The 65,235-nt window shown below is 43.5% G+C and overlaps 3 protein-coding genes across 5 annotated transcripts; all 3 read left to right on the top strand.

Moving 5' to 3' along the window:
• The first annotated feature begins 17,663 nt into the window (after nucleotides 1-17,663).
• On the top strand, nucleotides 17,664-28,221 carry LOC106605632 (potassium-transporting ATPase alpha chain 1). Its single transcript, XM_014201490.2, has 22 exons — nucleotides 17,664-17,809; nucleotides 17,949-18,059; nucleotides 18,182-18,241; nucleotides 18,374-18,577; nucleotides 19,904-20,017; nucleotides 20,826-20,960; nucleotides 21,591-21,708; nucleotides 22,247-22,515; nucleotides 22,608-22,916; nucleotides 23,028-23,162; nucleotides 23,318-23,510; nucleotides 24,106-24,281; nucleotides 24,458-24,594; nucleotides 24,798-24,948; nucleotides 25,145-25,313; nucleotides 25,486-25,640; nucleotides 25,730-25,853; nucleotides 26,073-26,218; nucleotides 26,629-26,762; nucleotides 26,956-27,057; nucleotides 27,165-27,256; nucleotides 27,419-28,221. The coding sequence occupies exons 1-22, from the start codon at nucleotides 17,798-17,800 to the stop codon at nucleotides 27,445-27,447; spliced, it is 3,075 nt and encodes a 1,024-aa protein (XP_014056965.1). The 5' UTR covers nucleotides 17,664-17,797; the 3' UTR covers nucleotides 27,448-28,221.
• A 1,477-nt stretch (nucleotides 28,222-29,698) lies between these two features.
• Nucleotides 29,699-48,413, top strand: LOC123723662 (glyceraldehyde-3-phosphate dehydrogenase). 3 transcript variants are annotated; one of them, XM_045718647.1, is made up of 11 exons: nucleotides 29,699-29,997; nucleotides 42,591-42,650; nucleotides 43,709-43,805; nucleotides 44,023-44,129; nucleotides 46,128-46,218; nucleotides 46,489-46,607; nucleotides 46,757-46,838; nucleotides 46,996-47,147; nucleotides 47,387-47,549; nucleotides 47,760-47,857; nucleotides 47,988-48,413. In XM_045718647.1, the coding sequence occupies exons 2-11, from the start codon at nucleotides 42,622-42,624 to the stop codon at nucleotides 48,055-48,057; spliced, it is 1,008 nt and encodes a 335-aa protein (XP_045574603.1). In that variant the 5' UTR covers nucleotides 29,699-29,997; nucleotides 42,591-42,621; the 3' UTR covers nucleotides 48,058-48,413. The 3 variants fall into 3 exon arrangements, with proteins under 3 accessions (XP_045574603.1, XP_045574602.1, XP_045574604.1); XM_045718646.1 differs by lacking the exon at nucleotides 29,699-29,997 and adding an exon at nucleotides 33,124-33,167; XM_045718648.1 differs by lacking the exon at nucleotides 29,699-29,997 and adding an exon at nucleotides 38,421-38,444.
• A 1,490-nt stretch (nucleotides 48,414-49,903) lies between these two features.
• LOC106605633 (transmembrane protein 147) lies at nucleotides 49,904-54,977 on the top strand. The gene is made up of 7 exons (XM_014201491.2): nucleotides 49,904-50,185; nucleotides 50,462-50,578; nucleotides 51,141-51,210; nucleotides 51,606-51,808; nucleotides 52,000-52,084; nucleotides 52,247-52,368; nucleotides 54,334-54,977. The coding sequence occupies exons 2-7, from the start codon at nucleotides 50,502-50,504 to the stop codon at nucleotides 54,452-54,454; spliced, it is 678 nt and encodes a 225-aa protein (XP_014056966.1). The 5' UTR covers nucleotides 49,904-50,185; nucleotides 50,462-50,501; the 3' UTR covers nucleotides 54,455-54,977.
• Nucleotides 54,978-65,235: the final 10,258 nt, after the last annotated feature.

Raw genomic sequence — 65,235 nt, 5'->3', positions numbered from 1 at the left:
AGGGTGGCTACTTTGAATAATCTAATATATAACATAGATTTTGATTTGTTTAACACTTTTTTGGTTACTACATGATTCCATGTGTGTTTTTTCATAGTTTTGATGTCTTCAGTATTATTCTACAATGTAGAAAATTGTAAAAAATAAAGGAAAACCCTTGAATGAGTAGGTGTGGCCAAACCTTTGACTGGTACTGTGTATATATTTATTTTATTTTATTTAACCTTTATTTAACTAGGCAAGTCAGTTAAGAACAAATGCTTATTTACAATGACAACCTACCAAAAGGAAAAAGGCCTCCTGTGGGGACGGGGGACTGGGATATATATATAATTGAATACCCTCAACAGAATACCATCAGACTAGACCCGTGAGAGGAGCTATAGGAGGACGGGCTCATTATAATAGCTGGAATGGACTCAACGGAACTCAATTGATTCCATTCCAGCCATTACAACGAGCCTGTCCTCCTGTAGCTCCTCCCACCAGCCTCCTCTGAGGTACATCTATGTTTTTTTACATTCCTTCCACTAATCATTTTCTGCTGTGTATGTGAAAGCCTTGCCAAACCAGGGCAAGAATGGGACTGTGTCAGAGGGTGAAGTAAGTTCTTAAAATATGTAAATATTGAAAATATTTTTCATGGTTGTTGGCTGAAAGTTATTGACTCTTCAACCCCGGACTGTCTTGTCTTGATAAGCACACCTGGTTCCTATTCCCCCTGATTAGCCTGTTTATAACTGTGCCCTCTGTTCCCCATTGTCCTTGTCGATTATTGCTCCATGTCCATTGGTCTTGTGAGTACCTGTGCTCTGTGATATTGGCTTTCATGCTACGTTTACTGTACATTGTATTACGGTTTACATATGGTGCACTTGTTGTTACGGGTCTCGTCCCATGTATTGTTATTACGGGTCTCGTCCCGTGTATTTATTAGAGGTTTACACCTCGCTCTTTGGTTTGAGTTACAGCCCTGTGTGATATATACATACAGTTGAAATAGGAAGTTTACATGCACTTATGTTGGAGTCAATAAAAATCATTTTTCAACCACTCCACACATTTCTTGTTAACAAACTACAGTTTTGGCAAGTCGGTTAGGAAATCTATTTTGTGCTTGACACAAGTAATTTTTCCAACAATTGTTTACAGACAGATTATTTCACTTATAATCCATTGTATCACAATTCCAGTGGGTCAGAAGTTTACATACACTAAGTTGACTGTGCCTTTAAACAGCTCGGAAAATTCCAGAAAATTATGTCATGTCTTTAGAAGCTTCTGATAGGCTAATTAACATCATTTGAGTCAATTGGAGGTGTACCTGTGGATTTATTTCAAGGCCTACCTTCAAACTCAGTGCCTCTCTGCCTGACATCATGGGAAAATCAAAAGAAATCAGCCAAGACCTCAGAAAACATATTTAGACCTCCACAAGTCTGGTTCATCCTTGGGAGCAATTTCCAAACGCCTGAAGGTACCATGTTCATCTGTACAAACAATAGCACACAAGTATAAACACCATGGGACCACGCAGCCGTCATGCCGCTCAGGAAGGAGATGCGTTCTGTCTCCTAGAGATGAACGTACTGTGATGCGAAAAGTTCAAATATTTTTTGAGTAAACAGGTACAAAAGTATCTATATCCACAGTAAAACGAGTCCTATATTGACATGACCTGAAAGCCCGCTCAGCAAGGAAGAAGCCACTGCTCCAAAACCGGCATATAAAGCCAGACTCCGGTTTGCAACTGCACATGGGTACAAGGATCATACTTTTTGGAGAAATGTCCTCTGGTCTGATGAAAGGAAAATAGAACTGTTTGGCCATAATGACCATCATTATGTTTGGAGGAAAAAGGGGGAGGCTTGCAAGCCGAAAAACATCATCCCAACCGTGAAGCATGGGGGTGGCAGCATCATGTGCTTCACAAAATAGATGGCATCATGAGGAAGGAAAATTCCGTGGATATGTTGGAGCAACATCTCAAGACATCAGTCAGGAAGGTAAAGCTTGGTCGCAAATGGGTCTTCCAAATCAACATTCACCCCAAGCATACTTCCAAAGTTGTGGCAAAATGGCTTAAGGACAACAAAATCTAGGTATTGGAGTGGAAATCACAAAGCCCTGACCTCAATCCTATAGAAAATTTGTGGGCAGAACTGAAAAAGCGTGTGCGAGCAAGGAGGCCTACAAACCTGATTCAGTTACACCAGCTCTGTCTGGAGGAATGGACCAAAATTCACCCAACTTATTGTGGGAAGCTTGTGGAAGGCTACCCAAAACGTTTGACCCACGTTAAATAATTTAAAGGCAATGCTACGAAATACTAATTGAGTGTATGTAAACTTCTGACCCACTGGGAATGTGATGAAAGAAATAAAAGCTGAAATAATTCTCTCTACTAATATTCTGACATTTCACATTTTTAAAATAAAGTGGTGATCCTAACTAACCTAAAACAGGGCATTTTTACTAGGATTAAATGTCAGGAATTGTGAAACTGAGTTTAAATGTATTTGGCTAAGGTGTATGTAAACTTCCGACTTCAACTGTATATGTACGTGTTTGTTTTGGGCTTCGTTCCCGTTAATGTCATGATGTACGCTATTTTTGTGTATCAGTATACAATGTAACAGCTACTGTCGTTTGAATTTACAATGAATCTTGCATTTATTGGATGATAATTCTATGGCCAATCTGTGTCATTGATTTGACTCTTCAAATTATTTAGATTGTGAAAGTTATTGATTGCGCATAGGGTAGTACTTCCATGACATTATTAAGAAGCCACTAAACCCCACCATCTTTACCACAGGTCTTTGCCATGATGTTTGGAAATGTCAGAATAAGAGTAGGAATACAGTATCATTTTTTTCTTTATGCCTTTATCTGCTATGTATAAATCCCCACATATACTGTAGGTGTACCAGCCCTAAATTCTTCCCTTACTGGAGGTTACTTGTAATTTGATATTTTGAAGTAGTCTATTAGCCTTCGTTGTTGTATTGTTAATTTCAAGGACACTAGTTTAGGTCAAGACTCTTTAGCCAGTGTATAGCCTACTGATGTTTTTTATTACATTTTTTATTTCACCTTTATTTAATCAGGTAGGCCAGTTGAAAAAGTTCTCATTTACAACTGCGACCTGGCCAAGGTAAAGCAAAGCAGTGTAACATGAGAGACTGAAAATATGGCTGATATAATAACACATCAGCCATTTGACTCATCTATTAGAACCAACATACTCATGTTATTTCTTTGCAGGTACCTGCCAGTGTATTCTCTTAACCAACTTTTACCCATTACATTTTAGAGTGGACCAGATTTTTATAGAGTGGCTTGACATTTAGCTCTTAGTATTTGGTTTTATGTTCCATTGCGGTTTGCATGATCAGTCTTTACATCCTCTGTCTGTCTGTTAGTTCAGATGCACCTGTGCAAACAAATGTGATGGGAAATCCACAACACAGTTGACAGTTGACATTGTGGGAGCATTGTGACCTACATCTTTTGTTTGCACACAGGATATTCTGAGAGTGGTGTGGTTAGAACAACTAAAACGTTGAACTTGTCCTCTCATAAATCACTAAAGGAAGGTGAGATTGCACGTATTTGAGTAAATGAGCATGCATGTATGGTTCCTTTGTGAATTAATTAACATCGTCCACATGCTTGATTGCTCTTCCTCCCCACAGTTCAAAGTATGGGCACCATTTTTTCCCCTATATTTTAGTATGGTGCGGTATTGGTATTGAACAGTTCATCTCATTAGAATGTAAACGTATCTGAGAGCAAGTCACTTTTAAGATTCAGTCGCCACAAGTTTCCTGCTGGCGCCATACCTCATTATGCATAAAGAAGTCTCATTACCATACTGAAGTGGATACAAAGTAGGGGAGAGTGGAGTAAGTTGAGCAAAAGGGATAATTTGAGCCACCCTTTTTCTCAGATACCATACACAAAATGAATCATTTGACCAAATATTTAGGGTGAGGCCGTCATTTCATGGAGTCTATGAAGGAAGAAAACCAGACGGAAAAAGTTGTAAGAAATTTAGGTAAAATTATTTTACGGATTTTCACAAAGTCAAATGAATATATTGTGTGAGGTTTCATGTTGCTTGTATCTAAACCAAAGCAAATCATTTTACGATTGTAAAATAAATCAGTTGGGGTCTCTATAAGCTTCCTTGTAGCTGTGTGCCTTGGTTGAGCCAATGTCAATTGAACAAATTAAAGTGTTTTTTTCCCCAGGCGTAATGCAAGGCATTATCGCTGGGATGCAAAGTAACAACAGGGCCTAGCCTATGTTACAAGTGTTAAACAAAAGTACAAAGTGTTTATTTGGTGTTATGCCTGTGTTAAAAGATGCTTAATATCGAGAGCCAGACCCTGTCCCTCGGTGCGAATACCAGGGCCTCACTGCGGTGACGATCTGCGCCAACTTTCTGGCACCGTACGGCGCGCTGAAGGTGGACGTGAGCGGCGTCCCAGGTTTCCTCCGTGTGCCGGAACCAGTCGTCCACCGCAGGAGCCTCGGTCTGACTCTGATGCCAAGGGGCCAGAACCGGCTGATACCCCAACACACACTGAAAGGGAGAGAGGTTAGTGGAGGAGTGGCAGAGCGAGTTCTGGGTCATCTCTGCCCAGGGCACGAACGCCGCCCACTCCCCCGGCCAGTCCTGGTAATAAGACCTCAGAAACCTACCCACATCCTGGTTAACTCTCTCCACCTGCCCGTTACTCTCAGGGTGAAAACCTGAGGTAAGGCTGACTGAGACCCCCAGACATTCCATGAACGCCTTCCAGACCCTTGACGTGAACTGGGGGCCCCGATCAGACACTATATCCTCAGGCACCCCGTAGTGCCGGAAGACGTGTGTAAACAGATACTCCGCAGTTGTAGGGCTGTAGGGAGACCGGGCAAAGGGAGGAGACGACAGGACTTAGAAAAACGATCCACAACGACCAGGATCGTGGTGTTACCTTGTGAAGGTGGAAGATCGGTTAGGAAATCCACCGACAAGTGCGACCACGGCCGTTGTGGAACGGGTAAAGGTTGTAACTTACATCTGGGTAGGTGTCTAGGTGCCTTGCACTGGGCGCACACTGAGCAGGAGGAAACATAAACCCTCACATCCTTAGCTTAAGTGGGCCTCCAGTACCTCCCACTAAGACAGCGCATCGTCTAACCGATCCCAAGATGACCAGAGGAGGGTAACGTGTGAGCCCAGTAGATCAATCGGTCGCGGACAGCAGACGGAACGTACAGACGCCCAGCTGGACACTGAGGGGGAATGGGCTCTGCATGTGACGCCCGCTCAATGTCCTCGTCCAGCTTCCACACTACCGGTGCCACCAAACAAGAGGCTGGGAATATGGGAGTGGGATCCATGGACCGCTCCTCTGTGTCATACAGCCGGGACAGTGCGTCTGCCTTAACATCCTGGGAGCCTGGTCTGTAAGAGAGGGTAAACACAAAACAGGTGAAAAACATGGCCCACCTTGCCTGGCGAGGATTCAGTCTCCTCGCCTCCCGGATGTACTCCAGATTGCGGTGGTCAGTCCAGATGAGAAAAGGGTGTTTAGCCCCCTCAAGCCAATGTCTCCACGCCTTCAAAGCCTTGATGACAACCAACAGCTCCTGGTCCCCCACATCATAGTTTCGCTCCGCCGGACTGAGCTTCTTAGAGAAGAAGGCACAGGGACGGACCTTAGGTGGCTTACCCAAGCGCTGAGAGAGCACAGCTCCTATCCCAGCCTCAGACGTGTCCACCTCCACTATGAATTGCAAAGAGGGATCCGGATGAGCCAACACAGGAACCGAGGTAAAACAGAGCCTTCAGTTGCCTAAAAGCCCTGTCCGCCCCGGCCGACCACTGCAAGCGCACCGGACCCCCCCTTCAGCAAAGAGGTAATGGGAGCAGCTACCTGACAAGAACCCCGGATAAACCTCCGGTAGTAATTGGCAAACCCTAAAAATCGCTGCACCTCCTTCACCGTGGTGGGAGTTGGCCAATTACGCACGGCTGCAATGCGGTCACTTTCCATCTCCACTCCACGTGGATAGGCGATACCCTAAGAAGGAGACGGACTGTTGAAAGAACAGGCATTTCTCAGCCTTGACATACAGGTCATGCTCCAACAGGCGACCAAGCACTCTGCGCACCAGGGACACATGCTCGGCGCGTGTAGCGGAGTATATCAGAATGTCATCGATATATACCACTACACCCTGCCCGTGCAGGTCCCTGAAAATCTCGTCTACAAAAGATTGGAAGACTGATGGAGTATTCTTCAACCCGTACGGCATGACGAGGTACTCATAATGCCCTAAGGTGGTACTAAATGCTGTCTTCCACTCGTCTCCCTCTCGGATACGCACCAGGTTGTACGCACTCATGAGATCCAGTTTAGTGAAGAAGCGTGCCCCGTACATTAACTCAATTGCCGTGGCGATAAGAGGTAGCGGGTAACTGTACCCCACTGTGATTTTTTTGAGACCTCGATAATCAATGCACGGGCGCAGACCTCCATCCTTCTTCTTCACGAAAAAGAAACTCGAGGAGGCGGATGAAGTAGAGGGCCGAATGTACCCCTGACGCAGGGATTCGGAGACATATGTCTCCATAGCCACCATCTCAGCTTGCGACAGGGGATACACGTGACTCCTGGGAAGTGCAGCATCTACCAGGAGATTTATCGCACAATCCCCCTGTCGATGGGGTGGTAATTGAGTCGCCTTCTTTTTACAGAAGGCGAGAGCCAAATTGGCATATTCGGGGGGAATGCCATGGACACCTGGTCTGGACTTTCCACCGTAGTAGCACCAACGGAAACCCCTACACACCTACCTGAGCACTCTCGCAACCACCCCGTGAGAGCCCTCTGTGGCCAAGAAAAAGTGGGGTTATGACAAGTTAACCAAGGTAGACCCAGCACCACGGGGTACGCAGGAGTGTCAATAAGGAAAAGACAAATTCTTTCCTTGTGACCCCCATGCGTCACCATACTCAAAGGAGCTGTGGCCTCCCTGATAAACCCTGACCCTGACCCTAATGGTCGACTATCTAAGGTGTGAACGGGGAAAGGCACATCCACGGGTACAATGGGGATCCCTAAACTATGAGCAAATGCTTGATCAATGAAATTCCCAGCCGCGCCTGAATCTACTAGCACCTTACTACTAGCACACAAATATATGTGCAACAGAGGGCTCTGGATGAGAATGGTGCCTACTCACCTGGGGTGGTGCCAGAGCGCCCTGCCTGCTACCTCGATTCCCAGAGGAACCAACCCGGCACCGACCAGCAGTGTGACCTCTGCGGCCACAGATGGTGCACGAGTGGGAACCCCCTCCGGTCTCCCTGTGCACCCTCCCCCCCAGCTCCATGGGTATAGGAGAGACGGTGCAGGAACCACCAGACCCCGATCTGGACGTCCGCGAGCAGCCAGCAGGTTGTCCAGCCGGGTGGACAGATCCACCAGCTGGTCAAAGGTGAGGGTGGTGTCTCTGCAGGCCTGCTTCCGACGGATGTCCTCACGCAGACTGCAGTGGTAATGGTCAATCAGGGCCCTGTGACTCCATCCCGCACCGGCTGCCAGGGTCCTGAACTCAAGGGCAAATTCCTGGACGCTCCTCGTCTCCTGCCTCAGATGGTAGAGGTGCTCACCCACCGCTCTGCCCTCGGGTGGGTGGTCGAAGACTACCCGAAAACGGCGGGTGAACGCCTCAAAACGGTCCAACGCCGCATCTCCGCCTCCACACATAGCGCTGGCCCACTCCAGGGCTCTCCCGGTGAGGCACGAGACGAGGGCGAAACTCTTCTCACGGTCTGATGGAACTGGGTGGACCGTGGCCAGATAAAGGTCTAATTGGAGGAGGAAACCCTGGCAGTTGGCAGCACTTCCGTCGTGGAGGCATGGATAAACGGATTCCACCGGGTTCAGGTTGAAAAGGGGCGCTCAAGATAGACCCCAGTTGGGCTGGTGGAGGCGCTGGAAGAACTCCCTGTCTCTCCCAGTGGTCCATATTCTGGACAACGCGATCCATGGCGGCGCACAGATGGTGAAGCTTCTCCACATGCTCCTGGATGCGCTCCTCCACCTCCATGTTTGGGGTACCTTCTCCTGCTGACTTCATAATTTTGGTCAGAGATTCTGTCATCGTCGTGTGTGTAGGTGGCAGGGAAGTCAGGTGCAGGAGAAACCAACTTGGTGTAAAAGGAGTAGTTTAATAAAAATAAAAACAAACTCCAAAACCAACGAACATAAATAAAATAAACATGGGTAAAATAACCCGTCGCGCACCAATACAATAACATGAGCACATAACAACAAACAATCGCTGACAAGGACATGAGGGGAAACAAAGGGTTAAATACACAACATGTAATGAATGGGATGGGATTGGAACCAGGTGTGTAGGAAGACAAGACAAAACCAATGGAAAATGAAAAATGGATCACTGATGGCCAGAAGACCGGTGTCGTCGACCGCCGAGCACCACCCGAACAAGGAGGGGCATCGACTTCGGCAGAAGTCGTGACACATACCCTGGCCTACGGCTCAACTTACCCCATACCTGGGCTAACTTGTGCCAAGAGACTACTTTTTTTGGGACAAGCTAGGTTTACATGAATTCTGATCATTTCCAGTGATACACAACATCCTGAAGTATATGTAGATATCTTTGTTACAAAGAATACTATATTTCACTTGATGGAGTGATGCTGAATGTAAAAAAATGGCTTACCCCACTCTCCCCTACAAACGCTACCTCTGCAACGCTTGAACCTCATGAAACCCAAATAGCAATATCCTGTTTTTATGTTATAATCCTTCCATGTAGGCTGATAACGTTTGTTTTGTTATGATTGAACAGAGTTGACCCTGTTTATATTTCCCTATCGATGAGCTTTTTGAGGAATCAATGGGCAAGAAACATAAGTGTTTATCAGAAGTTTGAATAAGGATGTCCAGAGAATTTATGAAAAGTTTACAGTAAGTAACACTGGTCCTTTCTCTTCATTTAATATGAACCATCTGTGTTCAGAAACACCGACATGTTTATTGCACAGACAGGTTATACATGGCTGCAGTGTGACGCCATGCATGTTTCGCAATCTCGTTAATGGTCCTCTAAATGTTTACTCTGAGTGGCTAGTAGGACATGCCATATTTGACTACTTCAACACAGCATAATGTAATCAACCAGTTACTGTTAGCAGACATCCCACTTTCACTGAGAATGACAATTAAAAGCAATACTTGTAAAACAATGAGGGTAAACAGTAACCGCTGCTGTGGTTACTGATTTACGTAGTTTAGGATGTTTGACTAGCATAGTGTCACGTCCTGACCCTAGTAAGATGTCATTTTCTATAGTAGAGTAGGTCAGGGCATGACAGGGGGTGTTTTGGGTTGTTCTATGTTTTCTATGTTTAAGTTCTAGTTTTCCTATTTCTATGTTGGGATTGTTTGGGTTGATCTCTAATTGGAGGCAGCTGATCCTCGTTGCCTCTGATTAGAGATCATATTTAAGTAGGGGTTTTTCTTCCTGGTTTTTGTGGGTAGTTGTTTTCTGTTTAGTGTATGTCACCTGACGGAACTGGTTTTGGTCGTTTCGTTGTTTTTGTTAAGTGTTTCAGTAATAAAGTAAATATGAGCACTATACATACACGCTGCGCCTTGGTCCCCTTTATACGACCCACGTTACACATAGATTTAACTTAACCAGAAATTACCTTTTATATTGTTGGTCTACTGAAAATCCCTCAACTTGTTAACCCAGGTTAGGCGTTCACAAATACTATTTGTGAAAGTCCGGTTACACAAATTTACACAGAAAGTGGCAAAAGGTCCGGATGGATATCGTTATTTATCAGTGACTCAAACGTTACAACAAAATCAAGACTAAGTTGAAAGCCCAACTGAGTTCCTTAATCATTATGATAAAAAAAAATTCAGGACCCACGGTCCGTATTGACCCCGTTCTGGTCCGCCTATGGAGTATGCCTGGAAAATACAAAAGGAAATTGATATCTAAAATTAGAAGTTATACTACAGATAATCCATATATCTCTTGAAAATAACGTACTGCTTGAGAAATCTGTGCTCTACGAACTGAACTAAAACTTAACGCTAGAAAAAAAACACAGCGTCAATGCCAGTAAGTCTGCTCACCCACATTTAGTCTACACACAAAGCCACACAGTGTCAACGCCAGTAAGTCTTGCTCAGGGGGTGCAATGCACCCACATGAGAGAGTCCATTGGCCTGCTTTGGATGGGGGTGTGTCCTGGTTTGTCAGTGTTGCCTTGCTGCCATCTTTTGGTTTGTGTAGACAACTGTATAGCTTAGCTTGCCAGGCTCATGTAGAAGACATATGGCTAGAAACAATACTCGCTACATTAATACTAACTACAGTAACAGGAAGGAAAATAGTATTTGGGAGTAACAAAGATTCCCCCCCCCCCACCAATACGCTCTCCCTAACCATATTGTTCTGTAGGAGGAAGGTAGTGGAACATGACATGACAGACATGAGGTTAAAACAGCTTGTAGAGGTTAACTGAGGCTACTGTGTACTGTATGTGTGTGCATTATTTCTCTCTTATTACCTCTCTCTCTTTCCCTCTTCCCTCCCTCTTTCTCTCTCTCTCTCTCTCTCTCTCTCTCTCTCTCCTCTCTCTCTCTCTCTCCCTCTTATTACCTCTCTCTCTCTCTCTCTTATTACTTCTCTCTCTTTCCCTCTCTCTCGCTCTCTCTCTCATTACCTCTCTTTCCCTCTCTCTTTCTCTTATTACCTCTCTCTCTTTCCCTCTCTCTTTCCCTCTCTCTCTCTCTCTCTCTCTCTCTCTCTCTCTCTCTCTCTCCAAATAAATTCAAAGGGCTTTATTGGCATGGAAAACATCTTTACAATGTCAAAGCAAGTTTAACGGATAAACAAAAGTGAAATAAACAATCAGAAATGACCAGTTAACGTTACACTCACAAAAGCTTCAAAATAATAGAGACATTTCAAATGTTTTATGTACAGTGTTGTAACAATGTGCATATAGTCTCTCTCTCTCTCAGTTAGTGATAACACAACCTCTGTGATCAGATAGCAGGACAAAGTGCCTGGTAGACTAACAAACTCAGGACCAGGTCCTACTGTAAGTCTGTTTACCCACAGTAGGCTAAAGGAGCCCCAATAGGCCTGCATGGGAGGGGTCACCACCACCTTAGCCAGGATATTCTGACCACTTCACTTTGGGTTTGGACAACAACTGCTCACCTATTAGCGAAAAGCCTACATTTCACAGAACTTGTTTTTTTAATGTGTTTGCATATTGTGCATGGTATTTCGACATATTAAACTCGACTCTCAATTCTGTATTGTCACAGGACCATTATAGTTTGTGCATTTATCCAAACCATGCAGCTGTTAAGTGATTGGTGTAAGTATTTTCCAAGCGGTGGGCACTCCACTACCTCTCTGATTTACAAACTGGAAAACATTCCAGCTCCAGCCCACTCTACCCTACTGAGATTAGGACACTAGTGTCCTGTTTGAAAAGCATCTCCATGTTGTTTCATGTTGTTCTAATAGTTCCACCACAGTTAGAACAATGAGCCAGAAATGTAACCGGATGTATAAATGTGAAGCATCAGCTTGGCGTTTCCACTCACTACCAAATATGATAACGAGAGGAAGCCCAGTGGCCAGCAGTGAGATAAGATGGAGCGAGATCGATTTTTGCTTACATTTTGCACATAATCTCATCGATGAACAGCAGCGGTGTGTGGGTTACATCACTAGGGAAGCCCCCCCCCCCAAAAAAAAACATATTACAACCTATGTGTTGTGATAATTGCATTGTTTGCTCTATAACCTGTTAATTCATATGCCGTGCGACTGTGATATTAAGGGTGAGACAATAAGAAGCACAGTGGCAGAATAAATTCAACCACACCTTTGTTTTATTTTTTTATTTCACATTTATTTAACCAGGTAGGCTAGTTGAGAACAAGTTCTCATTTGCAACTGCGACCTGGCCAAGATAAAGCATAGCAATTCGACACACAACAACACAGAGTTACACATGGAATAAACAAAACATACAGTCAATAATACAGTAGAACAAAAGAAAACAAAAAGTCTATATACAGTGACTGCAAATGAGGTAAGATAAGGGAGTTAAGGCAATAAATAGGCCATGGTGGCGAAGTAATTACAATATAGCAATTAAACACTGGAATGGTAGTTGTACAGAAGATGAATGTGCAAGTAGAGATACTGGGGTGCAAAGGAGCAAGATAAATAAATACATACAGTATGGGGATGAGGTAGGTAGATAGATGGGCTGTTTACAGATGGGCTATGTACAGGTGCAGTGATCTGCTCTGACAGCTGGTGCTTAAAGCTAGTGAGGGAGATATGAGTCTCCAGCTTCAGAGATTTTTGCAGTTCGTTCCAGTCATTGGCAGCAGAGAACTGGAAGGAAAGACGACCAAAGGAGGAATTGGCTTTGGGGGTGACCAGTGAGATATACCTGCTGGAGCGCGTGCTACGAGTGGGTGCTGCTATGGTGACCAGTGAGCTGAGATAAGGCGGGGCTTTACCTAGCAGAGACTTGTAGATAACCTGTAGCCAGTGGGTTTAGCGATGAGTATTTACGCGAGGGCCAACCAACGAGAGCGTACAGGTCGCAATGGTGGGTAGTGTATGGGGCTTTGGTGACAAAACAGATGGCACTGTGATAGACTGCATCCAGTTTGTTGAGTAGAGTGTTGGAGGCTATTTTATAGATGACATCACCGAAGTCGAGGATCGGTAGGATGGTCAGTTTTACGAGGGTATGTTTGGCAGCATGAGTGAAGGATGCTTTGTTGCGGTATAGGAAGCCGATTCTAGATTTAATTAAGGATTGGAGATGCTTAATGTGAGTCTGGAAGGAGAGTTTACAGTCTGTGGCACACCCATAGAGACTGCCAGAGGTCCGGACAACAGGCCCTCCGATTTGACACACTGAACTCTATCAGAGAAGTAGTTGGTAAACCAGGCATGGCAATCATTTGAGAAACCAAGGCTGTCGAGTCTGCCAATAAGAATGTGGTGATTGACAGAGTCGAAAGCCTTGGCCAGGTCGATGAATACAGCTGCACAGTAATGTCTCTTATTGATGGTGGTTATGATGTCGTTTAGGACCTTGAGTGTGGCTGAGGTGCATCCATGACCAGCTCTGAAACCAGATTGCATAGTGGAGAAGGTACGGTGGGATTCGAAATGGTCGGTAATCTGTTTGTTAACTTGGCTTTCGAAGACCTTAGAAAGACAGGGTAGGATAGATATAGGTCTGTAGCAGTTTGGGTCTAGAGTGTCACACCCTTTGAAGAGGGGGATGACCGCGGCAGCTTTCCATTCTTTGGGAATCTCAGACGATACGAAAGAGAGGTTGAACAGGCTAGTAATAGGGGTTGCAACAATATCGGCAGATAATTTTAGAAAGAGAGGGTCCAGATTGTCTAGCTCGACTGATTTGTATGGGTTCAGATTTTGCAGCTCTTTCAGAACATCAGCTATCTGGATTTGGGTGAAGGAGAAATGGTGGGGGCTTTGGCGGGTTACTGTGGAGGGTGCCGGGCAGTTGACCGGGGTAGGGGTAGCCAGGTGGAGAGCATGGCCAGCCGTAGAGAAATGCTTATTGAAATTCTCAATTATAGTGGATTTATCGGTGGTAACAGTGTTTCCTAGCCTCAGAGCAGTGGGCAGGTGGGAGGAGGTGCTCTTATTCTCCATGGGCTTTACAGTGTCCCAGAACTTTTTTGAGTTAGTACTACAGGATGCAAATTTCTGTTTGAAAAAGCTAGCCTTAGTTTTTCTAACTGCCTGTGTATATTTGTTCCTGGCTTCCCTGAAAAGTTGCATATCACGGAGGCTATTCGATGCTAATGCAGAACGCCACAGGATGTTTTTGTGCTGGTCAAGGGCAGACAGGTCTGGAGTGAACCAAGGAGTATATCTATTCCTAGTTCTACATTTTTTGAGTGGGGCATGCTTCTTTAAGATGGTGAGGAAGGCACTTTTAAAAAAATAACCAGGCATCATCTACTGACGGGATGAGGTCAATGTCATTCCAGGATACCCCGACCAGGTCGATTAGAAAGGCCTGCTTGCAGAAGTGTTTTAGGAAGCGTTTGACAGTGATGAGGGGTGGTCGTTTGGTCGCAGACCCATTACGGATGCAGGCAATGAGGCAGTGATCGCTGAGATCATAGCAACCTCTGTCCAGTGAAGTCCACAAAGAATATTGCATGTGATAGACAGTTACATGACCTAGAGCATGGTCAAGCAAGTTAACCTCTCTTGGGTAGGGGGCAGTCCGGATAAAAAACGTACCGGATTTAATCTAGTTATTACTCCTGCCCAGAAACTAGAATATGCATATAATTGTTTGATTTGGATAGAAAACACCCTAAAGTTTCTAAAACTGTTTGAATGGTGTCTGTGAGTATAACAGAACTCATAAGGCAGGCCAAAACCTGAGAAGATTCTATACAGGAAGTGCCCTCTCTGACCATTTCTTGGCCTTCTATAGCCTCTTTATCAAAAACAGAGGATCTCTGCTGTAACGTGACATTTTCTAAGGCTCCCATAGGCTCTCAGAAGGCGCCAGAATGGGGAATGATGACTCTGCAGTCCCTGGCTGAAAAACAGTAGGGGTTTTGGAAAGTGGTCAATCTGAGAACAATGACACGGGTGCGCGCGTGCACGTGAAGAGTCCATTTTCTTCTTTCAGTCTTTGAACGAAAACAACGTCTCCCGGTCGGAATATTATCGCTATTTTACGAGAAAAATCGCATAAAAATTGATTTTAAACAGCGTTTGACATGCTTCGAAGTACGGTAATGGAATATTTTGAATTTTTTTGTCACGACATGCGTCCGCGCGTCACCGTTCGGATAGGGACCTGAACGCACGAACAAAACAGAGGATATTTGAACATAACTATGGATTATTTTGAACCAAAACAACATTTGTGGTTGAAGTAGAAGTCCTGGGAGTGCATTCTGACGAAGAACAGCAAAGGTAATCCAATTTTTCTTATAGTAATTCTGAGTTTAGTGAACGCCAAACTTGGTGGGTGTCAAATTAGCTAGCCCGTGATGGCGAGCTATCTACTCAGCGCGATTGCATAAAGGAGTTCTGTATATATAATTCTTAAAATAATTTTTATGTTTTTTGTGAACGTTTATCGTGAGTAATTTAGTAAATTCACCGGAAGTTTTCGGTGTGTTTGCTAGTTCTGAACGTCACATGCTAATGTAAAAAGCTGGTTTTTGATATAAATATGAACTTGATTGAACAAAACATGCATGTATTGTATAACATACTGTCCTAGGAGTGTCATCTGATGAAGATCATCAAAGGTTAGTGCTGCATTTAGCTGTGGTTTTGGTTTTTGTGACATATATGCTAGCTTGAAAAATGGGTGTGTGATTATTTCTGGCTGGGTACTCTCCTGACATAATCTAATGTTTTGCTTTCGTTGTAAAGCCTTTTTGAAATCGGACAATGTGGTTAGATTAGCGAGAGTCTTGTCTTTAAAATGGTGTAAAATAGTCATATGTTTGAGAAATTGAAGTTATAGCATTTTTAAGGTTTTTGAATTTCGCGCCACTCGATTCCACTGGCTGTTGACTAGGTGGGACGATTTCGTACCCGAGAGAGGTTAGTGTTTCTGACATTTTCAGACATTTTAGAACCACAGAGAGTTACCATAAGTTGCAAAGAAAACAGGAGCTGCCTCCACTATTCCAGCACCATTTCAACTTCAACAATTCAACATCATCAAATCACCTCTGCTTAGTCTAATACAGCAACAACTAAAAGATACCAAAAACTATTTAGATCAATCAAGGGAAGCTAAATATGATGTGGCTGTCTATGGTTCTGATTTCTGTGTGCTTGTGTGTGTGTGTGCGCGTTCGTGCAAGCATGTTGACTCACCCTACTTGTAGAGAAACGCCAAATGCCATCCTCCTCTCTTTCATGTTGACGAAACAATCTATCACTCTGTCATACAGTACACACTTTCATTTTTTGTTGTCTTAGGCTACCTGGCTAAAATGCTTGCTTGCTGGCCTAACTTCCATTCATGGGTAACGTTAGCTGGTTAACATTAGCCTTCTACATCTAGCTACATATTGAACTTCCATCCTCTCAGGCCAGGGGCACAACAATATATGATCTAATGGTTGGATCAGAGTTGCTGTTATAATCATGTGCCAGCACAGAGAATGAAGTTAAACCACAAGTCCACATCCCTATCTCCATCAATGGCTAATTTAGGAAAGGGCCCATTTTATCTAGCTAGCTAGCCTTCGGAGGACAACAACACAACCAGATGCAACAATTCAAAGTTTTTCTGTCAGTGACGTATGCTCTCAATGGGATTTGATAGGAGTGACACCAAAATCCTAACTGGCTTCCATTCACAGTTGAGCTCGCTCAGTTTAGCTCAACGCTGGTTGGCACATTTTTTCTAATCTGGTCTATCTCTTTTAAAAATATATTTTTTAAATTTAACCTTTATTTAACTAGGCAAGTCATGGGTTAGACTTGGGTTAGTTATAAAAATCACCTGTTTAGGGTGCTTACAATACATGTCTTACAAACATGATGGAAAATTATTGATAAATTGGCAGATGATAGAATTCACTGTTGGATGGATGTTGCCCGGTGAACAAACATTATTTCACTTAATTCAATAAGAGTTATAATAGGCATTGTGGTAGTTCAATAACAGTAATAAAAGTATTACACCAGTTCATCTCCCGCCCACTGGTGTCTTTGTGATGGGAACACGGAGCAGTACATAAGAGGTTGTGAGTGTCAATTCGTTTTTAATGTTCAACTGTCCTTTACTTATAAGGGCAGATGACGCAGCAGTGATGCCAATGTGGAGTGTGTCACCATCACACCTTTTAGCAGTCTGAGGCACAAATACTGTAAGTATTTACACACTCTTCCACTGATAAGGTGTTCTCACATTGGCCCCTAAACAGGAAATGTAGAAAAAAAGTCTCCATTTCTAAACGCTTACTGGCCTGGCATGACCATACCACTGTATTTTGTTTGAATTTACCATTACAATTTTGTAATATACACTGTAAGTTAGGCCCTTCTGAGGGCAGATAATGAACTATAGTATATACAAGGCATTTGAATCTATTTCTCACTAGATGTGTTTCATCCAATTCATGTCTTCTATATCTGTACCAGTCATTGAATGGACCAGTCATTGTCTCAGTGTCAATATATCAGTCAATTAATGGGTATTTGAGCTCAGAAGAAAATCACCCTTGATGTAATACAGATTTGTCCTATCATAAGTTAAAGAAGTAGTTGTGACTTTGGAATGGCATTGACCTTCTTGATAGCTTTACAGTTAATCAGGGAATGTAGAAACGTGTGTATTCTGATAAGACAGGTACAAGCCCTATGCACAAGGCCATTGGCACTGATATGAAAGAGCCACCAAACTGGGTAGGGGACGCTTTGCCATTCACCTTAATAGGGGTGACATTGGCTACACTTAAAATGGCACTGCCATTTTGGGGCGGGTAGAGAAGGTGACGGCGGTGCAGTAGTATATAAAGCTGAGCCAACAGTCTGGTCCTGCTCTGGAGGTTGGGGATTTTACACTGAGGAACGTCCCTAGTGAGGATATAAAGACGCTTCCAAGATTTCGGGGGGAAAGAGGACTGAGCGTTGGACTTCAATAGATTTGGGCAGGCCCTCCACCATGAGTAAAGGGGTAGGTGACCCATTTATGTGATTAATCAAAGCTCTGATCAAATTGCCATGAATTAAATTTCATTTTCCTTCAATGATCAAGGATATTGTTTATTCACCCCCTAGCAAGATGATACAGGATGTCATCTCTTTGTCTCCAGGACTCTTACGACATGTTTGAGATGAATGGAGAGGTGGATGTCAAGATGAAGAAAAAGAAGAAGATAAAGAAGAAGGATAGGCTAGAGGGCATGAAGAAGGAGATGGACATTGTGAGTGTGATTCACAATACCAGAAGGAGAGAGCGCTGGAGAGAATATGCCAAATTAAATGAAATGGGACAGAATTGCAGCATAAATACATTGTAGCTTTAACAGTCTGTCAATCTTTACAGGACGACCACGAGATCACAATAGAAGAGCTAGAGATGAGGTATACCACCAGTGTTACCAAGGTAACTAAGCTACCATGGGGTTTCTGTCCATCTGTCTGTGTGATGAAACAGACTGCTGCTAATATAGAGTAAATCTGTCCCTCTTTCCCTCTCTCTCACTCTCTCCCCCCGCTCCTCCTTAAATCCCCTCAGGGCCTGACCTCCAGCAAAGCAGCAGAGGTTCTGGAGCGGGACGGCCCCAACGAACTGCTGCCCCCCAAAGGGACCCCAGAATACGTCAAGTTTGCCCGTCAGCTGGCCGGAGGGCTGCAGTGTCTGATGTGGGTGGCAGCCGTCATCTGCTTCATTGCTTTCGGCATCGAGTTCTCCAGGGGAACCCTGGGCTGCTTTGACGATGTGAGGAGGATGGGGCGGGGAGAGAAAAAGAGGGAGGAGAGAGGAAGGGGAGGAGGAGGGGGAGGAGAAAGGTGGAGGAAAGACGTGGAGTAGGAGACTATAGGGCAGGAATGTTGAACAATATTAGAATAGTGAGGAAGGGATTGTTGACAGATGGATAAGGAGAGAGTTGAAGCGTTTGCTAAAGTTACACTGGGAGGGTGAAGGAGAGGCTAAAGTTACAATGAGAGGGTGAAGGAGAGGCTAAAGTTACAATGAGAGGGTGAGGGAGAGGCTAAAGTTACAATGAGAGGGTGAAAGAGAGGCTAAGGTACAATGAGAGGGTGAAGGAGAGGCTAAAGTTACAATGAGAGGGTGAAGGAGAGGCTAAAGTTACAATGAGAGGGTGAAGGAGAGGCTAAAGTTACAATGAGAGGGTGAGGGAGAGGCTAAAGTTACAATGAGAGGGTGAAGGAGAGGCTAAGGTACAATGAGAGGGTGAAGGAGAGGCTAAAGTTACACTGGGAGGGTGAAGGAGAGGCTAAAGTTACAATGAGAGGGTGAAGGAGAGGCTAAAGTTACACTGGGAGGATGAAGGAGAGGCTAAAGTTACACTAGGAGGGTGTTATAATCTCCACCCGGCACAGCCAGAAGAGGACTGGCCACCCCTCATAGCCTGGTTCCTCTCTAGGTTTCTTCCTAGATTTTGGCCTTTCTAGGGAGTTTTTCCTAGCCACAGTGCTTCTACACCTGCATTGCTTGCTGTTTGAGGTTTTAGGCTGGGTTTCTGTACAGCACTTTGATATATCAGCTGATGTAAGAAGGGCTATATAAATACATTTGATTTGATTTTTATTTGAGGGAGAGGCTAAAGTTACACTGGGAGGATGAAGGAGGGGCTAAAGTTACACTGGAAGGATGAAGGAGGGCTAAAGTTACACTGGGAGGGTGAAGGAGAGGCTAAAGTTACACTGGAAGGATGAAGGAGGGCTAAAGTTACACTGGGAGGGTTAAGGAGGGGCTAAAGTTAACTGGAAGGATGAAGGAGGGCTAAAGTTACACTGGGAGGGTGAAGGAAAGGCTAAAGTTACACTAAGAGGGTGAAGGAAAGGCTAAAGTTACACTAGGAGGGTGAATGAGAGGCTAAGGTTACACTGGGAGGCTGAAGGAGAGGCTAAAGTTACACTAGGAGGGTGAAGGCAAGGCTAAAGTTACACTAGGAGGGTGAAGGAGAAATACTGTATGTGAAGAAAGGGGAATACATACGATAATAACATGTATTACAGCGTCAACATATTGTGACTGTTTGTTTCATCACTATTTCTCTGTGACCAAACCTGTCTACAGCTATACCTCGCCATCACTCTGATCACTGTTGTTGTGGTGACTGGCTGTTTCGGTTACTACCAAGAGTTTAAGAGCACCAACATCATCGCCAGCTTCAAAAATCTAGTGCCACAGGTAAAAACATGGAAATACATTATAACTAAAGAATACAGTATAACTAAGGAAATACATTATAACCAGAGAAATACAATATAACTAAGGAAATACATTATTACTAACAAAATACATTATAACTAAGGAAATATATTGTAACGAGAGAAATACATTATAACGAGAGAAATACATCATAACTAAGGAAATACATTATAACTAAGGAAATACATAACTAGGGAAATACATTATAACTAAGGAAATACATTATAACTAAGGAAATACATTATAACTAGAGAAATATATTATAACTAGGGAAATACATTATAACTAGGGAAATACATTATAACTAAGGAAATACATAACTAGAGAAATATATTATAACTAGGGAAATACATTATAACTAGGGAAATACATTATAACTAAGGAAATACATAACTAGAGAAATATATTATAACTAGGGAAATATATTATAACTAGGGAAATACATTATAACTAGGGAAATACATTATAACTATGGAAATATATTATAACTAGGGAAATACATTATAACTAGGGAAATACATTATAACTATGGAAATATATTATAACTAGGGAAATACATTATAACTAGGGCCATGAGTGTTCGCTGAAGATGTTACCAGACCAGGAAACACTCCTGGTCCTAAATATCCATACAACAGTTACTTTGTTATAGTAAGAAACTGTTTACTTTCATGACAAAAATATTCCTTTCATCAACACAGATCATAATCCACTCACTACAGCACTAAGCCAAGGCAGTCAATCATTGAAATACAGGGATTTGGTATAACCATCTATCTCTTTCTAGCAAGCCCTGGTGATCCGTGACGGGCAGAAGAACCAGATCAATGCCATGGACCTGGTGGTGGGAGACCTGGTGGAGATCAAGGGTGGTGACCGCGTGCCTGCTGACATCCGCATCATCTTTGCCCAGGGCTGTAAGGTAGGTACACTAGGCCACCAGTTTCCATTATAGACCACTAACACACTTTCAACCCAGAAGTAATGGCTAAGGGTGTTGATGCAGGTTGAGCAGGAATGTGAACATAGAGCTATGATTCAGGTTAGGATTAGTGTTAGGGTTATAGTTAGAGTTAGGTTTGAAGCTTGGATTATGGTTGATCCGGGATGTGGACATGAAGCCAGGGTTAGGGTTAGGGTTGACTCGGGGTGCGGACATGAAGCTAGGGTTAGGGTTAGGTTTAAGGTTGACCCGGGGTGTGGACATGAAGCTAGGGTTAGGGTTAGGTTTAAGGTTGACCCGGGGTGTGGACATGAAGCTAGGGTTAGGGCTAGGTTTAAGGTTGACCCGGGGTGTGGACATGAAGCTAGGGTTAGGGCTAGGTTTAAGGTTGACCCGGGGTGTGGACATGAAGCTAGGGTTAGGGCTAGGTTTAAGGTTGACCCGGGGTGTGGACATGAAGCTAGGGTTAGGGCTAGGTTTAAGGTTGACCCGGGGTGTGGACATGAAGCTAGGGTTAGGGTTAGGTTATGCAGAAGACCCGGGTTTGAACCCTGGTCGGTTTCATATGTTATAACCCTGTCAGTTCCTTGATCTCATCATCCCCTCCAGGTGGATAACTCATCCCTGACAGGAGAGTCAGAGCCCCAGAGCAAAACCCCGGAGTGTACCCACGAGAACCCCCTAGAGACCAAGAACATCGCCTTCTTCTCCACCACCTGCCTGGAAGGTAGACACATCACAGGGGGCTGCTGAGGGGAGGACGGCTCATAATAATGGCTGGAATGGAGTAAATGGAATGGCATCAAACACATGGAAACAATGTGTTTGAGTTAGACACCATTCCATTTATTCTGGACGATGAGCCCGTCCTCCCCAATTAAGGTGCCCCCAATCTATCCTACACACACACACACTAACACACATAAACACACACACACTGCCACCACTTCCTGAAAGGTACTACAGACAGACACCAGAGGAGGTTGGTGGGAGGAGCTATAGGAAGATGGGCTCGTTTTAATGGCTGAAATTGAATAAATGGAACAGAGTCAAGCATGTTGCTTCCATGTGTTTGATGTGTTCGGTTGTATTGGTACCATTCCATTGATTCCACCACCAGCCTCGTTTGACAGACACACAACCCTTATTAAAAAAAGATTCACACAGAAGCACTTACACTCATAACAGCAAAAATGAGCAAAAACATCAACATTACACTCATAATGTAATCTAAAATCCCTTTTTCTCTGCTTGGCCCCTACCAGGAGTGGCCACAGGAACGGTCATCAACACGGGTGACCGCACCATCATTGGCCGCATTGCCAGCTTGGCGTCAGGCGTAGGCAATGAGAAGACGCCAATTGCCATAGAGATTGAGCACTTTGTTGACATCATTGCTGGGCTGGCCATCTTCTTTGGCTTCACCTTCTTCGTGGTGGCCATGTTTATCGGCTATGCCTTCCTGGAGGCTATGATCTTCTTCATGGCCATCGTGGTGGCCTATGTACCTGAGGGGCTGCTGGCTACTGTCACTGTGAGTCAACACTGAGGCTTTGGTCTGTTTAGGCCTATATCAAGTTAGTTATTAACAGTTTTCATCAACCATCTCCCTCTCTCTCCCCCCAGGTGTGTCTGTCACTGACGGCCAAGCGTCTGGCCAGGAAGAATTGTGTGGTGAAGAACCTGGAGGCTGTGGAGACCCTGGGCTCCACCTCGGTCATCTGCTCCGACAAGACGGGCACTCTGACCCAGAACAGGATGACCGTGGCCCACCTGTGGTTCGACAATGTGATCCATGCCGCAGACACCACAGAGGACCAATCAGGTCAGAGCTTTGACCAATCATCCGAGACATGGCGATCGTTGGCAAGAGTGGCAGGACTCTGTAACCGGGCCGTCTTCAAACCCAACCAGGAGTCTCTGCCTATTCCTAGGGTGAGCTGATAGACACGAGCCTCAACAGACACATTCATTCACAGACACAGCATCAATGAAAACTATATGATTTATGAGTTACCTTTTTTCCAATGCACCTATGTGCAACAGAGAATAGTGGTGGGCGACGCCTCAGAGACAGCTCTGCTGAAGTTCACTGAGCTGGCCATAGGGAACATGATGGAATACAGGGAACGCTTCAAAAAGGTTGTTGAAGTACCATTCAACTCCACCAACAAGTTCCAGGTAAGAGGCCTGATTTTCTGATCTGATTTCAAGTCAGTCTGTTGAAAGTGTGTTATATAATCTACAGTATGTTGTATGGTGCATACTTTAATGGCATTACCAGAATGAGCTATTTGTGTTTGAATAGTATTCTGTCTCCCCCTGGTGGCGAGTAGCTGTCAGTGCATGAGTTGGAAGACCCCATGGACCTGCGCTACCTGCTGGTGATGAAGGGGGCGCCAGAGAGGATCTTGGAGCGCTGCTCCACCATCCTGATCAAGGGCCAGGAGATGCCCCTGGATGAACAGTGGAGAGAGGCCTTCCAGACCGCATACATGGACTTAGGGAGCCTGGGGGAGAGAGTGCTGGGTAAGGGACAGTGTTGGGGTGTAGTGAACTACATGTAATTCAACTAGTAATTGAACTACATTTTGCAGTAGCTTGGTGGTAGTTCAACTATATTCAATTCTTGTTTTCAGTAGTTTTACTTTTTAGTGTTACTTTTTGGGCCATGTAGCATTGTAGCTAACTACTGGAACTACACAGTACTTTTTGGGGCTAAAATAAAATATGGGTGAAGTAGGCAAGAATTTCCTTTCTTTTTCGGCAACAAACCTGCCAAATATTTTGTGTTTAATAGGTTAAATGACACATTCTGTTAACATCTGACTGCAGAGTGATCTGTTGTAATTTGTAGTCTATGACATTTCAGATTTAGATATGATAATTTATCACAAAGTAGTTTATCACGATGTGAATTACTTTCCTAAGTAACAACCAGTTAAGTAAACAACGTTTTTCTTAATGGTGGCTTTAGTGTAGCTTAACTTCTTCCAGTGTGAATTCATTTGTAGGATGGTAAACAATATTTTCAGAGTAGCTTCCCCAACACTTAATGGTATCTCTTCTTTAGGCCCATAAATACCCACTAACCCCTCCAATCTGTCCAAACATTTGTATCCAGGTTTCTGTCACATCTATCTGAATGAGAATGAGTTTCCTCGTGGTTACAAGTTTGACTCTGATGAGATGAACTTCACCACGTCTGGTTTGTGTTTCGCTGGACTCATCTCCATGATCGACCCGCCACGCGCCACTGTGCCTGATGCTGTCATGAAGTGCCGCACGGCTGGAATAAGGGTACGAGGGTAAAATGGGGGAGAGATGGGGCAAAGGAGAAAGACAGAAAGAGAAAAAAGGAGAGAGAGTTAGAGAGAGAGTTAGAACTTAGCTAATACAATGTAACAGGCCATCACAGTCTCCCTCATTGTGTCACGTCAACCAACATCAACTCATTCCACTGTGACCTCCCTCAGGTAGTCATGGTGACAGGCGACCACCCGATCACGGCCAGAGCCATCGCTGCGAACGTTGGCATCATCACAGAGGGCAGTGAGACAGTAGAGGACATTGCTACCAGGAAACGCATCCCAGTGGAGCAGGTCAACAGGAGGTGGGTCTTGTTCCCCAACACCAACACGGTCTGTCAGGATTAGGACTCTGACTCTCACTGTGGTTGATGAATCTCCTGTGACATATTTGACTATTTATACAGAGTTTGTATATCAAGTAAGAAGGAGTGAGAACGCCCTGTCAGTGGATTTGACATGTCTATTCTATTCTCTCATATTGTAATCTATTCTATGTGGTCTTCAGGGATGCCCGTGCCTGTGTGATAAGTGGTGGTCAGCTGAAGGACATGAGCAGTGAAGAGCTGGACGAAGCGTTGAGGAGTCACCCTGAAATGGTGTTTGCCCGCACCTCCCCCCAGCAGAAACTCATCATCGTGGAGAGCTGTCAGCGCCTGGTGAGCCCCCCCCCCACACACACACACACACACACACACACACACACACACACACACACACACACACACACACCAAGTCGTTAGTCACACTGCATTCCAGAGAGGTTTTTGGTTTGGCTAACCCTTCTTTTTTGTCATGTTATCTCTCTCTTACCCTCTCTTCCCCTCTCTTTCTCTCTCATTCTCTCTCACGAAGGGCTCCATTGTGGCTGTGACAGGCGATGGGGTGAACGACTCCCCTGCGTTGAAAAAGGCAGACATCGGTATTGCCATGGGCATAGCTGGCTCTGATGCAGCTAAGAATGCAGCTGACATGATTCTGCTGGATGACAACTTTGCCTCCATCGTCACAGGGGTGGAGCAGGGTGAGTGAGAGTGTCTTAGCAAATCACAAAACACAACAACAGCCATTTTAACAGGCTGATTACATTTGAAATGTATCCTGTGAAGCAATATTTGGTTTCACAAAGTTAAGCCTTCATGATACTAAGTAATACTGATATTGAGGGATTGATTTTGACCATATCTGACACCCAGGCCGTCTGATCTTTGACAACCTGAAGAAGTCCATTGCGTACACACTGACCAAGAACATTCCGGAGCTCACACCCTACCTCATCTACATCACTGTCAGTGTTCCTCTGCCATTGGGCTGCATCACCATCCTCATGATCGAGCTGGCCACTGACATTGTGAGTCTTCTCCTCTTCCTCACCCCTCATCTCCCTGCACTGTAAGACCATTCTAGAATGATGCCGATTATCCATCTTCTATCCTACAGTTTCCCTCTGTGTCTCTGGCCTATGAGAAGGCAGAGAGTGATATTATGCATTTGAAACCCAGGAACCCACGTAAGGATAGGTTGGTGAATGAATCTCTGGCTGCCTACTCCTACTTCCAGATTGGTGAGGGTTCATGTATGTTTCTGTAGTATGTAAATGTATGAAAAAGGCCTTGCTTTTTCACTAGGTCCTTTGAGACCGATTGATCCTTGAAGCTGAATGATTTATTGACCAATATTCAAGGTGATAACCTACAAATAGTCTATTAGTACATATTTAATGTTCAATTTTCTCCTCCCTCCCTCTCTTTTGGTTTATCTCTCCCCCTATCCCCTTCTCCAGGAGCGATCCAGTCTTTCGCTGGTTTCACAGACTACTTTACAGCGATGGCCCAGGAAGGCTGGTATCCCCTGCTGTGTGTGGGGCTCAGGTCCCACTGGGAGGACGTCCATCTGCAGGACCTGCAGGACAGCTATGGCCAGGAGTGGGTGAGTGTGTGTGGCTTACTGTAGGATAGATATGACCAGGAGTGGGAGAGTGTGTGTGGCTTACTGTAGGATAGATATGGCCAGGAATGGGTGAGTGTGTGTGGCTTACTGTAGGATAGATATGGCCAGGAATGGGTGAGTGTGTGTGGCTTACTGTAGGATAGATATGGCCAGGAGTGGTTGAGTGTGTGTGGCTTACTGTAGGATAAGTGTGTGTGTGTGTGTGTGTGTGTGTGTGTGTGTGTGTGTGTGTGTGTGTGTGTGTGTGTGTGTGTGTGTGTGTGTGTGTGTGTGTGTGTGTGTGTGTGTGTGTGTGTTATGGACAAGTGCGTGTGGCTTTACAGCGCCCTCACTTACCTGTAACTCCTGGAAATGCCTGTTGAAAATATCCTGTCTTCTCTGTTCTGCAGACATATGCTCAGCGTCTGTATCAGCAGTACACCTGCTACACTGTCTTCTTCATCAGTATTGAGATCTGCCAGATTGCTGATGTGTTGATCAGGAAAACCCGCCGTCTGTCCATCTTCCAGCAGGGCTTCTTTAGGTCAGTGGATGTTAACTGCATGGAACAAATGTCTCTTACTCCCTACATACAATCATATACTCTATGAAATGTATTGTTTATGAAAGGATGGTGGCAGAGAAGGCTTCCAACAAAATAACATGGGAAGTATCAATCTTGATAGGACTAATAAAACATTGTTTGACCATCCTCCATATTTTCCCTTTGTGTGCAGGAACAAGGTGCTGGTGAGTGCCATCGTCTTCCAGCTGTTACTGGGTAACCTGCTGTGCTACTGCCCAGGGATGCCTAACATTTTCAACTTCATGCCCATTAGGTACTGTTACACTCTGTTTGACTTGAATGGTTGTTGATTCATCTTATCTGTCATTGTTTTGATGGCTTTCATGTTGGTTTGTTCATGCGTGTAACTCCCCCTTTCAGGGGCCAATGGTGGTTCGTTCCAATCCCGTACGGAATTCTAATCTTTGTCTATGACGAGATCAGGAAGCTGGGGGTCAGAAGACATCCAGGAAGTAAGTAGCCTTTCTTGCCTCTGTCTTGTCCATCCATTCATCCTCCATGCATCTATCCATCCATTCACCCACCCATCCATCCATCTATTTATCATCCATCGATCCATCCATTCCTTGCAGTAGTCAGCCCTAATTCAGATTATTTCCATTCCCCTATCACAGGTTGGTGGGACCAGGAGCTGTATTATTGAGAGAAGAGGGCATATATCTAGACCAGAGACATAGGTATAAAGATGCAGGTTAGCATTTCCCGTCATGAATCTTGTTCTGGAGGCAGCTCTGCTCTCCAGTGGTCACTAGCTGGCACAGCCATAAAGTCATGAAATCAGATTAGAATTCTAACCCTAACCTTAACCACACTAGCTAATGGCTAGCCCTAAACTTAAATTAAGACTGAAAAAACACATGTTTGTTTTCATGAATTTTTACAATATACCCACATTTCTCAGTTCTGCCTCTAGGACAAAACTCATGACAATAAATGTCAACCTGCTATACAGAGAAGTCTGGCTAGCACACTGTCCTCCATCTTGGTCCCAAACATTCCATTACAATACAATACAATTTAAATATCAAACAAGGTTTGCCAAACTCTGTACAAGTAAAGCTCTGAATATCCTAAACCATTTATGATATGGGACCAAATCTTATACATTGAAACAATAACCATGAATTATTTTGTGATATGTTTGTAAAGACACACCTCCATGTTCTAATAGAAAAAAATTGAATGCTTGATGTGAGTTTGTCATATCAATTTTAATTTAGAATAATTTCCTTTTGTAAATCCAGTATGTGGATGTCTGTGGGTGATTGCCTTTTGTTTCTGAATTCCATTGCCTTTTTATGTATAACATCACACATATTTGACGTCAAGGGTTCTTTCTTGGTGATAATGTTGGTGGTACAGTAGGCTATATGCATTGTATTTATGTATTTGTATGAATAAAGTGTGTCAAATATAATGTATTGTATGACTTCATTTTCTAGAGAGATACCTGAAATGTTTCTCCACTATTATAATTTCAAATGAATGAATCCCTTTATTAAAAGCCAGAGACACTCAGGGGTTTGTACATTGTGTAGCTCAGTCTACCTCTGGTTGATCCAATCGTATGGAAGTGGGTAGCTGAGCTGTACTGCCATTGGCTGAGCTGGGTTGTGGGTAGGCTACTCACCTCGATGACTTTACAGAATTCACTTCCTGACTCTCTTGATGGTGCTGCTCTCCTTAGAGGAAAGATATTGCTGAAAGAAAATAATAGATTCATCAAGTAGCATTATCCTTGTTATTGACCTTTTCCTATTTTTGTGCATTAACAACACCGGTATGCAACAGTAATGTGCCCACCAGAATGAATGTTACCTTTAAGCATTTCTTTTTTTCAAATCCATAATATAGCTTTGACACCTCCACAACGAAAAAAGCTTACCAAAATTGAGGGATATGAAGTCATTGATGTACTTCCTTTTCTTTTGGATCATTTCAACGCACTACCACACGATGACGCCATTGTGAAAAGTGGGCTACAACGTGTTCATGGTTTGACATAATGACTGTATGGTTTGACAGCTAATTGGCTTCACATATTATTATTCCTATTCATTTAGATATTTTTACGCAACTCATCATATGCGATGTAACATTTAATATACACCCTGTTGTAGTCGACTTCAAATCTCAACGTTTAGGTAGCATACCACCATAGCTGTTAAGAGCTTTGGGCCAGTAACCAAAACGTCGTAGGTTCGAATCCCCAAGCCGGAAACGTGGACAAATCTGCCGTTCTGCTCTTGAGCAAGGCAGTTAACACCCAACAATATCTGTTCCCCGATGACGTGAATGACGATTAAGGCAGAACTCACGCCTCTCTGATTCAGAGGGGTTGGGTTTAATGCGGAAGATGCATTTCAGTTGAACGCATTCAGTTGTGCAACTGACTAGGTATCCCCTTTCCATAAAATAATTGTATGTTTTTCCCCAGCGATATTATTTTACACTCAGAAATTAGATTAGTGAAATACGTTATTACATTGAGATCGTGTGTAACTACAATGGATGGATGATGATTCACCACAATATGGTCTCACACGGTTTTCATCCATTCCACAAGGGCACGCACCATATCTCACGTAGCCCAGCAGCCGGATGCTCTGCAGAACACTTGCCCAGATAGTCACGTGCTGCAGCATGTGGAATTTTAGAGCGGTACTCTCAGATTTTTCCATCAAATTATGCAAATTAACGACTTTGTCATTAATGATCTGTTAGTATGGTTATGGTTCAGTGTGTGAAAATAATATAAAATACTAATTTCGATTTCTGTTCATAACAACAACAAAAAACATTCGTAGCCTATTTTTTTATATTTCTAAATACTCAATTGATGCTTGGTTGGATGTATAGTGCATCATCAGCTCCCGACTGGCGCAGTGGTCTAAGGGTGGCGCACAGTTGCCCCAGCGTCTTCCGTGTTTGTCCGGTGTAGGCCGTCATTGTTAATAAGACTTTGTTCTTAACTGACTTGCCGAGTTATTTAAAATATCAGTTTTCAGCATCCTCCCCTACCGCCCATAATTTGGCAACGGGCAATGGTTTCCATAGCAGCCGTGACCCAGCAGTAGATCAGGTGACGTCATGTTTCTAGGGCAATTAGACCAATACGCGTGTCACTAGTCTGCTATAAATTTAGAAGGCTGTTCTCTCTGCTTGCACAGTCACTGCAGCATCTCCTCTCAAGGTATGTATGATCGACAAAAGGACTTATTATATCATTGTAATATTTATTGCTTAATTTGTGTCTTTATAGTTTTTTGAATACCGTTGTAATAGTGTAGCAGTAGCTACATCTGAGCCTCTCCTTTCGCTTTAACATTACAAAGCCAGGAAATGATGGAGGCGGGGAAAGGATGCGCCAATGGCCTTGTGTAATAATTCGCGTTTCTGTACAATTTAATTTCTGAAAATATGACGTAGTTTGCTAACTAATGCAAAGCACATACCAATCTTGTTAATTAAGACACGAGTTGAGCGTTTATTGAGACCCACAAGATAATTCATTATTCATTCATTAGAAGGCAAAATGTGCAGAGGTTACGTGACACTGTAACTCGAACGATGGTGCGTTTTCCGGAAGACTGTTGAGAACGAATATTGTGGCTTCATACAACATTTAGATTGCCTTCATGCAATAAATAACCAGTTAATCTGTTTCCCCACATCTGAACCTAAATGGTCGGTGTAAATCAAGAGTTCTGGCATAAATGACTGTACAGGAAATCCCAGAAATGTTACTCTAGCTAACTGGCTACGTGCCTCAACACATACTGATGATGAATTCTTTTGATTGCGTCATAGCATTATAGAATGTTACGGTCGCAATGATGAAAAATCTAAACCAAAAAATGTAGCCAAATTAAGCCGAGCCCACTTTTTTTTTAATGAAGTTGAATTGTAATTGATACATTCACGTTGACGGTTTTAATTTTGGGTTTGAGATTAATAATGATTGAAGATGAATTGCATGATTCCAATGATGCTCTCTGAAGGGGGAAGCCATGGTGTGCCGTGTCGCATCAATGTGCCTACCGATTAGGTTACTTTGTCCGAATTGTAGCTAATTGTATTAGTTGCTAAAATATACATGTTTTACAACTTTAATCAAGATGTCAACCGTTTGCAAAGACAGGAACAACAGGTTTCGACTCGGGTCACTATGGAGAGGCAGCCATCTCCAGATGATGGGCCTTCATCACTGCGATGGTGAAGGTCGTATCATACTGTAAGGTCATTTTACAGACCCAGCCTATTTTCCAGGCGATGCCATAAAGAGTGACTGATTCCCTGCTGAATTAATTGCCTCCTGCATAAACCACTTATTATATTCTGGATATAAAATTATTCCTCATCTAAAAGAACAGAAATGGCATGTTAGAATAGTTGACATAATTATATATTTCAAAATGAAGTGATTTTAAAGTTAAAATGTATTCAATGACCAATATGTAATGCATATCATGATCCTCATTAGTAAATTGCTCATTTATCTAGTTTGGCCTGCTTGTATGCATGTGCACTGTGTCAAGTATCCTTCTGGAAGACTGCTAAGGGCATTGATTGCACATGCAAAGGCCTAATATAAACAAGATGATGATGTACTGGTTTGGTCGTGTGATTATAGATGGGGCCTAGTCCTATTTTCCTGTTTTAGGCCTGAACATGCCTGCAGCTGAGAGACTGTTCGAGATCATCGAAACCGTGACGTATCATGGGAAAATTGAGACTGACTGATCAACAAATAGAATGGAATAGTTATTTATAGTGGAAGTTAATCAGCCAGTCTTGACTTTCTTTTGAAGTCGTCTGCAATGTCGACCGCAACCAGTGTCTTCCTGTGTAAAAAGAGGTGGTTCCCTCAAACTCTACTCCCTCTCTCTGACCTGCTCAATGCACTTTCCTTTTTTTGGTATGCACTTACAATCATCTTGAGGTTACCATGGAGATTTCCCACACCATTATTTACAGTATGTGTGTGAAGAATCCTATCCGTGTGTTCATTATACATGTATTGTTAGTGTATGGCTGTTGAATCAGATTTATCTGTGAAAGGGAACACATTGTTCTTTACCTGCCTTACGAAGGCCTATTTTTGTGCAGTTCTGGCTTGTATAGTGGTGAGAACTTGATAAGCACTGCTGATGCAACATGCAGCCCATCACTAGCTGTAAAACTGCCTGGGTTGATAGTTAACCACACTTCCTGGCTTAACTAGGCTTGACTTTTGAATTTGATTTGTGCTGACTGAGTCCTCTCTTGATGCTGGGGTTAGAGATAGCTATCACTTCCCCAAAGATGACATTAGTAAATTATCACATGGATGTCGTTGTGTGTTTCTCCCGAATCCCCCCTGACTCAGCTGCACATTTCAGGCAGATCACATGCTGGCAGGGTGACACTGGCCGCGTTCGACATTGCAGACGTAACCCCTCCTTAATAATCCATCCCCTGCAGTTTGCTACAACTGTTCATTTATTCATGGCTGTTCTGTTCTGCAGCGGCCACCGTCATGCCTTTCCCATCTGTGTGCCTTCCTGTTGTGTTCTGGTTGGTCGGCATCTCCTGCTGACCTATTAGGTTTCACAGCTCTAACAGAAAACAAATGGACTTAAACGTATTGCCGCCTTGAAGATTTAGTCTGACATGACACAACAGGGTTACAACTTGATGTTCTTTTATCACCACAGGACAGGTGCCTGGCTTATTATGCATTTAGCAAGTGTCTGGTTTTGTCCAGACAAAGTTGACTACATTAGTCTATTACTAGGCCTTGATGGTGTGATATTTAGTTGTGAGTTGACTGGCTGTCTGCAGTGAGGGCAGTCATGTGACAGTAAAGAGGCAAGGTGCTGAGGCTGACTGGTCCTGAGGCTTGTACAGGAGGACTGGACATCATGCCGCTCTCTCTGACAGCTGTCCAACCACATTAGACTGATTACATTCTCAGACTGAGAACCAGTAGGCTATACAGAGGTTCATTTGATGTATTTGAGATTAGCCCACATACAATAGTTTAGCTGCAGGCTATACAATCAGACTTTTCAAACTAATCAAAATGATCTTGAAAACATGCTTTTGACCATAAGTGTTTTTTAAATTTTTTTTAGGTAATCATGTTTGTTTCATAAATACAGAAGAGGTTTGATACATTGCTTTACTGAAAATAATATTCTACATGTAGGGCTGCGTGAGTTTTAATGCAGTTTATTATCCAAAGGCGCGTGGCAGTCTGAGCAGGTTGCATACTGAGCTGTCTTTTGTCTCCAACCCCTCGTGGCTCAGGTCTCAACAGTGGAAAACTACTGAGTTCTAGTCAATACAAGACATGCCTGGGAATGTAGAAAATGCCAGTGGGTGGGTGAGGCAGCACATTTTTTCTCTCTCTCTCTGCTGAGGTTAAGACAGATTGTAGAGGTTAATGTGGGTGCTCTCTCTATGCAAATGACAATGCTGGTCATGGAAATTATAGTATATTTATTGTTATTACATTGTAAATATCTATTACCTACAATTACTCAGCCAACCTCTTGCATCATATTTGCCTGGTTGTGTCATTCTTCCTGTGTGCAGCACAGTAAATGGACGTGGTGGTATGACACAGCACTTCCTCAAAATGGCTCCCAGTCTCACCTCTGCTAACAGGAATGGTTTCCATCTGCCTCATCCCTCAACACAGCCACACGCTGGTTTTTGCTTTGTTTCTTGATTGTCAGCATTTTAATGAATATTGGAGTAAAAGGCCAACTCGTTCATAAACGCTTCCATATTGAGACGCACCCACTTTATTTTTGTCCCATTGTCTGGGACATTTTCTACCTGAGTGGGTATCTGTATGCCCCTGGGGTGAATGACCCACTTACTGCAGGGTTGGTGCTGTAGCTGTTGACCAGTGCCTATCTGGGTGAGTGGAGGGGTGGACTGCTGCACCCCAACAGGAGAAGCCCCATAGCACTTGACTGATTGTTCCAAGTATGTCTAGCCAGACAACTACCATGGTGGATGTTTCAAACAAAGTACTCATTATTGAGCTTTATTACCCCAGGCATTTTTAATACCTTGCTATGAAATATTATTGGTATGATGGTCAATATACCTAGGGATGTGACGGTCAGGTCAAGGAATTTTGGATGGCGGTTATTGGTCAGCCAAATGACCGCTGTCACTGGAATAGATGTAAGACACATTTTCTCCTCCACTCCTGACTGCATGTGCTGCTGCAGGGAGGGGGAATCACTTAGACAACCAAATATTAGTTTGCTACAGCATCTTGCTTGTTTCAGAAAGGAGCAACAAATAGTTTCATCAAGTTGTAGAGTCCATGTTACAGCAGAAACGGAGTCAACCCCATGAATGCCCGGCTCTCCTGTTCTCAGTCAGCTGTTCTTTCCACACACCAAATTATATCTATATCTATCAGTAGGGTTGCACAATTTGGGAAATATTCAGAGGCGGAAACTTTCCATCGGAAATGTATGCATATTAATACCATTTAAATGTAGCTGTTTTTTGCATTGGATATATTTATCATATGGAGACAAACAGAAACCTTTTACCTTATCATAAATAGACATAATTGCAAATGATTAAATCCTCCCAATAGAAATAAATGTTATGAATTGAACTTTAAATGAGTTGACTCTTCACATGGGATGATTTCACTGTACAACAGAATACTGAATGATCCCCAAAGATCCATCGCATCTCCCAAAAACGTTTTCAACATCTGTAAAATGATAGTTTCTAGACTAACGCTTTGGTTGTCTTCCTCTCAGGCTTCCATGTCTTCTCCTGGACCTCCTCAATGTCCACCTCTTGAACATCAGACTCTGAGACCTCATCTTCACTGTCACTTTCCAACCTTGTTGAGAATGGCTCGTTGTCAGGCTCTAAAATCTGCCCAGATGGCCACCAATGTTTTCAACCCTTGTATTGGTCAGCCTGTTGCGTGTTTTGACGCGTGCGTTCCCAAACAAGGACCAGTTGCGCTCTGAGGTGGCGGCTGGTGCGATTTGGAGGTTGATGGAGGCAACAGGGGAAAGGGCCTCAGAGCCACAAAGTCCCTTCCACCATGTGGCTGATGAGATATGTTGGCATGACTGCCATATTGCATCTCCATCCCAAAGCCCTTGCTTGGAAGTGTACTTCACCAGACTGCCAAGAACCTTGCCCTCATCCAGGCCAAGGTGGCGAGCCACGGTAGTGATGACACCATAGGCCTTGTTGATCTCTGCACCAGACAGGATGCTCTTGCCAGCATACTTGGGGTCCAACATGTACGCTGCGGCATGTATGGGCTTCAGACAGAAGTCTTCACGCTTTTTGATGTATTTCAAAACTGCAGTTTCCTCTGCTTGGTGCAACAGTGCAGTGGGCAGGGCAGTACGGATTTCTTCTCTTACATATGCAAGCAGTCTGAACATCAGGGATGGCATTGCCTCCCTCAATCTGTGCAATGGCTACTGCTATAGGTTTCAGGAGATTCAGGCTGCTTACCACTTTCTCCAAAAATACATAATCCAGGAGGATCTTCTTGATGGGGCTGTCCATATCGGCAGACTGTGATATGGCCATTTCTTTCAGAGACGCCTTCCCCTCCAGGAGACTTTCAAACATGACACCACCACCCCAATGGGTGTTGCTGGGCAGCTTCAATGTGGTGCTCTTATTCTTCTCACTTTGCTTGGTGAGGTTTATTGCTGCTATAACTTGATGACCCTTCACATGCCTTACCATTTTCTTGGCTCTCTTGTAGAGTGTATCCATTGTTTTCAGTGCCATGATGTCCTTGAGGAGCCGATGGGTGTGATGTGAGGGTAGGACTCCTCCACTTTAGACCAAGCAGCCTTCATGTTCGCAGCATTGTCTGTCACCAGTGCAAATACCTTCTGTGGTTCAATGTCCTTGATAACTGCCTTCAGCTCATCTGCAATGTAGAGACTGTTGTCTGTCCCTTGTGTCTGTGCTCTTGTAGCATACTGGTTGAGGGGTGGAGATGATGTAGTTAATTATTCCTTGCCCTCGAACATTCGACCACCCATCAGATGATTGCAATACAGTCTGCTTTCTCTATGATTTGCTTGACCTTCACTTGAACTCTGCATCCAGCAAATGAGTAGATAAAACATGTCTGGTTGGAGGGGTGTATGCTGGGCGAAGAACATTCAGAAATCTCTTCCAATACACATTGTCTATGAGCATCCGAGGTGAACCAGTTGCATTCACAGCTCGAGCAAGACCTTCAACAGCATTTCTCTGACTACGTTCCTCCATTGAGTCAAAAACTTCTGATTCCAGGAGGACCATGAGCTGTTGCTATCGATAAGGTGTGTGATTCAAATAGAAGTATTTATTGTTTTATTTGATTTGACCTTTATTTAACCAGGTAGGCTAGTTGAACAAGTTCTCATTTGCAACTGCGACCTGGCCAAGATAAAGCACAGCAATTCGACACATACAACAACAGAGTTACACATTAACTAGTAAATGGGCTACTATTTACTAGTTAACAAAATATCATATAAAATATGTTCACACCACCCAATATTGTAATCAAAACTTACCAGAAAGCATGTAGTCCTTGGCTCAGACAGTGTAGTAGTGTGGGCTCAATTGCATCTCATTAGTGTGCAAGATCTTGAGAATCTTGATGGAAGAGTACACTGCACATGTGATGGAAGAATGCACTGTGCATGCAGAGGGTTGCCATTCCATTGAATTGGGGATAGTTGAACCAAAATATGCCACAAGACCTAGAATTGCCTTATGTGTATCCCACGCAGGTTCACTGTTATAAGCTAACTTTTTTTTGATGAATTTAAGCAAATTCCCCAGGAAATACAATTCCGGAAATTTACCAGAACGTTTTCAACCCTTTGCAAGCCTAAGTACCAGTCAAAAGTTTGGACACCTACTCATTGAATGGTTTTTCTTTATTTTTACAATTTTTTACATTGTAGAATAATAGTGAAGACACCAACTATGCAGTAAAGCATATGGACTCATGTAGTAATCAAGTGTTACACAAATCAAAATATATATATATTTTAGATTCTTCAGTAGCCACCCTTGACAGCTTTGCACACTAGGAAATAGTAAAAATAAAGAAACCCTGGTATGAGTAGGTGTGTCCAGACTTTTGACTGGTACTCATGTGTGTTATGAAGGTTATTTTATGACAGTCTTCATCTGTTACAACGTTATACAGTAACTGTGCCAGCCCTAAATATACCATGGCTTTTGCTTGAATGACACAATCACAAAAACTGCTCTTTGCAGTGTTTGGAACCTGATCATGGGGTGTTGGTACGGGGGACCAGTACGGGATTTTTTTTTTTAATGAAATGTATGCATTCACTACTGTAAGTCGCTCTGGATAAGAGCGTCTGCTAAAATGACTAAAAATGTAAAAAATGGTATGCAGACATGTGGTTAATTTCTAAACCTGATGTGTCAGTTTTCAGTAGAACAGGCAGATAATTGATTGAGTAAGAAGCAGAGGTGGATCCCATAGGCCTTAACAAACACTGGCCGTTTGTCTGTGCTGGACTTTAATAAGAGTCACCACCATGTTGTCAGCAGCGTGCGCCTGAAATCCTCCACATTTTAGCTCTTGAGAGCCATTTGACATCTTGAGGCATCCAGAACACAAGTCCAGTATTGATTGGTCCCCTCGACAAAGGATTCTATTTGTCAGCCCACTTGGGTACTCTTGAGACCAAAAGAGGAGGGGTGGTAGTACTTCAGACAATGATACATAGACACAATAACAGAACCCGCCGACATTTTCTTTTGAAGACCACATCGTCCTTGAAGAGACAGGCATGGGGCTTGTTTACTCCTTTTTTCTCAAGAAACAACATGGAGGTGATAGCAACTCCACTGCACTAGTTCTATGTGGATTGAACCAGACTGCAGATGAAGGGGAGAAAGGGAAGGTGTGAACAGAATATAAAGGAGGGAGGAATGTGAGAACACGATACTAACATGGAGCCTTCTCTGATGGCCTCCATGCCTGCTTGCCTGTATCACTAATGGCTGGGTCACCTTGTGATGTCTGTGGCAAGGAGAATTGAAGATGGCCAGACAGTCTAACTTGATGACATCTTTTTAATGTCCTTATCCAAACGTTCAATGTTACTGAATATATCAAAGTAAATTTCAAGCTCCAGACTAGTACTTTTAATTCCCCTCTAGTGCAGTGAATGGAGTTGAGGCATAGAAGGCATTGGTTTTGCAGTCTGTGTGACTGCGTTAGGTGAGGAGGATTCACGGTGAGCTTGGCCCAGTTGGTTCATTATAGGCCAGTCAATCCAGGCAGCAGACGCAGTGCATTCTGGGGCTCTTTAAAAAGACCACGGGCTGGAGGAACAGGCAGATTAGGATAAGCCAGCTGGGTTAGTTGCGGTGGGAGCCACACAGAAATACGGGCACAGATTATCAAGTTGTCTAACGTTACACCAACCAGATGCAAGGGCAATCCTGTGTGTCCTTTCAAAGACAGCACTAAGTCCTACCTTGCTGCAGCACAGCAGTTTTACATAGAGGCCTGCAAGCTGTGGAGAGGAGTTGTGAGGAGATCTATGATTTATTGCTCATTGGAGGATACTGCAGATCCTAAGCACATTCAGTAAGGTACTTGACTTTATGATACTAGTCCAATTAAATATGTAGTTTTGCATAGCCCTCATGTTATAGTCTACACCCAGACAGTTTGAACCGGGTGCTAGACATTGGACAACCAGACAATCCGTCGGAAGAACCTAGGTCTATTTATAGCTATTTTGAGTTGATTGACCAAAGTGTTGCTTCGATTGGTCGGAGGTGTTTTAGCCCTAAGGGCTTTGTTCCCACTAGTCTAGCCTAATGCCCCGAGTTCAGTACTAGTTCTGTTCCGTGTATGGATTGTTTTGTGCACCCATTTCAGTGACCCTCCGCTCATAGTGGAAAAGCTAATGGAGGATAACTGGGATTCCCTTCATATAGGGATCCAGCTTTTGTCAAATGAACATCAGATTTGACTTTTCGTAGCTGATTAGGATAATTAGGTTACGGTTAGGAAAAGGATTAGGGTTAGCTAAAATGTAAAAAAAAATATATATATATTTTGATGTTAATTTGACAAAAGCTGGATCCCTTCAAGCCGTGACTAATATAGCCTATCTGTCCAGGGTTTTTATATCAGTGTCTGATTTCGAGGTTATGGTGACCTCTTCACTTGTTAAGTTTACAAAGAGGCACACAGGCTTTTTCAAGGTCTCATTTTAGGCGTAACATCAGCTCATACAGTCAGTTGCTGATGTGTTAATAACCTTAGAATTTTAGAGTTTTAATTAGGTAAGGTTACAGCAAGGCTAGTTTGTGGCCTAATGATTTATCCTAACTTGAGAGAAGAAACAAACCACATTTACTTTTCCTTTGAACTGGACATGGTCATGGATTTGTTTTTCTTTTATAGACCTAAATGTTATTTTAGTCCTGTTAGAGTGATTTTGGCTGCACATGGAGGTCCAATATCTGATCATGGCAGACTAGGATAAATCAATAGTCTCCTTTGTTTTTTTTCAGTTGAAATTGATTAATGGGTCTGTCATTTGCTTTATTGGTTTAAATGTCACCTACAGTGGCAGAAAGTATGAACCCTTTGGAATTACCTGGATTTCTGCATAAATGTGTCATTATATTTGATCTGATCTTCATCTAAGTCACTACAATAGACAATGTGCTTAAACTAATAACACACAAACAATTATACATGTTCATGTCTTTATTGAACACACGTGTAAACATTCACAGTGCAGGGTGGGAAAAGGATGTGAACCCTTGGATTTAATAACTGGTTGACCCTCCTTTGGCAACAATAACCTCAACCAAACGTTTTCTGTAGTTGCGGATCAGACCTGCGCAACGGTCAGGAGGAATTTTGGACCAATCCTCTTTACAAAACTGTTTTAGTTCAGCAATATTTTTGGGATGTCTGGTGTGAACCGCTCTTGAGGTCATGCCACAGCATCTCAATCGGGTTGAGGTCAGGACTCTGACTGGGTTACTCCAGAAGGCGTATTTTCTTCTGAAGCCATTCTGTTGATTTATTTCTGTGTTTTGGGTCGTTGTCCTGTTGCATCACCCAACTTCTGTTGCGCTTCAATTGGCGGACAGATAGCTTAACATTCTCCTGCAAAAAGTCTTGAACTTTCGGAATGTGTTTTTCTGTCGCTGATACTAAGCTGTCCAGGCCCTGAGGCAGCAAAGCAGCCCCAATCCATGATGCTTCCTACAGCATACTTTCCAGTTGGGATGGGGTTTTGATGTTTGTGTAGTGCCTCTTTTTTGTCCTCACATGGTGTTGTGTTCCTTCCGAACAACTCCACTTTAGTTTCTGTCCACAGAATATTTTACCAGTAGCACTGTGGAACATCCAGGTGCTCTTTTGCGAACTTCAGACGTGCAGCAATGTCTTTTTTGGACAGCAGTGGCTTCTTCCGTGGTGTCCTCCCATGAACACCCTTCTTGTTTAACGTATCATAGACACATCAACAGATGTTAGCATGTTCCAGAGATTTCTGTTAGTCTTTAGCTGACACTCCAGGATTCTTCTTAACCTCATTGAGCCTTCTGCACTGTGCTCTTGCAGTCATCTTTTCAGGATGGCCACTCCTAGGGAGAGTAGCAACAGTGCTGAACGTTCTCCATATAGACAATTTGTCTTACCGTGGACTGATGAACATCAAGGCTTTTAGAGATACTTTTGTAACCCTTTCCAGCTTTATACAAGTCTACAATTCTTAATCTTAGGTCTTCTGAGATCTCTTTTGTTCGCGGCACGGTTCACATCAGGCAATGCTTCTTGTGAATGGCAAACTCAAATTTTGTTAATTTTTTATGGGGCAGGCCAGCTCTAACCAATATATCCAATCTCGTCTCATTGATTGGACTCTAGGTTAGCTGACTCCACTTAGCTTTTGGAGAAGTCATTAGCCTAGGGGTTCAAATACTTTTCCCAACCTACAATGTGAATGATTAAATGATGTATTCAATATAGACAAGAAAAATACAAGAATTTGTTATTAGTTTAAGCAAATTGTTTGTCTATTGTGACTTAGATGAAAATCCAACCAATTTATACAGACATCCAGGTAATTCCAAAAGGGTTCACATACTTTTTCTTGCCGCTGTATAGAGCAATACAGATTATGGTAAATATGATGCATTGATAGCTCTATAGCCCAGGGCTAGGACTTGTTTATAACAGCAATGTTTCAACATTGATATAAGAGTTTGCCACATCAATTTCCAACAAATGTTTTCATCGACGCAAAATGAAGAAGCAGGAATTTCCTGATTGTTGCATCACTTTGTTAGCCAAGGGTAGTAACTTAGTTATGCGGTCCATCCTCCAACACGTACCTGACATTGTTATTGGTCAACTGTATTTTGCAAGTATTGCCTCAAATGTGTTCAAACCTCTCCTGACCTCAAATTACCTTCAGCATTTGGTTGAACGTTTCTTTGACTTGCTCAAACAGTATGTAAAGACAGTTAAACTATAAAGCCTTATTTTTATAGTCTCAGCTGTAATAACTTGCTTTCTAGTTACAGGAAGTGTCCACAACTAACCCAGCTGGCTTATCCTAATCTGCCTGTTCCTCCAGCCCGTGGTCTTTTTAAAGAGCCCCAGAATGCACTGCATATGCTGCCTGGATTGACTGGCCTATAATGAACCAACTGGGCCAAGCTCACCGTGAATCCTCACCTAACGCAGTCACACAGACTGCAAAACCAATGCCTTCTGTGCCTCAACTCCATTCACTGCACCAGTGGGGAATTAAAAGTACTAGTCTGGAGCTTGACATTTACAATTTGATTATATTCAGTAACAACCCTCCCTCTTTTTGTTTAGTAGACATAGGCCATTGGTTATCTCAGTGTTTTTAGAAACCTCCAAACATGCTCCTGTACAGAACAGCCAGCCACTCTGTCAAATACCACACATGCAGCAGCTTGCCCATAAAGTCATGTCTATCCCAAGGCTCATATTTATACGTTTCCATGCAAGTTGAGCTGAGAACAGAGAAGCATGTCTGTGTCCAATCCTCCAATATAGGACAATTGGAGAAGTCAAAGTAGATGAATAGCCTAGTCTCCTATTAAACCAGAAGGTTAAAGTGGAAGGCTGTGTTATCGTTCAACTGGAAAGTAATGAGACTGGCCTGGCACCAGGCCTACAGGCTGGTAATACAGTGAGTTAACATTGCAGAGGAGAGCTACTGATTTATATCCCCTGTGGATTCAGACAGGCTAGAAGGGAGGAGCCCAGAACCCAGTGTTTGTTCCATACTGGGTTAGTTTCCCCTGGACTATACAGAAAGGAAGTCCTCTGAATAGGAAGTCTGGGCCTGTTGCTTCTCTGTCTGGCATGTTAAACAGGCCTGGAGACAATGGAGCCTCACGTAGCCAAGTTAGGGACACAAATCTAACCTACACTTCCCATCTCTAGGCCACCTAGTCCTGCACTACATAGCAGAACAAGTGTTTGACTTAGCTATCTGCTGTTACATAACTGGACAAATTAAACTGTGGTACTACTTTCTCTGCTGTTATAGAAAAAAAAAAGATTGCTTGCAGATTCTAGGCACTGTGCTCTGTGGGAATAGACGGCCTGGGAAGCTTCAGTGTTAGATGGCCTACCCTAATTGTGAAAGCTGTACATATGCAAGACTTTGCTGTTTCTACAGGGAGAGATACTTTTGTTGCAATACATTTTCTAATGTCTTGTTTCAGGTTCACCACTACAACCCAATCAACAGCAACTATGTCAGACCTCTGTGTTGGGATCAACGGGTAAGCATTACATTCACCTCTAATACACAGATTGTTGCATATTTATCAAAAACGGTGTCATTAAAAAAGAGATGACCCATGTGCACCAACAAAGACATCCAACCCCAGTTAAGATTTATGTAATAATAACAGGCTATGGAGCAATATAAATGTGCAATGCAATTGCAAAACACTGATAACTGAAGGATCTATGGTGTAAATTGCATTTGGGAGCAGCAAACAGTGAGCAGACATTGGGTGTCTGTCAGCCCCCACGGAGCCTGTGGTTGTAATCAGTGGCCAGTTGCACCAGTTGAGTGTAAAAATTGTTCTTAAATTTCAGTTTGGGCGTAGCTACGTCCAACTTTGGGATAAGAATGTAGTCGTAGCTATGTCCGGTGTAAGCAATGGGCGTTGATGAGATTTGATGCTTTATAATGATGGTTGCTAGGCAGCGCCCATTACTAGGCTGTTACCATCCTCGTGCCCATACTGAACTTTGCGAGGCACGTCTCATCACTTTGCAAAGCCCACCACTATGCATGTTTTCTAAACCACATCTGGATGGGTCAATCAATAATTACTGTGGGAATGAATATCACTAAATTACGAAAATATTGGCATAAAGTAGGCTAATTTAAATACTTTAAAGTAATAGCCGTGTGGTCAAACATGTGGTGTAACGGGTATCATTTTTAGGTCCGGCGTAGAGCACATGTTACGTTGGACATAGAGTTACGACCAAAATGGTGCAACCGGACCCAGAAGGTGTGGTGTTGAGGGGAGTCCGTAGTGTTAGATGGGAAGAGGACAGCACTGTTAACAGATAATAAGGATTACACTGTAAACCAGCACACCACTGCACATACAACAGTCACACGGTTAAGTACACACATTTCTTCACTCGCCCTTCCACATGCTGTGTAAATCCTAACTCAAACATGTTAATTTAGCATCATCTGGAATTTTTCACAGCAATCCCAATACAGACTGGACGAGGGAATTTTAGAATGGTTTTTAGGGTAGAAATCCCATGTCACCCTGTGTACTGAATCCACCCTTTCCCTCTCTCTGTCCAGATTTGGCCGCATTGGCCGCCTGGTCCTCAGGGCCTGCCTGCAGAAGGGAATCAAAGTCGTTGCCATCAACGATCCCTTCATCGACCTGCAGTACATGGTGAGCTGAGTCTCTTTCAGTCCCTCAATCAACAGCCTTCATATAACATGGCACCCTGCCATATTAATCAGAGGAGGCCAGGTCAAGCTACCTGTGTGCTTATGTGGTAGTATTTATTGTAATAAAACACCAATTACCCCATCATGTGTAATGAACTGATAACCTTGATCTCTGACAATGTCCGTTTAGTTTTTTCTCCAACATTCTTTCTCCACAGGTTTACATGTTCAAGTATGACTCCACCCACGGCCGTTACAAGGGTGAGGTGAGCATGGAGGACGGGAAGCTGATTGTGGACGACCACTCCATCTCCGTATTCCAGTGGTGAGTGATGACATCATCACGTGTGCTTGTGCGTGCGGCGTTTCTGTATGTCTGAGTAAAGTTCCATTCTATGGGGCTAGGTTGATTTGGGATTGAGCGTGTGTGTGCCCCTTTCTCCCTGGCTCATAGAGTATTACCTCAGTGGTCTGTAATCCCTCTGGCCATTATCTCCTCAGTGTTGCTATTGGCCTTTGAGGGCTGGCACCACCTGTCTGCAAGGCCCAGCTCAGTGATAACACTGAGTCTTAAAGGAAATATTCACCCATTTTGAATGTTAATCCCAAAAGTTCCAAAGGAATATACATTTCAAATGTCATATGATGGCTATATACAGTGTTGTAATGATGTTCAAATAGTTAAAGTAGGAAAGGGAAAATAAATAAACATAAATATGGGTTGTATTTACAATGGTGTTTGTTCTTCACTGGTTGCTGCTGGGATGGCACACTGTGGTATATCACCCAATAGTTGATCAAAATTGGATTTGTTTTCGAATTCTGTGGGTCTGTGCAATCTGAGGGAAATGTGTGTCTCTAATATGGTCATACATTTGGCAGAAGGTTAGGAAGTGCAGCTCAGTTCACACCTCATTATTTTGTGTGCACTTAGTGTGTCATCTCTTGAGATCCAGATCTGCCTACGGCGGCCACTCTCAATAGCTATGCTCACTGAGTCTGTACAGTCATGGCCAAAACTTGCGTATGACACAAATATTAATTTTCAAAGTCTGCTGCCTCAGTTTGTATGATGGCAATTTGCATATACTCCAGAATGTGATGAATGGTGATCAGATGAATTGCAAAGTCCTCTTTGCCATGCAAATTAACTGAATCCCCCAAAACATTTCCACTGCATTTCAGCCCTGCCACAAAAGGACCAGCTGACATGTCAGTGATTCTCTCGTTAACACAGGTGTGAGTGTTGATGAGGACAAGGCTAGAGATCACTCTGTCATGCTAACAGACTGGAAGCTTCAAAAGGAGGGTGGTGCTTGGAATCATTGTTCTTCCTCTGTCAAACATGGTTACCGGCAAGGAAACACGTGCTGTCATCATTGCTTTGCACAAAAAGGGCTTCACAGGCATGGATATTGCTGCCAGTAAGATTGCACCTAAATCAACCATTTATCGGATCATCAAGAACTTCAAGGAGAGCGGTTCAATTGTTGTGAAGAAGGCTTCAGGGCACCCAAGAAAGTCCAGCAAGCGCCAGGACCGTCTCCTAAAGTTGATTCAGCTGCGGGATCGGGGCACCACCAGTACAGAGCTTGCTCAGGAATGGCAGCAGGCAGGTGTGAGTGCACGTGTGAGTGCATCTGTGCTACCATCAGTCCTGTGTCATGCCAACAGTAAAGCATCCTGAGACCATTCATGTGTGGGGTTACTTCTCAGCCAAGGGAGTGGGCTCACTCACAATTTTGCCTAAGAACACAGCCATGAATAAAGAATGCTATCAAAACATCCTCCGAGCAACTTTGGTGACGAACAATGCCTTTTCCAGCATGCTGAAGCACCTTGCCATAAGGCAAAAGTGAAAACTAAGTGGCTCGGGGAACAAAACATCGATATTTTGGAAACTCCCCAGACCTTAATCCATTGAACTTGTGGTGAATCCTCAAGAGGCGGGTGGACAAACAAAAACCCACAAATTCTGACAAACTCCAAGCATTGATTATGCAAGAATGGGCTGCCATCAGTCAGGATGTGGCCCAGAAGTTAATTGACAGCATGCCAGGGCAGATTGCAGAGGTCTTGAAAAAGAAGGGTCAACACTGCAAATATTGACTCTTTGCATCAACTTCATGTAATTGTCAATAAAAGGCTTTGACACTTATGAAATGCTTGTAATTATACTTCAGTATTCCATAGTAACATCTGACAAATTATATAAAGACACTGAAGCAGCGAACTTTGCAAATTAATATTTGGGTCATTCTCAAGACTTTTGGCCACGACTGTACATAGTCAAAGCTTTCCTTAATCTCTCTCTCCCCATTAGTATGAAGCCCCATGAGATCCCATGGGGTAACGCCGGTGCCGATTACGTCGTTGAGTCCACCGGAGTCTTCCTCAGCATTGACAAGGCCTCTGTAAGTAGCACTACCCAGACACAGAAGACACTGACACTCGTGTGTCCCCGTCAAGCACTGATCACTATAGCGCTCACCAAGGCCTGGCGTCAGCCAAATAAGTAACCCTAATGTACTTTGCCAAAATGAAGCTATGAAACTCTAAAGACTTTATCAACAGTTCTCAGGTGTAGTAGGACCAGTCGGATCCAGACACAAACATTAAATATGATGTATTATATGTGCATGCAAGACTGGAGACTCAATGCGTTTTCTTTTCTGTTTCCACAGTCCCACATCCAGGGTGGTGCCAAGCGGGTGGTTGTATCTGCCCCCTCCCCCGACGCCCCCATGTTCGTCATGGGAGTCAACGAGGACAAGTACGACCCCTCCAGCATGACCATCGTCAGGTGAGTCCCTTTATTCCTGACCAATACATGCATGATCAAAGAGCAAACTCTTTACAAAAATATTCAAGAATAGTCAACCTTTAATAACGCTAGCATAATTGATTCATCTGAATTGGTGACCTATTGTAATTCTCTCTGGTCATCCACAGCAATGCATCTTGCACAACTAACTGCCTGGCCCCCCTGGCTAAGGTCATCCACGACAACTTCGGCATCGAGGAGGCCCTCATGGTAAGTGTTTCTCTTCCATTAGACTCTGTCCATGCATCTTCATGACCAGCATGCAGGGAGCATCTGAATGTCTTTTGTTCCTGTGATCCATATTGACATCTGCTGACGCTATGGAACCCATGCTCATCTTTTTCTCTCTCTCTGGTCCTCCTCTCAGACCACAGTCCACGCCTACACCGCCACCCAAAAGACGGTGGACGGCCCCTCTGCCAAGGCATGGCGCGATGGCCGTGGTGCCCACCAGAACATCATCCCTGCCTCCACCGGAGCTGCCAAGGCTGTGGGCAAGGTCATCCCTGAGCTCAACGGGTCAGTAGATGGGGGGGGGGGTTGGAATGACATCAAACATGTGGTTGATACTATTCCATTGACTCCATTCCAGCCATTATTATGAGCCGTACTCCCCTCAGCAGCCTCCTGTGATGGGTGTGTTTGCATACATTTATGTGATTGAGCCTACTACTTATCAAAGATGCTGAATACAGATTTGTGCTTGATGAAAAAGACTGATTATATAAGTGCTGATGTGAGTTTTCTCTCTCTGTCAGCAAGCTGACTGGCATGGCCTTCCGTGTGCCCGTGGCTGACGTGTCAGTGGTGGACCTAACCTGCCGCCTGTCCCGGCCCGGCAGCTATGCTGAGATCAAGGCGGCTGTCAAGAAGGCCGCCGAAGGACCCATGAAGGGATACCTGGGATACACTGAGGACTCTGTAAGTTAATTACAAAATATGTATGTCAACATGAAAGATGAGCAGAGGTGGAAATGGAGCTCAGTTTAACTGGCAATTATATGATGTGTTATTAGCAAGTTGTAGTTTAAAAGCAGGGCTCCTAGATTACATAGATCTCTGTGTACTGCAGCTGTTCTGTTGGTGGGTTTCTCACCTGTTTATATATATGTATATTCCCTGTCCCACCAGGTTGTGTCTTCTGACTTCATTGGAGACACCCACTCCTCCATCTTTGATGCTGGCGCCGGCATCTCCCTCAACGACAACTTCGTCAAACTCATTTCCTGGTAAATAACTCCCTTAGAATTAGAGTAAATATTCAATCATTCTTAATTCTATAGTTCCTCCCCTGCTAATGCTGAACCTCTTTTTGGTTATTCTCAGCCCTCAACTAAACTGTCACCATCTGTTCCCCAGGTATGACAATGAGTTCGGCTACAGCCACCGCGTCGCTGACCTGTTGCTGTACATGCATTCTAAGGAGTAACTTTCCGGCTCCAGAAAGCTGGAATGGGACCCACCCCCCCCTTTTACATGCACTCACACCCTCCAGTGTCACACCCTAGCACCCCCAGCCCTCCACCACTCTCTACAAGACAAGTTAGTCTCTGTAGTAGGCTGTGTGTACGAGTGTTTGTTTTTTTTCCTTTATGAAAAAGTCCCACTGAGACGGTTTTGACTTGACAGTATGTGTTTGTCTTCCCAGAACATTGCCGTAGATGTTTCCATACTGGCTGTTACCATGTAATATTGGTGTTAAAATAATTCTAGTTTAAGAGTCAAGTGAGAAAGACAAGCTACTAACTAAAAAAGTAATAAATCTGGAAAATCTTTACAAATGTCTCTGTCTTGCCTTGTTGTTCTTGTTTCCTGTTTGCCCGGTGTTATAAGAACATGTTTTCACACAATGACAAATAAGTCATCTGCATACAGGATGCAGAACATGAAGATGATGCATTATAAAGTGACAATTGTATGGTAATGTGTTTGTTACATTAATGACAGGATCAGACTTTTGTATGCACATTTGCATTATTTGAACATCACTGTTTGAAAATTATATTGAAACAAATGTTATTCCCTAAACGACAGTTTTAATAGCTGATGCTTTAGCCAGGCCAGTTTTAATACTATGCCGGAACAAAAGTCTGCATACCCATGTTGGTGCCTAGGACCAGGAGTCAAACATATTGAATTTGCCAATCTGGTTGTGCATGTTGCACTGGATGACTTCTCAGCAAGGTTTTCTGACAGAATTGAACAGGTGTAAGGCCATGGGACTGATAGTTTCTCAATCAAGTATCAACTCTCCAAGAACATGCAAATGCATTCTGAAAGCTATCTGGAAGTCAACTATTGCAGGTGATTTAATCCTGCCCTAACAGGAATCGCAGGAGACATCTAGTGGCAAATATTGTAGCACAATAAGGTAAACCAAATGACAGGTGGTACATATTTTCTGCATTCAACACTGTTCAAATGAAATGCCACAACATACATTATTTTGGAATGTCATTATAGCATGGTTGTACATTTCTATATTAATTAGACTAGCCTAGACTACTGCACATTGTAGATGTCTGAATGACCATAATGCGCTTTAAAGGTCAAATGTAGCCATTTATATCTCAATCAAATCATTTCTGCGTAACAATTAAGTACCTTACTGTGATTGTTTCTTTTTGACCATTTTAATTAGTGTCTGAGCAAGAGCAGACCAACTCCATCCCACCAAAAGAGGTTGAAATTTCAGGCTGTCTTTTCAAACAGCTCACACACTAAAAGGGCATTATCATTTTACAGTTTTCAGAGTACTTTTCCAAGGTCATAGTTTGGAAATATTAACACACAAATCACGTTTTTGACTGCACTGGGCCTTTAACTCTGTTTAATTACATATAGTGAAGCCCTGCCGCTGCAAGATAGCGCTATTATTCCTAACGTCGTTTGTCAGTGGATAATAGCGCCTACTAGCGGCTGTCCAGGCTAGCTATAGTGCTGCAAATATCCTTAAACCTATACATTGTCATGTTGTATTTTTCATGTCAACGACAATGCATTAACTATTTACTCGTTGCATGAACAGCAGAAACCACCGAGTTTGTAAACCTTTTCATACTAAAAAATCTTTGCAGAAACTGCCGAAGTCCTGCCTTGAAATTATTACAGTTAACCATGACTCCGTTCTGTCGTTCCGTCCATTTGCTTTACAAGACCCTAGTTGAGTTCCTGTCCTAATGCACAAGCAAACGAGCGGAACGATAGGTCTGGGACATCAATGGATAGCGGAATCATTTAAAGGTAGGATTTTGGTAGTTTCCGGGTCGTTACTAGTTACCACAGCCACAAAGTTATAAACCCCGCCTATTTCTACAGTTTATCTTTTTAAAACCTGATTTGGAACCTTAGCAAATCCACACTGCTGACCTTATGCATAACACTAACCTTAAATTAAGACAAAAAGGCAAATTTTTGTTTTTATAAATTTTCTACGATATAGCCAATTTGGACTTTGTGGCTGTGGTAACTACTGGAAAACTAGTTTCCGTCCTTCATCCAACGAGCAAACTAGCATTAGCATCTCAATAATTCCTCGGTCAACCTGAGTAAAACAGGTATTTCTGAATGATTCGTGCCGATCTTCATTTGTGTTATTTATACGCATTTAACTTATCTAACAGATTTAAATTTATAATGGTGGAATAAATATGTTAGACCTTGCACAGAATCAACCTTTTGAGCGTGCAGGAAGAGAGGATGCTAGCAAGTAACGTTAACGTTACTGTTAGATTATCTGCTCCAATGCTTCTTAAATAACTAACGTTAGCTAGCTAATATTGTGTCGATAATTGTTGCTAACAAATAGCCATCATGTCTTCATTCATTCACAGACTCGTTGGAGGATTCGCCAGTGTTGGACTCCCTGGCAATATGACGCTATTTCATTTCGGGAATTGCTTTGCCTTGGCTTATTTTCCCTACTTTATAACCTACAAATGCAGTGGATTGTAAGTATCAGCACCTCTCATACTATATAAACTGCATTAGATTAATTTGTTAGTTGACCCCATACATTTAGCTACTGAACATGTCTTTTTTAAATGATCTGTTCACTAGCTAGTAACCCTTACTGGGCTCCTGAGTGGCATAGCGGTCTAAGGCACTGCATCTCAGTGCAAGAGGCATCACTACAGTCCCTGGTTCGAATCCAGGCTGTATCACATCTGTCCATGATTGGGAGTCCCATAGGGCGGCGCACAATTGGCGCACAAGAGGCATCACTACAGTCCCTGGTTCGAATCCAGGCTGCATCACATCTGTCCATGATTGGGAGTCCCATAGGGCGGCGCACAATTGGCCCAGCTTCGTCCGGGTTTGGCCCGGTGTAGGCCGTCATTGTAAATAAGAATTTGATCTTAACTGACTTGCCTAGTTAAATAGAAAAATATTGTAGAGGGTGAAATGTAATCTACATGGAAATGTCAGCAGATTGAGAGGAAGTCAGCCAATCCTCCTGCCAACTATACTAGAATGTTTTGAACAATGTCTCTCTCTTGATCCCTATTATAGATCAGAATACAATGCATTCTGGAGATGTGTTCAAGCAGGAGCTACCTACCTATTTGTGCAGCTATGCAAGGTGAACATTGACTGTCCAAGCTGTTTGTTTTCTGAAAAGCAATAAAAGTACCATCATTCTGTCAAAGGAACTGATGATCACATTGGGATGCAGACTAAAAACTGCTTGATTACTAATGTAGCCTACTAGTTTTTAGTTATTACTAGTTCATATGTATCCTACTAGGGCAGCAGGTAGCCTAGCGGTTAGTAACCGAAAGGTCACTGGTTTGAATACTCGAGCCAACAAGGTGAAAAATCTGTCATGTGCTCTTGAGTAAGGCAATTAACCCTAATTTGCTACAAGGGTGCAGTACAACTATGGCTGACCATATAAAACCCACGTTTCACTGCACCTATCCGGTATATGTGTCAATAAAAAAATGTGTTACTGCATTAACAATGTCTCTGTTCTAGATGCTATTTCTGGCCACATTTTTCCCTACATGGGAGGGAGGAGCTGGCGTGTATGACTTTGTTGGTGAGTTTATGAAGGCTACGGTGGACCTAGCTGACCTTCTGGGCCTGCATCTGGTCATGTCCAGAAATGCAGGGAAGGGAGAGTACAAGATCATGGTGGCAGCGATGGGATGGGCCACAGCAGAGCTCGTTATGTCAAGGTACATTCTCTTTCTCTATCTTTCTCTGTCCCCCAACTGTTTCTCTTTCAATCTCTTTGGGTGCATTCCAGATTCACATTCATTTCAGTGTAGATTATAGTCATTCACTACCCAAGCTCACTAGTGTAGTTGTCAGTATGTTTAATTGCAATGGTGTCTCATGTATTTAATCCTCTTGCCCTGTCATCCAGGTGTATACCTCTGTGGGTGGGTGCCAGAGGCATTGAGTTTGACTGGAAGTACATACAGATGAGCTTCGACTCCAACATCAGCCTGGTAAATCCCCTGGCACTGACACTTATACTGCTGAATCAAATAGACATTTATTTTGACTTCCAATAAATACTTAGATAATGAATACTCATCAACATTACATTTCCTGTGGCAGGCTTGGACGATGTCTAGTTTAAGGAAATTCTGTGTCGTGTTATTTTTCAGGTGCACTATATCGCCATGGCAGCAGTGGTGTGGATGTTCACGCGGTACGACCTCCCGAAGAGCTTCCGTCTGCCTGTGACTGTACTGCTAGGGCTGTGTGTATACAAGGCCTTCCTCATGGAGTGAGTATCACATACTTCAACGTACCCAGGGAAGGGAACTGTGGAACTGCATACTGTAGAAATGGTCATCCTCACAGAGCTGGTTTTCAGCTCATAGTGCTCATCTGTTCTGGGGAGGGAACTGAAGTTTTTCTGTACACCACTAGAGGTCATTATAAACACTGATAGCTACAGGTGTGTAATGGTCTGGATGACCAACCCCTATTTTTCAAAAGAAACAATACGGTATTGAAATGGTACTGAAAACAATGACGCCTCCAAGTTCATGTCAAAGTCCATCGTAATTATGATGTTAGCAACAATCAGTTTCATGGTAGCCAACAACTGACATACAGTGAGGGGAAAAAAGTATTTGATCCCCTGCTGATTTTGTATGTTTGCCCACTGACAAAGAAATGATCAGTCAATAATTTTAATGGTAGGTTTATTTGAACAGTGAGAGAGAATAACAACAAAAAAATCCAGAAAAACGTGTTATAAATTGATTTGCATTTTAATGAGGGAAATAAGTATTTGACCCCCTCTCGATCAGAAAGATTTCTGGCTCCCAGGTGTCTTTTATACAGGTAACGTGCTGAGATTAGGAGCACACTCTTAAAGGGAGTGCTCCTAATCTCAGTTTGTTACTTGTATAAAAGACACCTGTCCACAGAAGCAATCAATCAATCAGATTCCAAACTCTCCACCATGGCCAAGACTGGAATGGGCTACAAGACCATCGCCAAGCAGATTGGTGAGAAGGTGACAAGAGTTGGTGCGATTATTCGCAAATGGAAGAAACACAAAAGAACTGTCAATCTCCCTCGGCCTGGGGCTCCATGCAAGATCTCACCTCGTGGAGTTGCAATGATCATGAGAATGGTGAGGAATCAGCCCAGAACTACACGGGAGGATCTTGTCAATGATCTCAAGGCAGCTGGGACCATAGTCATCAAGAAAACAATGGGTAACACACTACGCCGTGAAGGACTGAAATCCTGCAGCACCCGTAAGGTCCCCCTGCTCAAGAAAGCACATATACATGCCGTCCGAAGTTTGCCAATAAACATCTGAATGATTCAGAGGACAACTGGGTGAAAGTGTTGTGGTCAGATGAGACCAAAATGGAGCTCTTTGGCATCAACTCAACTCGCCGTGTTTGGAGGAGGAGGAATGCTGCCTATGACCCCAAGAACACCATCCCCACTGTCAAACATGGAGGTGGAAACATTATGCTTTTGGGGTGTTTTTCTGCTAAGGGGACAGGACAACTTCACCGCATCAAAGGGACGATGGACGGGGCCATGTGCCGTCAAATCTTGGGTGAGATCCTCCTTCCCTCAGCCAGGGCATTGAAAATGGATCGTGGATGGGTATTCCAGCATGACAATGACCCAAAACACACAGCCAAGGCAACAAAGGAGTGGCTCAAGAAGAAGCACATTAAGGTCCTGGAGTGGCCTAGCCAGTCTCCAGACCTTAATCCCATAGAAAATCTGTGCAGGGAGCTGAAGGTTCGAGTTGCCAAATGTCAGCCTCGAAACCTTAATGACTTAGAGAGGATCTGCAAAGAGGAGTGGGACAAAATCCCTCCTGAGATGTGTGCAAACCTGGTGGCCAACTACAAGAAACGTCTGACCTCTGTGATTGCCAACAAGGGTTTTGCCACCAAGTACTAAGTCATGTTTTGCAGAGGGGTCAAATACTTATTTCCCTCATTAAAATGCAAATCATTTTATAACATTTTTGACATGCATTTTTCTGGATTTTTTGTTGTTGTTATTCTGTCTCTCACTGTTCAAATAAACCTACCATTAAAATTATAGACTGATTATTTCGTTGTCAGTGGGCAAACGTACAAAATCAGCAGGAGATCAAATACTTTTTTCCCTCACTGTATTGGTATAAAACATAGCTACACAACCATCATAATAATTGTTCATAGACACCTACTCATTTTCTCCTCTGTCCTCTAATTTCTCTCAGGTTGTTTGTCCATGTGTTCCTGCTGGGGAGCTGGACAGCCCTCCTGGTGAAGGCGGTGCTCACTGGATCCATCTCCCTCTGTTCTCTCTTCCTCTTCGTCACACTGGTGCACAGCAACTGAGACTGGCTGGGAGCCCAAACAAAGAGGGTCTTTAACACACACACACAAGACCTTTCAACCAGACTGCGCCTGTACAGATTAATTTTGTATCGCTCAGAAAGATGGCAGGAATATGAGCATTCATGATTTGACTTTTTTTTGTTATGATACTTTTTTTTTAATGTATGATTTATTATTGTGCTGGAATTAGTACGGTAGATTGAGTATTTATAATAAGTGGATGAAAGTGGATGCCTCTTAAGCGTTGTAGTACAGTTACTAAACTACTTGGACATGTAAGCAGATGGTACAATACTGTTTTTACTGTGTGCTCAGCTGCATTGCTGCAGGTATGAAAGAGATTAGCTTAATCTCTTTCGACATGATGAAATACAAATGTTGGCACACTTCTTGTCACATGACTGAAGCAGCATAATGGCTTATTTATGTTGTAAGATTACATGACATGGTAACAGTGGGTTATGCTACTCTATGGAAATTTAGTGAGGTCGTGTGAATGGCCAATAAATGACTTCATATGCTACTTTTGATTTGTGCACAGTGTGCTTATTACACAAGATAAACTATACAAAATCTAATTAAAACCTTGTCTATCTACAAAAGGGAGGAGATGGAGGTCACATTTGTACTCAACTTTGAGGTGTAGTTCAGGCTCCTCGTATGAGAGCTTTATGTATGGTGTGGTGGTGTAATTTTCACACCTGACTTGCACGCATACTGTTACTACAAACCCCATTATATACTGTGGGGCCCAATTCTGCTGGTTTCCATGGTGACTTGGTGTCTGTACAGTAGTGGACTTGTCCTTGAATGATGAATACTCTTGTGTCCAGATTCCCACACATATTGCCTTTCCAATCTGAAGAATCGGTGCTCCACACCTACCACCGGAATGCCACTTCTAATTCACTCTGGAGATAATAGATTGTTCCCCTTGTAGTTATTGAGAGCATCCTGTTGGGCTGTATCACCGCCTGGTACGGCAACTGCACCGCCCACAACCGCAGGGCTCTCCAGAGGGTGGTGCGGTCTGCACAACACATCACCGGCGGCAAACTACCTGCCCTCCAGGACACCTACAGCACTTGATGTCACAACAAGTCCAAAAAGATCATCAAGGACAACAACCACCCGAGCCACTGCCTGTTCACCCCACTACCATCCAGAAGACGAGGTCTGTACAGGTGCATCAAAGCTGGGACCGAGAGACTGAAAAATAGCTTCTATTTCAAGGCCATCAGACTGTGAAACAGCCATCAATAACACAGCGAGGCTGCTGCCTACATACAGACTTGAAATCATTGGCCACTCTAACAAATGGATCACTAGTCCTTTATTAATGCCACTTTAATAATGATGTTTACATATCTTACATTACTCATCTCATATGTATATACTGTATTTTATACCATCTATTGCATCTTGCCTATGTCGCTCGGTCATTGCTCATCCATATATTTATATGTGCATATTCTTATTCCATCCCTTCACTTTGTGTGTATTAGGTAGTTGTTGTGGAATTGTTCGATTATTTGTTAGATATTGCTGCGCTGTCGGAACTAGAAGCACAAGCATTTCGCTACACTCACAATAACATCTGCTAACCATGTGTATGTGACCAATAAAATTTGATTTGATTTCATTTGATTATGCCCTTGACAAAGGCCCCATTGCAATAAAGGGCTACAAGAGAGGGAGGGATACTTTCCTCTCTGACGTTTGCATTGATGCATTAAACATATGCCTCTAGGTCAGGGCTGAACTGGCAGAACATTACTGCAGGCTATACCTGAGTGTGTTCCAGTTGTGCCATGGCATCAGACAGGTACTTTCTTCACCATGATCTTTTGTTACCAGCTGTGGCTCACAATGAGGGGAGTCTGAAATATGCCAATGATTTCAAAGTTCAGGACAGGGATGTGTTTGCCATAACTTACCCCAAATCAGGTAATTGATGCAATAGATTTCCATATCTCAGTGTGATCTGCAAGCCTTTAGGCACCTTTTTCAAATTCAGGGATCAACAGCTTGACATGATTTTCAAACATGACATAACTTAACCAATTTTGGTGTTGTAACTGCATCTTTGGATGGGTCCAAATCTATCTATTCAAAATGTATTATTATTAGTAGTAGTAGTAGTAGTATGAGCAATTCTTATTTGAATTATTATTATTAGTGTATTATTGTAATTGGATTATGCTGCTATCTGCTGAGTGAATTGTTATATATTTTTTGGCATCTGCTTCCCTCCCATTTTACTGACGCAGAGACGTTGTTTTTGACGAAAAGTAGCATACTTTAACGCTGTAAACTGTGTTTATGTCACGTCCTGACCAGTAAAGGGGTTATTTGTTCTTATAGTTTGGTCAGGACGTGGCAGGGGGTATTTGTTTTATGTGGTCCAGGGTGTGTTTGAGTATGTGTTCATGTAGAGGGGTATTTGATTTATTAGTCCGGGTTTTTTTGGTTAGTTCTATGTTGTTAGTTCTATGTCTGTGCTAGGGTATTGTATTTCTATGTTTAGGTAATGGGGATTGGGGCCTTCAATTGGAGGCAGCTGTCTATCGTTGCCTCTGATTGAAGGTTCTATATTTAGGAGTGTGTTTGTCATGGGGTTTTGTGGGAGATTGTTTCTTGTTTAGCTGTGTGCCTGACGAGACTGTCCAGTTCGTTTGTTTTTTGTATACGTTGTTTGTGTTTTCCTTCTTCACTAAATAAAAAGATGAGTATACATTTTCCCGCTGCGTTTTGGTCGGCACCCTACGACACCCGTGACAGAATCTCCCACCAAACACAGACCAAGCAGCGGAGGAGGGAGCAGCAACAGATGGACTGTCGGGAGTCATGGACCTGGGAGGAGATTAAAGCCGGAGTGGGCCCATGGAGGAAGGCGAAAGAGGACCGGGAATGTTACAGGGGAACACGGTTGGCGTTCAAACCGGAGAGGCAGCCCCAATAATTTTTTTATGGGGGGCACACGGGTAGTTTGGCTGGGCGAGGATTAAGCCCCAAGCCAAATCCCTGTGCTTTTGTTAAGCAACCTATGACTGGACAGGTCCCGTGCTTCGGGTTAATGCGTACTGTGGCGAGGCCAAGTATTTTCAGGACGGTGTGCGCAGTGCCAGCGCCCCACATTTGCCAGGGGGAAGTGGGCACCCAGCCAGTACGGGCGGTGCCAGTCCTGCGCTCGAGACCGCCAGTGCGCCTCTACGGTCCAGTGTATCCTGCTCCTCACACTAGCTGTGAGGTGCGTGTCTCCAGTCTGGCACATCTTAAGCCAGCACCAGGCTTCCAGTGCATCAGCCCAGTCCAGTATGTCCTGTTCCCGCTCCTCGCACTAGCCTTGAAGTGCGTGTCTCCAGTCTGATACCTCCAGTACCAGCACCACGCACTAGGCTTCCAGTGCATCAGCCCAGTCCAGTACGTCCTGTTCCCACTCCTCGCACTAGCCTGGGGATGCGTGTCCCTAGTCTGATACCTCCAGTACCAGCCCCACGCACTAGGCTTCCAGTGCGTCAGCCCAGTCCAGTACGTCCTGTTCCCACTCCTCGCACTAGCCTGGGGGTGCGTGTCCCTAGTCTGATACCTCCAGTACCAGCCCCACGCACTATGCTTCCAGTGCGTCAGCCCAGTCCCGTGCTTCCGGCGACAGTGCCTCGTCCCGAGCTTCCGGCGACAGTGCCTCGTCCCGAGCTTCCGGCGACAGTGCCTCGTCCCGAGCTTCCGGCGACAGTGCCTCGTCCCGAGCGTCCCGCGACAGTGCCTCGTCCCGAGCGTCCGGCGACAGTGCCTCGTCCCGAGCGTCCGGCGACAGTGCCTGCGTCGGCGTCCGGCGACAGTGCCTGCGTCGGCGTCGGCGACAGTGCCTCGTCCCGAGCGTCCGGCGACAGTGCCTCGTCCCGAGCGTCCGGCGACAGTGCCTCGTCCCGAGCGTCCGGCGACCGTGCCTCCTCCAGAGCGTCCGGAACCAAGAGAGAAGGCCCACTGTCCGGAACCAAGAGAGACGGCCCACAGCCCGGAGCTCCCAGAGTCGTCCTACAGCCCGGAGCTCCCAGAGTACAGTCCAGGGTCCTCAGTGACAGGCTTCAGGCAGAGGTATTCAGTGGGGGTGGACTGGTCAGGTAGGGGACTAAGGCCTGAGCCTAAGCCACCTCCACTGTAGGAGGTTTGGGGAGGGGAGGTGTAGCACGGGAGCCGTCGGTGACGGCAGCCACCCTCCCTTCCCTCCCTTTAGTTTAGGGGTTTCTTTTTTGGGGTATTTTTGTTTTCAGGTGCATCTGGGGTATGCACCTTTGGGGGGGGTTACTGTCACGTCCTGACCAGTAAAGGGGTTATTTGTTCTTATAGTTTGGTCAGGACGTGGCAGGGGGTATTTGTTTGAGTATGTGTTCATGTAGAGGGGTATTTGATTTATTAGTCCGGGGTTTTTTGGTTAGTTCTATGTTGTTAGTTCTATGTCTGTGCTAGGGTATTGTACTTCTATGTTTAGGTAATGGGGATTGGGGCCTTCAATTGGAGGCAGCTGTCTATTGTTGCCTCTGATTGAAGGTCCTATATTTAGGAGTGTTTGTTTTGGGGGTTTGTGGGAGATTGTTTCTTGTGTTGCCTACAAGACTGTTTTGTCGTCAGTTTATCGTGTTTGTTTTGGATAAATAAAAATGAGCATTCACGTACCCGCTGCGCCTTGGTCCATCTATTACGACGACCGTGACAATTTAAGTATGGTGAATTATGAAAATTATATTGTTTATACAGTGCTGCGTGACCAGACTAACGGATAGTGAACTAGGCTAACCCCAGGCCAAACTGCTAACATGTCTGTTTCTCTCCTGAAAGACCTGAGGGGAGTGCTGGAACACCTCTCACTGTTCCTTGGTCGGGACCTAAGTGAAGAAACTCTGGACCGTGTAGCCAACCACTGCTGTTTCAGCAACATGAAGACAAATGCGATGTCAAACTACTCCCTGGTGCCACAGGAGACCATGGATAGCAGCAAGTCCACCTTCCTTAGAAAAGGTAGTGGAAACTGGCAAGATAGGGGGTAATCACTCCCTGCAGCGGCATAGGAACCCAGAATGCTGCTAGTAGTCTAATGTTCTCTCATCATTCAGTGATACGCTACTGCAACCATTATTTGCTTCCATGTACTGTATTTCACTGCACAATTAAAGCACATTCTCCTTTCAGGGGTTGCTGGAGACTGGAAAAATCACTTCAGTCCTGAGCAGGATTTCAAATTCACAGCGGTCCTAAAAGAAGAAATGAACGGAACAAACCTTACATTTCTTTGGGATAACGAGTGAACAGGTGAAAATGTACCGACAACGTTTTCTTGACATTGCAGGCAGTTAGATAGTGGAGAATTTAAAACAAATGGACTCTAAACGCATCTGTGCATCCACAGCATAAGTTTGAATGTCACTGGCCGTGCCCTGAAACCTCAGCAGTACACTGACAATAAAAAGCACTTGAGCTTGATTTCCCTAAAGCATTGTTGTAATGTCGTGTGTGTAGTTGACAGGGAAGTCAGGCGCAGGAGAATCAAACTTGGTATAAATGGTGTAGTTTAATAGCGTTTAACAAAACTCCAAAACTAAAGTACATAAATAAAAGTGGGTACAAGAACCCGTCGCACACCAATCCATAATACACAAGAAATACAAACAAAACAATCTCTGACAAGGACATGAGGGGAAACAGAGGGTTAAATACACAACATGTAATGAATGGGATTGGAACCAGGTGTGTAGGAAGACAAGACAAAACCAATGGAAAATGAAAAATGGATCAATGATGGCTAGAAGACCGGTGACATCGACCGCCGAGCACCACCCAAACAAGGAGAGGCATCGACTTCGGCAGAAGTCGTGACAATCGTAGCACTAAAATCATCTTAATTCCATTGGAACTAAATTCACGAAAACCCAGCCCAGATCAAGTTGGATCTAAAAAGTCACCACCGTACATCGTCTCGGGTACTGGTACACCGTGTATATAGCCAAGTCTTCGTTACTCTCTAATCTTACTACATTTGCACACACTATATATAGATTTTTCTATTGTTTTTGACTGTACGTTTGTTTATCTCATATGTAACTCTGTTGTTTTTGTCTTAGTGCTTTGCTTTATCTTGGCCAGGTCGCAGTTGTAAATGAGAACTTGTTCTCAACTGGCCTACCTGGTTAAATAAAGGTGAAAAAAATTATATCATTGTGTATTTAGTCCTAGTTATTATTTTTCAATTATTTTTATAATTTTTTTACTCTCTGCATTGTTGGGAAGGGACTGTAAGTAAGCATTTCAGTGTTAGTCTACACCTGTTGTTTATGAAGCATATGACAAATAAAATTTCATTTGAAATGGTCCTAAAGTCCTACTGCCACAGGAATGACTTGTGGTTAACTGGATATTTTGTAACTTTGTTAGTATTTTTATTGAACTCGGTGCTTGTTGATTAGGTCAAACGCCGACTTTCAAATCAAAGTTCATTGGTTGCGTATTGTCACGCCCTGACCTGAGAGAGAGGGTTTGTTTCTCTATGTGGTTAGGTCAGGGTGTGGGGTGGGCATTCTATGATGTCTATTTCTTTGTTTTGAGCCGAGTATGGTTCCTAATCAGAGGCAGCTGTCTATCGTTGTCTCTGATTAGGAATCATACTTAGGCAGCCTTTCCCCACCTGTAGTTGTGGGATCTTATTTTTGTACTGCTTGTTAAGCCTGCAAGACGTTACGGTCGTTGTTTATGCGTTTGTTTGTAGTGTTCTGATTTATAATGAAATACAAAGATGAACACTCACCACGCTGCACCTTGGTCTACTCCCTTTGACGGTCGTGACACGTATACAGATCTGCAGATGTTATCGCAGGTGCAGGGAAATGCTTATGTTTCTAGCTCCAACAGTGCAGTAATATCTAGCAATACACACATAATCCAAAAAGTAAAAAAATAAGAATTTAATTTCTGAACTATTCTTGTGTAGTACTTATTTCAAATGTCTTTTCATATAAACAACTGGTAGTTGAATACATTTAAATTAGCCATAATCTGGTAATAACAGACTTATCATAAATAGTAAAATACTGTAAGTTATATTGCACATTGTATACATCTGACAGTCACATGGTACTGTGTTTTTTTTCTTACTGCTGAGGATTTGGATAAAGGGTTGTGCTCACAGTGCTGTATAGTCAGAGGAACATAACAAGTTTGTTGACTTGCAGGCATAGTCTTCAGATGACAGCAGTCCTAATGTAACCATAAGAAGTTTGTTGTACAAAAACTTGAGGGTCCACACTGCAACAATTTAATTAACATTTTCATAACAAGGTGCGGGAGACAACACTTTGCGGGTCAGCATTCACTTTCCGGCTCTGTCAGTTAGGAATCTCCTTATTGACTTCACGAACCATTTGGCATTGAACACATGGTCCGCAGAAAGCAGTCATACACCAGTCATCGCAAATGCTTCCCTGTAGAAATCAACAAATTATTAGGGTGGCTAATGTGATATCAACTTCTCACATTCCTATGTCGTAGGTCTATAATGATCAGTCCCTAAGCCCTGACTAGCGCTGGCCCTGACAGGGTGAGGATGAGACAGATAACACAAAGGGCTGATTTACTGGACACAGATTACGCATAGTCCTGGACTAAAATGCATGGCCAATGGAGAATTCCCATTGAAATAGCATTTTTTGGTCCAGGATTTAGCTTAACGCTAGTCCAGGACACTGTCCCAAAGTACTTTGTGATATAACTGAGTTGATGCTGGACAAAGATAATGCTGAATAGTGTGCATGGGGTAGTGGAGAAACAGGTAATGGAAATGTTCAACAATACATGAAGATGCATTTCTATACAGCTGTACAATCAGCAACATGCCATATGCATACCTCTATGTTATACCGCTCCCGAATGCTGGTTCGCAACATAAAATGTGTCCATGGAACATGAGAGAGTAGGAAACACTCTCCGTATTTCTCTGCCATCTTAATGGCCTGAATGCATGGACAGAAAAATCCACAGAGACCTGTTGGTATAAATGAACAGGCAAGTAAATGATGACTGAAACCGACCCAATTACACTCCTCTGTAAATGTACCGTATTTCAACAGTGAAGCTAAAATGTATAACTTGGCTCTATACACCAGCATTTTGGCTTAGACAACAGATGTTTCATATGAGGCGACAGTACATAAGGTCACATTTTATTTTAAGGTGTTTCCATACATATCCATTTGGAAATGAATGCACTTTATGTATCTAGTCCCCCCATTTGACAGTGTCAAGTATTTTTTATCATAGTCACTCAGGCCCAGATTCTGACCAAAGATAAGAAAGCATAAATGGAATGTCATTCTCTTTTTATGCACTTTTATATTTACACACTTTTCTCTGCATATTCAGACCTTGAATTTAAGTATGAGAATAGCATGCTATTCACCCACTATTCGTTTGAGGTGGAGCTTGAATATATGAAGGTGTGGCAGAGGTGTGTCTACCGATACGCCGTATTCTGACCTTGACTTAATTCTCGAATAATTCCACCACCTTTACGTGCGAAGGAACCATGAATAAGGTCTAGCGAACCTACCTGTTCTATGTCTCGGAGGTCTACGGACAATTCCTTAGACCTCATGGCTTGGTTTTTGCTCTGACATGCACTGTCAACTGTGGGACCTTATACAGACAGGTGTGTGCCTTTGCAAATCATGTCCAATCAATTGAATTTACCCCAGGTGGACTCCAATGAAGTTGTAGAAACATCTCAAGGATGATCAATGGAAACAGGATGCACCTGAGCTCAATTTCGAGTCTCATAGAAAAGGGTCAGAATGCTTATGTAAATAGTGTATTTTAATTTTTAATACATTTGCAAACATTTCTAAAAACATGTTTTCACTTTGTCATTATGGAGTATTGTGTGTACAGTCGTGGCCAAAAGTTGAGAATTACACAAATATTAATTTTCACAAAGTCTGCTGCCTCAGTTGTATGATGGCAATTTGCATATATTCCAGAATGTTAGTGATCAGAGTGATCAGATGAATTGCAAATAATTGCAAAGTCCCTCTTTGCCATGCAAATTAACTGAATCCTACAAAAACATTTCCACTGCATTTCAGTCCTGCCACAAAAGGACCAGCTGACATCATGTCAGTGATTCTCTCGTTAACACAGGTGTGTGTTGACGAGGACAAGGCTGGAGATCACTCTGTCATGCTAACAGACTGGAAGCTTCAAAAGGAGGGTGGTGCTTGGAATCATTGTTCTTCCTCTGTCAACAATGGTTACCTGCAAGGAAACACGTGCCGTCATCATTGCTTTGCACAAAAAGGGCTTCACAGGCAAGGATATTGCTGCCAGTAAGATTGCACCTAAATCAACCATTTATCGGATCATCAAGAACTTCAAGGAAAGTGGTTAAATTGTTGTGAAGAAGGCTTCAGGGCCCCCAAGAAAGTCCAGCAAGCGCCAGGACCGCCTCCTAAAGTTGATTCAGCTGCGGGATCAAAATGACTTTGCTCAGGAATGGCAGCAGGCAGGTGTGAGTGCATCTGCACGCACAGTGAGGCAAAGACTTTTGGAGGATGGCCTGGTGTCAAGAAGGGCAGCAAAGAAGCCACTTCTCTCCAGGAAAAACATCAGGGACAGACTGATATTCTGCAAAAGGTACAGAGATTGGACTGCTGAGGACTGGAGCAAAGTCATTTTCTCTGATGAATCCCCTTTCCGATTGTTTGGGGCATCTGGAAAAAAGCTTGTCCGAAGAAGACAAGGTGAGCGCTACCATCAGTCCTGTGTCATGCCAACAGTAAAGCATCCTGAGACCATTCATGTGTGGGGTTGCTTCTCAGCCAAGGGAGTTGGCTCACTCACAATTGGAGAACCTTGCCATAAGGCAAAAGTGATAACTAAGTGGCTCGGGGAACAAAACATTGATATTTTGGGTCCATGGCCAGGAAACTCGCCAGACCTTAATCCCACTTGTGGTCAATCCTCAAGAGGCGGGTGGACAAAAAAAATAAAAATAATTCTGACAAACTCCAAGCATTGACTTTGCAAGAATGGGCTGCCATCAGTCAGGATGTGGCCCAGAAGTTAATTGACAGCATGCCAGGGCGGATTGCCGAGGTCTTGAAAAAGAAGGGTCAACACTGCAAATATTGACTCTTTGCATCAACTTCATGTAATTGTCAATAAAAGCCTTTGACACTTATGAAATGCTTGTAATTATACTTCAGTATTCCATAGTAACATCTGACAAAAAATATCTAAAGACACTGAAGCAGCAAACTTGGTGGAAATTAATATTTGTGTCATTCTCCAAACTTTTGGCCACGACTGTAGAATGTTGAGGAAAAAAAAGATTTTATACATTTTAGGGCTGTAACGTCACAAAATGTGGAAAAAGTCAAGGGGTCTGAATACTTTCTGAAAGCAATGTAAATAAGGTCCCGCACTTGACAGTGCATGTCACAGCAAAAACCAAGCCATGAGGTCGAAGGAATTGTCCGTAGCGCTCCGAGACAGGATTGTGTCGAGGCACAGATCTGGGGAAGGGTACCAAAACATTTCTGCAGCATTGAAGATCCCAAGAACACAGTGGCCTCCATCATTCTTAAATGGAAGAAGTTAGGAACCACCAAGAATCTTGCTAGAGATGGCCGCCCAATCATCTCTTAAATAATTATGAATAGATCCACCATTGAGCACAAAAACAACACTTGTTACAGAAGGGCCTTGCTCAGGGAGGTGACCAAGAACCTGATGGTGTC

This window comes from Salmo salar, chromosome ssa05, assembly GCF_905237065.1.
Source record: "Salmo salar chromosome ssa05, Ssal_v3.1, whole genome shotgun sequence".
NCBI classification, from domain to species: Eukaryota; Metazoa; Chordata; class Actinopteri; order Salmoniformes; family Salmonidae; genus Salmo; species Salmo salar.
This window is presented reverse-complemented; position numbering and strand designations above follow the sequence as displayed.

Coding starts and splice junctions, on each gene's coding strand:
- LOC106605632 (XM_014201490.2), top strand. Junction 23,511..24,105: donor CCTGGGGGAGAGAGTGCTGG/GTAAGGGACAGT, acceptor ATTTGTATCCAG/GTTTCTGTCACATCTATCTG. Junction 24,595..24,797: donor GTGGAGCAGGTCAACAGGAG/GTGGGTCTTGTT, acceptor TGTGGTCTTCAG/GGATGCCCGTGCCTGTGTGA.
- LOC123723662 (XM_045718646.1), top strand. CDS start 33,139: ATGCCTGGGAATGTAGAAAATGCCAGTGG. Junction 44,130..46,127: donor TCCATCTCCGTATTCCAGTG/GTGAGTGATGAC, acceptor TCTCCCCATTAG/TATGAAGCCCCATGAGATCC. Junction 46,608..46,756: donor TCCAGCATGACCATCGTCAG/GTGAGTCCCTTT, acceptor GGTCATCCACAG/CAATGCATCTTGCACAACTA.
- LOC106605633 (XM_014201491.2), top strand. CDS start 50,502: ATGACGCTATTTCATTTCGGGAATTGCTTTGCCTTGGCTTATTTTCCC. Junction 51,211..51,605: donor TATTTGTGCAGCTATGCAAG/GTGAACATTGAC, acceptor TCTCTGTTCTAG/ATGCTATTTCTGGCCACATT. Junction 52,085..52,246: donor TCGACTCCAACATCAGCCTG/GTAAATCCCCTG, acceptor GTTATTTTTCAG/GTGCACTATATCGCCATGGC.